The sequence below is a fragment of the Vigna umbellata genome, chromosome 6, assembly GCF_029865625.1.
Source record: "Vigna umbellata cultivar VRB3 chromosome 6, Vumbellata_1.0, whole genome shotgun sequence".
Classification (NCBI taxonomy): domain Eukaryota; kingdom Viridiplantae; phylum Streptophyta; class Magnoliopsida; order Fabales; family Fabaceae; genus Vigna; species Vigna umbellata.
Window position 1 is genome coordinate 4,597,593 of NC_142170.1, and position 55,503 is coordinate 4,653,095.

A 55,503-nucleotide genomic window follows, 5' to 3' on the forward strand; every position below is an offset into this window, starting at 1 on the left:
ATGATTAAGGTAGCTCTTTTGGTAGTTTTAATCTTTGACAAATGGGTTTATGCTAGGATGTCATGTTATGGCCACAACCAAACAATCCAATCATTGTTCTTGTGTAATTATAACCTTACTCAAACTTGCATCTTGTGATGAATTATAATATCTTCCGTTGTAGGTTCTTGATTGTCAATTCTTGAGTTTCAATGTTTGCTTTTCATCCCTTGCAACACCAACCTTTCTTAAGAAAAAAAGTTTATGGACACGCAATCACACTATTATATATGAGAAGAGCGTTTAGTTGGGTTTTTACTTCTTGCACCCCTATAGTTTCTTCATACACCCCAAAATGTCCATTTTACGGTGACCTCCAAATTATATGTAAACGTTCCAGAATAAACTTTCTGAAATTTCCATAAAAAGAGTTTCCGAACAGGATTTTCGGAACAAACTTTCTAAAATATATATATAATATCTTTCAAAATATCTCTACGAAATATGTTTCGAAAATAAATTATCAAAATACATGAAAAGTTAGTGTGATGCATTGGCAAAAGGTGCAGAAACGAAGAATGAGAGAGATAGCTGTTAATCACATAGCACAACTTGTGCACACACTATTTGTGAACAGAGAATACTATTTTATTAGTCTTTACATTATTCATAAGATAAAAATACTGAATTTATGTAAATGGCCAAAAAGTAAGTCAAAAACACATAAATACTAGCTAACTTGACATACTAGTTCAACCATGAGAAATAGGGCTTTATTTAAAAATGCAAATAATAATTCAACAATCCTCCCTTAAGCTCTAGCTTAGTGTAGTAATATCAACTGCTCTAAGTATTTGTCAAAGTTTCTCAAATTGTTCAAGCTTCACCGCCTTAGTCATTATATATCTGTCACTTATTCCTGAGTATTACAATACTTCAATTGAACAACGTGATCATTTATGAGATCTCTAAGAAAGTAAAATTTTACTGCAATATGCTTACTGCGCCCATGAAATACAGGATTTTTGGACAGCTAAATAGTGGAGTTGTTATTGCATAGAATTGTGATTAATTCCTTTCTTTCGATTCCAATATGTTCTAGAATTCAATGAAGCCAAATGCATTGACAAGCACATGCTACTACAATTATATATTCCGCCTCTGTAGTTGATAAGCTAACTACTGACTGCTTTTTCGAAGCCCATGATACAACCCCTGATCCTATTATGAGTACTGCTCCAGAAGTGTTTTGCCTATCATCCAAATCCCCAACATAGTTACTGTCACTATAGGCTATGATTTCAATTTTTCCTCCCTTTTGGTATAGAATAATGTACTCAATGGTACCTTTTACATACCTCAAAATATGTTTTGTGGCAGCCAAATGTGATGCTTTTGGAGTAGCCATGTACCTGCTAATTAGACTCACTTCGAACATTAGGCCTGATCAAGTGACAATTAGGTACATGAGAATGCCAACAACTTGTTTAAATTTGGTGGCCTCAACTGATGTTCCTTCATCATCTTTGGACAGTACAGTGCCTGACTAGGGATGGCAACGGGTCGGGTCGGGCACGGATAGTGCCTACCCGCAACCCGACCCGACAAAAAAAATTCACTCGCTACCTGACCCGCTACCCGCACGGATACCCGCTTAAAAAATATCCGCGGGTATTTTAAAACCCGCGGATACCCGTGGATATCCGCGGATACCCGCAAATATTAAAAAAATATATATTTTAATAAATTATTAAAATAAAATTTAAATAGAATTACAAAAAATATATAAAATATAATATAAATTAAATTAAATATAAATTTAAATTCAATTTTAATTAAATTTAATCTTGTAAAATATAAATTAATGTTAATTTTAATTAAATTTAACTTAATAAAATATAAATTAAATTTTTATTTTTATTTTTTGCGGGTAGCGGGTATCCGCGGGTACGGATAGTATAATACCCGCACCCAACCCGTTTATAAGCGGGTATTAAAATATCCGCTACCCGCGGGTTGCGGGTAGTAAATATCCGCGGGCGCGGATTTTTTTGCCATCCCTATGCCTGACACAATTGGATCGCGAACAAGATTATATTTTGTCATGTTCAACCGAGCTAACATCTCACGGGCATAACGTCATTGGCAAATGAAAATTCCCATATCACTTTGTATAACTTAAATTCCTAGGAAGTACCTCATTCTTCCCAAATCCATCGTGTCAAATTCTAATTGCATCGAACTCTTGAAGTCCTCACACATTTGACGACTATTGCTAGTAAAAATTATGTCATCAACATATAAGCTAACAATTAGAATATTACCATCAAACCTTTTTATGAACAATGTGTGTTCACTAGAGCACCGATCAAAGTGTTCTTTTGCAAAATATGCTTCAATCCTGCTATACCAAGCTCGTGGAGCTTGTTTAAGCCCATATAGAACTTTCTTGAGACAATACACTTGATTTTCTCTACCTCTTTTGGTAAACCATTCAGGCTACTGGACAAACACCTTTTCTTGAAGTTTACCATGTAAATGCACTCTTTACATCAAGCTGGAAGACTTCCCATGTCCATTGAGCTGCCAAGGCTAGTAAGACTTACACTGTATCAAGTCGAGCGACTAAGGCAAAAACCTCAGTATAGTCGATTCTGAATCTTTGAGCGTAACCTTTAGCAAATAATTTGTCCTTATATTTCTGTATCAGACCTCTTTCATTGAGTTTGGTCTTAAATATCCACTTCACACTGATAGGTGTAGATTCTTTTGGAAGATTTACAAGTTCCCAAGTGTTATTCCTTTCTATTGCTTCGATTTTAGTGTTCATTGCATCTCTCCATTTTGGATTTGTATGGGCTTCTTCAAATGAGAAAGGATCTTCAAACTCGCACATCATCATGGCTAGTAAACTCTCTTCTTCTGCTATCAAGAGGTTCGTTTCATAATCGGTCATCCATGTAGGTGGTCGCCTCTGTCTTGTTGCCATCCCTTCAGTTGTAGGATGATGAGATTCTCAGTCTGAATCAGAATTAATCAGTGGGTCTAAGCTAGTGTCATGGCTGACTGGAAGTTCGTGTGGGACAAAGTCTACTAGTGTCTCTTCTAAGACTGGAGTTTCACCTTCTCGAGTATCATCCTTTGCATTGCCATGCCAATTCCAGCTTTTGTCCTCCTCAAACACTACATCCTGCTTATGATGACTATTATTGGTAAGATTGTATAGTTTGTAAACTTTTGATTCTTGACTTACCCTCAAGAGCATACACGGTTGACTTTTATCATCTAATTTGTTTGCTTCTGATCTGGAATATGAATGTGACCAATGCAACCAAATATTCGAAAGTAGCCAACATGTGGTTTAAGCCCACTCCAAAGTGCTTATGGAGTTTAGTGATCTATTGCCGATGATGGACTTCGCGGAAAAGCACCACCGGACAACATCAAGCCAGTATGATTTTGGAACACATTTATTATGTAAGACTGCTCGAACTGAATTCAAGATAGTGCGATTCTTTCTTCCTGCAACTCCGTTTTGTTGCGGAGTGTATTGTGGTCTTTTGCCTTGAAATCCCTTGATGATTGTAGTAATTTTCAAACTTCTTAGAGGTAAATTCACCACCTCTGTCAATTTTTAGACAAATAATGGAAGCGTTGGCTTCTTTTTCCATACGAGCTTTGAAACTTTTGAATGCACTAAATGTTTTAGATTTTGCATGCAGAAAGTAAACCCATGTTTTACGAGAGTAATTATCAATGAAACTTAGAATGTACCTTTTGTTGCAGTGAGACGAGGGTGAAATGGGACCACACACATCAACATGAATTTGTTGGAGTTTTTTCAAGGCTCTCCAAGGACATTGTCTTGGTATGGTGTCCCTATGTTGTTTTTTCCAATGAGACATAAGGTGCATGCTTCTTTTGACGCCTTTAGAGGTGGGAGGCTGATTACCAAATGCTTGTTGGCAAGTGTGCAAAGTCCCTGAAAGTTCAGATTAGCAAACCTTTTATACCAAAGTTGTACTTCTCGTTCAGAAGATTCATTTACATGAAGGCACTATGATTCACGAGGATTCATTGAGGATGTTAGATAAAACATCCTATTTCCTTTCATGCTAGAATGAAGAAGTAATCCACGATCTAGATGGAAAATTTTGCAGGTGTCATTTTGAATCAATACAGCTAAACCTTTCTCTTGGAGTTGCCCTAAACTTAGAAGATTGGTTCTAAGTTCTGGGATGTAATATACATCTGTGATGATATTTGAGCAGCCATTAATACAAACTCAAATGTCCACTTTTGCTTCTACTGCCATAGTGGTGTCATTACCAAGCTTGACGGTCTTGCATAGTCCCTGTTCGTGTATCTTGGTAAACCATCGTTTATTTCCGGTCATATGGTTACTGCAACCAGAATCAAGAAATCAATCTTCTTGCTGCACAAATTGGTGATTTGTTTCTTCATATGCTACCAATAGTATTTCATCTTCTACCCTTGATGATTCCTCATACCTTGCATAATGTGCTTGTTTTTCAACCCGTGGGCACTCGTATTGGAAGTGTCCTAGTTTGTGACACCGAAAACACTCTACAAGCGCTTTATTCAATGATTGTCTTCCGCGACCTCTTCCACGATCACAACTGCCACCTCCTTGGCTATATTCGTGACCTGTTTCTGATCTACTATCATGAGTAATTTTCAGCACTTGTTCATCGTGTTGAGAGTCCTACATTCGCTGCTCATGAACAAGTAAGCTTCCATGGAGTTCATCAAGACTTAGTTTACTCAAATCATTAGATTCCTCTATTAAATAAACAACATAATTGAATTTTGGGGTGAGTGATCTGAGTATTTTGCTAACCACAATACTTGAGTCCATCACCTCTCCATTCGACTTCTTCTTGTTGATAGTATTGAGAGTACGTCCCAAATACTGATCAATGGTTTCAACATCTTTCATAGTGAGTAATTCAAACTCACGTCTCAAGGCTTGGAGCTGTGCTCGCTTGACCCTGGTTGAGCCTTGGAATTTTCATTGCGTGGATTGCCAAATCTTCTTGGACACACTTTTGTCCAAAATATTATGTGATATCTCCCTATCAATGGCTTGAAACAGGTAATTTTTTACCTTTAAGTCCTCCAAGCCAGACATCCTTCTTTCTTCTATTTATGCACTCACATTGTTTCCCTTTCTTCTGTATGTGCAGTCCCCACACTCTTTTCACTCCTTTGATTTCTTTCACTCATGGTTTCTCTTTCTTTTATATGTGCACTCACACTGTTTTCCAGACTCCACACTCTTCTCACTTGCGTTACACCTGTTCACATTGTATCACACATATTCACATCGTATCAAGCCTCATATGGAGCTCTGATACCACTTGTTAATCACAGAGCACAACTTGTGCATACTGTTTGTGAATAGAGAATACTTTGTTATTTATTCAATTGAAAGAGCACGACTTTTATAAACCTTTACATTCATAAGATAAAAATATTGAATCTATGTAAATGGCCAAAAAGTAGGTCACGTACACTTAAATAATAGCTTACTCACATACTAGTTTGACCCTGAGAAATAAGGCTTTATTTAAAAATGAAATAATAATCCAATAATAGTCTCAACAACAACAATATGACACTTAAAAGATGTGGTAAGCTAGGCTCAAAGACATTTTACAAAGGTGCAGTAAAAAAGGAATTGTAGTTTCAACAACACTACAAACATGATAAATAACACATTGTAAACAACTAATCGTCTCAAATATTTCGTAAAAAGTATGAAATCATTTGCAAAGATCAAACACATATAACAATATCTAAAAAATTAAATTATTCCAAGTAAACTTTAATAGAAAACTCGACACTAGATATATGTGTACGATTATAAGTGTAATTAAATGATATTTTAATGTATGAAAATAGAGTAAATTACGTTTAAATGAAAACTGGTGTAGAGATCTTGAATAAGAAAAAAACAATTATTACTTATTACATAAACAAAATTTTCAAATATCAAAGCAAGTTTGAAATCTTACATAAATCATTTTCAAAATTATAAAATATTAAATTATAATTTGAAATTTATTATATCAAGCATAAACATTTGTTTTTATATCATTCATTTTCCTTTGCATGAAAAACTAAAATATAAACTATGGATCAATATACAAAGGTGATTAAGATTTACTTATATTTTATATGTATACATATTTTTTTTATTAACATTCAAAGACATTAAAAAGTAGTAAAAGTTTGTTTAAGTCATGAAATGTTAGGAGGAGGGAGAGGGAAATGGAAGGGAGAAAAGGGGGAAAAGTACTTATTGAATGATCTAATTCATATTAATTACAACAATTCCTTCATGTAATATAGTAAGTGTTGAATATAGTGAAAAACTATATTTGGGATTAATCTCCCTTGTGTTAAATACACATAGGGTTCTCTATTTATAATAGAAGAAATATGGATTAAGCCCAAAATACAAATAAAAAAATAATAACAAACTAACTAAAAGATAAAGATAAAAGATATAATATATCTAACAGTAAGTATCCAATTATGCAGTTTGTATAAAAAAGACTGTCATAAAATGTGCATACATTGCACAAAGGAGTTTTCTGCTAACTGCATTGACATCCATTTTCTTTAATGTATAATCAACATTAACAATTTACATCAAGTCAAATCCAAAAAGAACTTGTGTTACTGCTTGATACCAACAAAAGTCACCCATATTCTATAGTTGTTCCACATAAATTAGTAATGTCCAAAAGCACTATTACCTTGTAAAGCTTTTCTTAAATGAACTAGTAATCATCTTATAAATCTTTAATTATCATACTATCTTCATCAATATACCAGTTAACCTTTTTCAGTTTCCTCCATTGCAGATGTTTTATCTCCCACTTGGCATAGAGGAGCATCTTAAAATTACTTCAGCTTTAGAACTGCTATGAGCTGAAGATATTGAGGCAGAGGGTCTTAGGAGGGGTGTAGCAGCCCTACTTGACGTTTCGTTGACAATGGGAGAAGGGGTAGATGTAACAGCTGTGACTGGTTGTAATTCTACTTCAGGGACATCAATTAATTGATCATCTTCTTCAATAGACAACACAGTGCTTGTGTCTGTATGAATGGTGGAATCATCAGGGAACATACCATGTTTTCTCTTCCTCCTAGCTGCCTTACCCCATCCATGAATTGTTTCTCTAATCCTCTGTGGGATTAATGCTGCCTTGTAGTTTGTTCCCATCTGATATAAACATTGAAAAGCTGTTGTTGCATGGAACATTATAGTGGAAAAAGCAAAAGCCCTTCACTAATATGATTCATTCAGTGTATCAAATCCATTTTTCATGCAACACATGACGGATTATTCAGCATTAAGGAATACCATTTGTATAATTATAGGCTTCCAAAAACTGAAAACTTGTCACATATAGAGTGTGTGATTTACAGTTTCACAAAATAGTTATTAGTTTTCAAAACAAAGCTGTAAAAGCAACTAGTAGCGAGGATCAAGCAAGACAGGTAACAGCTACAGTAATTAATAGAAAAGTGGTATAAGATGAGAAAACATCTATTTGTTCTTGTTCTTTGGATTTTAAATCACAAGTTTAAGAAACAATTTTGAAAACTATTAAGTAGATCTTAGCTTAATTCGATCTCACAGTACGGACTTATAAAACGTGGTTTGCACCCACTTATAAATTTGACTTTATTTCTGATCGATGTGAAACTTTCGATGAAAGTTTCCTTGCCTTTGGATGAGAAATTGACTTTTGAGTAGTGTAATTATTCTAACAGGGGTTAACCTACCTGTGTAACAAGTGCATATAGTGGCAAGGTGCTGTAGCTACAAAGAAACTGTCCTGCAAAGCTGCAAAGTTGAAATGTAAGGTGCATGTTGATTTGTCTTGTGTAAACTAAACCAGTAAACATCCAATGGCGACATTTTACATTAAATAGTTGAATAACACCCATGCCAAGTAGTTATTTTATATTAATGGCTTGTTAATGCTTTATTGAATTAGTTTTGACGAGCATTGTTATGTAAAATCCTGAATAAGGGGAAGAAGTTGATTTCTGCATACCCCAATATTAGCCTTAAATACAGGAGAAGGTGATTCCTAATAAAGCAAGAATCATATCCGAACTGCCACTGTAGTCAAAAAACACATTTTGATAGTTTAGTCAAATGCAAAAGCTCAAAGTTGCAATCTGTATTACGGTTCATTAACACAAATATATAGTTTTATCTTATTTCCTTATAACTCCCTAAAAAAACTGAATCTTGCTCAGAATTTTGGGTAATGTATGTCGAAGCAATATAACTACTTTTTAATAATTCAACCTTAAAACAATATGATTCCTATTAGTCCATGTCTAATTCTAGGTTGTAAAATGGATAAGGAAGTACCCAGAACCAAAAGAATGAAGCCAGCTCAAATGCATTCTGCCAAAAAGAATAAAGAATCAGAAGTTAATACTAAAATAACAAACTTAGGTAAGAAAACATGGCATAAGATGTAGACGAACCATGGCCAACCTGGAAGAGAATGAAATGGATCAAGGACAACAATAGCTCAGGCTTATTAAACCAAAAGAGTTCATCACGAGGCCTCAACTTTGCTTCTGGGAAGAACCCTGCAATTCCAGCATTCTCCAATGCCAAGGTTGCAATGACATGCTGTAGCTTTGTTCCCACCAAAAGCACAAGCTGTTCATTAAACATAATGATTGTATTGTTGAATGTCATCAATAATTTACTCAACTAATTTACTTAACATACAAAAATCATAAAGCACTTTAGTGAATAAGGACATAATTTAAGCATGTTATTCTATTCAAATTCCATAGAAAAAACCCACCAACTATTTCACAAAGAACCAATCACATACCATCCACAGCATCTAAATGGTTCTGGAACAAAAGTTTAAAAGTGCAGTTTATCCACCACACTGGCATTTGATGCAATTAGGAGAACTAAAAGAAAATGAAGGAAATAACGAAGTAACTTACAGATACAGGAATGATAGCTATCCAGAAATATAGGTTAGATCCTGCATAAACCACCCCAAAAAATTACCATCTGTAAGATTCAACAGCATGCAAAACCAAGATCAATCTTACCACAATGCTTCAGTAAATCTTACAGAGAAAAGGGACTGAATTAAGGAATTATAAACTGATTTTCACCTGGACTGCTTATAATAGGCTATACCTTTAATGTTGAAAAGCATGAAACCAACAACAAATCCCCAGAGCGGGCCACTGCAAGAGATTTTATAGACAATCAGCTTTCAATTTCTTCATGAGAATCAGTTGCTGAAAAACTAAAGCAATAAAAATGTAACAAGAATAAGTCCAAGATGCTCAAGACATTATATTATCGCCTTCTTATTTGGATAATTTGCAATGAGTATAGCATAGACAATTTAACTACCTCTCCAAACACTAAATACAAGTAAATGGATATTTACAATTAAAACAGGTCATATTTGAAATTTTCAGATAATGGGAATGCACATAAAGAAAATCATGAAACTGACTGCTGAATCTCGACTATTTCTAACCTCACACCAACTATCCTTTGGAATTCCTCTTCCATAGACCGAACCATGTAGCTGTGGAAATCATACTTTAATGAAAGGTGGTGATTCTGCCATGAAGAAGGAAAACACAGTAAGTTTAAAATCAGATGGTAGAAAATTAACATTAAGCAAATGCACTAAGTATCTGTCTTTAAATAGTCTTTTTCAGTTTCCACTAGGAACTTGGAACCTGAATTTTCTTAAGAAAAGATAAAAGTTTTTAAATTCCGCTTTAGGCTAAGCCCTCATGGATTTGCTTTTAGTATCCGTCCAAAAGACCTCTTATCAATGGAGATATCTTATGTGTATATAAACCCATGTCCATCTCTTATTTTATCCGATGTGAAATTTTGTTTGTACCCAACATAAATAACATATTAGCCAAAGAACTTTGGGAAAATATATTAATTGTGAGACGAGAACCACATTAGATAGCTTAAACCAACCATACAAAAGACAAATTTTATTGCAATACTGCGTACCATGATGAAGCCTTTGCGAAGTGTAAGATAATCAGCACGAACCACAGAATGTGCAAATTGTCGAAAAAAACATGTCTGCAGCTTATTTAAAATTAAAATTAGATAGATATGCAGTTATACTATTACTGAGTAAATGCTTCAAAATGAAACCGGAATTACATAGAACTAGATGATAAAAATGATATATAAATTTAGTAGTAGAGGGTACAAGGTACCTAGGAATAAAACATTCATATAAAGTATGTTGTTTTGTTCTTAAAAAAGGCTGATAGTAATAAGAGATTCGTGCAATTAGCTCCAATGTACTATAATAGCATTTAGTATGCGAAGAACCACAAATTGAATTCCCATAAGCTTGACTACTTCGAAAATGTAATCATTAAAATTCTAGTCATGTTTTAGTCAACATAGTTAATAAAAACATATCTTCCTAGTTCTTTCATCAAATAACTTTAAGAAACTAAAGAGGGTAATGTTAAAAGTACACGAATGAAATGAAACCAATTGGAAACAAGAAAAGAAGGGGAGATATGTAATTACCACCCAAATAAGGGAACTGTTTTTGAACAATGGATTTGATACATGAGACTTGACAAAGGTTGATTGCCTTCTCATAGTCAACTCTCTTGTAATTTCTGTTGAAACAAAAGAATTGAAAAATCAAATTCAAAATATGGTTAAAATATTCACTTCATGACCACATATTTTCTATCAATGGTCAACTCTCATACAAGCCTACTAAACTGTCAAACAGGATCAGTGAAGTGAATTAGGAGAGATCAAACACAGAAATGCTTTTGGATTTTAATTATATAACAAAATTGTGTTATCTGCATTGACTGCATAACTGAGAGAAGAGATGATTATAGGATAACAAACCTGATCAATGTGCTTTGTAAGTTTGTATATCAATCATACAATTAAAAAGTATAACATTAAAATAGTTTTAATTCAAAGGGCAATGTGCTTACCAGATAATGAATCACGCCGATCCATGTGAGCCTCGTCTTCCCACACTCTCCAACTGTGAATCTGGTTTGAACTACTATTGTTATTATGTCAAACAAAATCCAAAATGATATTTTTTATTTATAAGAAAAATGCACAAATCTTTTTCATGGATTACATAGTTAATTTTTATAGGATCACTCTCCATACTTTTACTTTGTTTGAATAATACAATTAGTAAATACCAAGATTTATGTGAGATGTAAGATGAAAAAGGCATATGGTAGTCCTTTTCTGACAACATAAATGTAATACACATTGTATCAAAACTTATTTAGAATGGCTCAAACTATTTTATAACATCATCCCAATTTGCTTAAGGTTTTAAGCATGGTAAAGAACTAGAAAAATCATTATGAAAACCCAAGCACATTTTGGACAAGAAAATTCACACATTAACCCTTTTTTTGAAACAGTGACAACTATTTGGACATTCTTAATCTATAAACAGAAAACAATAACTCACCTTCACAATGGCCAACAACATAGTTAGGCAACTGTAAGATATATGAGTTACTGCCATGACAAAAATGAATCTGTGCAGCTGCTCTAGACCTTCATACGAAACAAATGGTTCATAACCCTGAGCATGATAACAAAATTGCAGATTAACTAAAATAATCTAGAGCAGTAAAAGCAAGTGATAGTCAAATTTTATACATGTAAGGTATATTGCTCATGCCTCTTTGCAAGTGCTTCTATTTATTCCATTCAACATCCTCCCAGATACATGATAAGCAGAAGCCATCAATAGTTTACGCTTTTCAGAGCCATTCTCTTCCATTTGTTCATCAATCTGGGATCTAGTGCATGGAGCAAAAGCACTGTTGTAGAACTTTGATGGAATGCAAATATTTGCTATCATGCGTGAGGTAGCTGTTAATAAGAGTGATATAAACCCGAGTAGCATCAATTCTGAAGATGGAATTCCAAAATAACGGGAACTGGTTAGTAAGAGTTATTGTTTATATCTAAAACGAATACAATACAAGCATAATTTAATGCACAGCACCTTCCTTCATCTTCTCTAAAGCTGCAAGCAAAGGTTTTCGGTTAGTTTTCCGCAGCCACTGCAGTCACAGAAAAACGTAATCACATATCAGAATTCATGCCAAAGGCAAAGTATTGATTAATGAAAGGATTGTTCTTCAATCACAAGAAAGACAAGTATGTGATTAAGACAGAATCAAGCTTTAAAGTTTAAACAAAAAATGAAAAGTGAAATGCATATGAAGAGAGTGAAAACTTCTTTCCATGTCAATTAATGCAGATCCTGTTAAATCTATTTTAGAGTTACATTACATTCCACCCAGAAATGAAATTTCTGACCATATCTAATTAGTTGTAATGCAAAATACTCATTTTGTTTTTCTCTTTTCACTTTTTTTGCCTCTATCCTTCCCTTTCTCAACTCATCGACAAGCCTGATAGTAGTTTCAGTCTTCACCATAAGTTTGAGAAATGCCTTGAAAATTGAAAAATATTCCAACTTTTCCCATGCAACACCAGAGAAATTAACATCAAGAACCAACATAGATTCTAGTCTAACTATTACTTACATTGCTTAAACGATGAATGGAGCGCTCCACAAGCAGAGAGACAGCAACAAAGACAGTCAACACAGTAGCAACTGACCATGTAGGAGTCAGTGCCAATGACCTTGTTTCCTGTTCATTATTGTCCATTTTGAAATACCCAAATCACAGACCAAACCTTGAATATGGCTATGGCTATGCCTAATAAAGTCACAGACCAACTTCTTCAATGGACTTAAGACATAGTCTCATAAAAAATCTCCTTGGAAAATTATACAATCAGAACTCATAGTGCACCCCTTAATCAGCCTATAAATCAATGGGGTAACACGGAATCCCAAGTAGAAATTCTAATGGCAGTATCTTTCTTCAACAGACAAGAGAAAGTAGTGATCTTGACTACTAATTTACATCCAAATACAAAGATATAACAGATCAAAGGAATAAGAATAGGACCCAAATGGAAGCTCTAATTTCCAATCTCTTTTTCATTGACTCCAGTGGTTTGAGCATAAGACACAAATACATACCACTTGCTAACAAAGTAAACTTTGGCAAAGCCCCCAAAAGAACCCGGTGGCTTGCTCCTCACTGCATGTCAAAATCTTCCATAACCATCAAAGACTCTTCCAGAAAAAAGAAAAAAAAGAAAGTTGTTTCCACTGTGACAAAGATGGTGAAAAGAAATTTCCTTGACCTTGTTTCTCTCACTTTCTCCGGAGAAAATAGAAAAGAAAAAAGAAAACAAAAAACAAGGCTCTTTCTTTTCCTTTCTGAGAACTCTTCTGAACTATTCAGACCAACCTCATTTGCAAATCATGCTCACATTCCCAAGACACTTTACCAGCTCCTTTAAATCCCAATATTTTCCTTGATTCTACTTTAACGACAGTGCCCAGCAGATTCAGACATTCTCCAATGGGAGTAAAGGCCACAACTTTTTTCCAAACATGAAGTGCCCACAACCTTAAACCCCTGTCAGGAATCTAGGAAACTCAGACTGGAACTTGTCACTCTGTAAGAAGTGAACCCAGAAGAGTTAAATCTGAAGATCTCTCTCTCTCTCTCTCTCTCTGTGTTTCACACAGTCACAAGCTGTGTAAGTAACAAACTAGTTGTTTGTTCCTAATACAATACATTGAATGAGTTCACCAAAAATTACATGCATCTTTATGATTCCAATATAAAATGAGGGACAAGGCGCGTCTTTTCCAGCTGCAATATCATGTCAATGCACTCTGTTCAGTATCTCTTCAATGGGCCACAGGTGCGTGCCAACTCCCACTCATGCACTCTATAATATACTAATCAACCACATCTACCATGTTGCTTGATTCTTGTGTTCTTTAAGCAGGTAAGTTCAAATTATTGGGTTAAAGATGAATATACCTTTTTAATTATGGTATCTCTAAAATTTATTTATTGCTAGAAGCACCAATACTGTTAGGAACCTCGAACTCACAAAATGAGTATCCCAATGTAATTTAAAATAATTTTTTATCATAGTCTGTATGCTTTTATAAAAAATTTCCTTGAATATGATAGAGTATTTATTTTTCTGCTACTCTGCATCATTAAAGGATAACCTTTTTTCACACAGGTCTAGTAATTTACCTGTCATTTATATGATTAAGTTACTTCATTTTGAAATAATTAATTTTCATTTAAACCATTTATTATGATTCTGAAGATTAACATATCTTTATATAAAAGAAAATGAAAATATATAATAATTTATAGCGTCATATTATTTAAATAAAGTATTACACAACGATGAATAAACAGTGCTATAAAAAGTATTGTTCATGCAGCATGCACGTGTTTCCCTAATACAGCTTTTCTCTTTTTTCGCGCTGCGTTACGTGTCTACCGCACTCGTCGTTCCTGCATCACCGTAACATTTTGCATACTTTTTTATATTTTATTATTATTATTATTATTATTAATTGGTTTTGGTGAAAATGAATTTTAATTTGCAATCCACAAATGATAAGTGAGGGTATTAGTATAACTCGGATGCAATTTTTATATTATTTTTGATAAAAAATGAAATTTGGGTACTATATAGAAGAAAAAATAATTAAGAACTTGTATTTAGATCGTGTATTTATACAGAAATGAGTAATAAATAAATAAATGAGAGGTAAATAATTTTTCATTATTTATTTAAGGAGAAGTTTGATAAAATTTTGGATAATGTAAAATGTTAAGACATTACACATGAAAGAACTTTAGATGTTTGTGATTTGTTAGATATCGTCCACAAGACCACAAGTTGGTGATGTTAAGAGTGTTAGGTTTAGTCCAAATCTCAATCCATATTCAAATATGTCGGTGTCACATATCACTTCCGCTTTCAATGACGATTTTCTTTTACCAATATATATATATATATATATATATATATATATATATATATATATATATATATATATATATATATATATATATATATATATATATATATATATATATATATATATATATATGGGGTTTGCTAACGCGCGTACGCCTGTTTTTCAGTTGGTACGTTTTAGTAATGTGTACCGGGTTTTAGTAGACAAAAATATCCTTATATATCATGGATTCTAAGTTTTAAGGTTAAGGGTATTTTAATAATTTTCATTATCAAAACTAAAAAAAAAAAGAAACCCCCAAACCCTTACTCACCTCTCTCATTCCTCTCAACTCTTTCTCTTTCATTTCTCTGTCATCCCTACTGTATCCGAATTGAAAAAATCACTTGTCTTTAAACAATTTGCCTTTGTAAAGAGTTGAGTCATTGACATATTCACCTTGAGACAAAGGTTCATTCAAGATCTCTTCAATTTCACTATCTTCACTAACCTCTCTAATTTCATCATCTACATATGTTGAATCATCATCTCTAAAAAAACCCTCCAGGCCAATTACCAATTCCTTCGGATGTCATTATGCTTGTGAAAATTAGATAAAATTATATAGGACAAAAATTATAAAATGAAAACTCATTATAAAATCATTTTTTGTAAGAAATTGTTTAACAACGAGTGTTTCTGATTTTTTCCACGCCAATTACCAATTCCTTTGATGTCATTATGCTTGTGAAAATTAGATAAAATTAGATAAGACAAAAATTATAAATTGAAAACTCATTATAAAATCATCTTTTGTAAGAAATTGTTTAACAGCGAGTATTTCTGATTTTTTCCAGGTCAATTACCAATTCCTTTATACTTGTGAAAATTGGATAAAATTAGATAAGACAAAAATTATAGAATGAAAACTCATTATAAAATCATTTTTTGTAAGATTGTTTAACGACAAGTGTTTCTGATTTTTTGAATTGGAGCTATAGTAGGGATGACAGAGAAAAGGTTGGAGTGAGAGAGATGACATAGAAAGGGTGTTGAGGAATGAGAGAGGTGAGTAAGGATTTGGGGGTTTCTTTTTTTTTTTTAGTTTTGAGAATAAAAATTATTAAAATACCCTTAACCTTAAAACTTAGAATCCATGATATATAAGGATATTTTTGTTTACTAAAACCCGGTACGCATTGCTAAAATCAGCAAACCCATATATATATATATATATATATATATATATATATATATATATATATATATATATATATATATATATACACACACTTCTGCATGTTTTACTATAATATTATGACATTTAAGAGATAAAAATAGATAAAATAAACATTTTTTAAAATTAAAACTAATTTTGTTCTTATAAAATTAAATATATTTTTTAACTTCAAGATATTCTCTTTTCTAAGGTTGTTTCTAAAGAAAATATTCTCTAGTCAATTAAATGTAATAAATACAATAATTAATGAAGGTAGTTAGCAGCAACCTCATGTCAAAAATGTAAAACATTTCTCTAAGCCTCTAATTTAGTATAGGCAGGAAACACGACAGACACGCAGCAAGAACACCTTCTTCTGCTGTCAAACCCTTTGAGTCACCCTCAAAGTCAAGAACACAATTCTTCTTCCTGTAATCACAAAAGGGAAACCAACAAATCTTCACGATTGCAGAAATTTCTGATCACGCACATTACACCTTTATGTGCTGATAGATTAGACGTTCAAACCCACCAAATCTTGCTTCTCAAGAAACCTCTAAGCCTTGATCACCAAGGTGAATCTTTGGTTCTTGGAGCTTTTCTTTTCTCTGTAAGGAATCACAACGTTTTCTGAGAGATATGAAAGTGTTAGAATCCAAAAGTTCTTACAAAATTCAAATCAGCGTCAATTTATAACATTAGATACATCAAACACATTTTAATCGATTTAGCTGTTAATCTAGTCGAATACACTTTGCAGTTATAACATACTAATAACAATCACAACATTTAATTGAATGCACATTTAATACAATCGACTTGCAATAAATATTTGGTCAACATATTTAGAAATATGACCGTTATGTCAGTTGTGACAAACATTTAACAGTTTTTAAAAACTTAACAGACTTAATCGAATTCAATAAGCATTCAGTCGATTAAGTAAAAACACTTAGAACAATTTTTGAAAACTTTTCTCTTCAAAATATCTCACAGCACACTTGTAAAGAGTTTGTGCAAACCCACGAGTTTTAATCGATTCATCCCATTATGTAATCCACTTAAAATTGTTGTTTTGCCACACAATAAAGTTCAACCAAAATGCTTGTGGTTTTTCATTTCCGAACACTTATGTTATGCATACACATATAAAATCACATTAAACACAGTAGTATGCTTTACACAAAACAATAATGTTCACACATATGCTTGTACAGATATAACACAATAAGCAAAAGCATATAACATGTATAACACAATATACACACGTGTTATTAATTATGTGTTGTCATCATAAAAAAAACAGTCATCACTAAGATTGTGTAGGTTTTAGCTAAACTTGTGTTCCCCTATCACCAATCTAAACAATCACCCCCTTTTTTTATGATGGATAACCATGATTAATAAAACCATGTTCATACACACATTCACAATCACAGATTATATCAACTTATCCAATTACATCAAATTCTCCCCTTTTGGACATTATCAAAAAAGATATATAAACTGTAATTGAATCATTGATTATCAATCATATAAAGATGCATCAATTATAATAACAGAATGATCTTGATGCTCCCCCTATCAATCATATATACAGCGGATAAACACAGAGATATAAGATGAATAAACATTCAACAAATAGTCAAACAAGGTTTAAAGCTATCAGATATCATAAGTTTGGAAACTTCAAACCCAATGACGAAACCCAATCGATTTGAATATCATCATAATCGACTTCCTTTGTTGTACAGTAATGTTGATTTTCCATTTGATCTCAGACAGCAAGCATTGTTCCCGCATAACCTTTCAGGCTTTTCTAGATCAAGCTTTTTAGCATTAATGCAGTACAATAATTAACACATTTAATGTATGAATATGCAATTATGTGAATGTAACATTTAAAATATCAATTGCATTCATACACACAGGTTAAACAATTAATCACTTTATGCTATTGTCATCCAGAATCCCTAATTCATTTCTAATTGTATAAAATCTTTCCTTATTCAAAGGTTTTGTGAAAATATCAGCCCATTGATGTAAGGTATTTACATATTTGACCTTAATTTCACCCTTGAAGATGTGCTCTGTTATGAAATGATGCCTTATTTCAATATGCTTAGGTTTAGAATGAATAACAGGGTTCTTAGTCAGATTTATTGCACTTGTGTTGTCACATTTTAAAGGAATATGGTCTAATGAAATGCCATAATCTTCTAGTTGGCTCTTAATCCAAAGAGACTGAGCACAATAGCTTCCAACAGCTATGTACTTGTCTTTTGTGGTAGATAATGCCACACAAGCTTGTTTCTTTGAATGCTAAGAAACTAGTGAACATCCTAGCATATGACATGCACCACTAGTGCTCTTTTTGTCTAGCTTACAACCACCAAAATTTGAATCAATGTATCCTTCAAGAAAAATGTTTGAACCACTGGGATACCACAGTCCAAGATTCTTGGTTCCCTTTAAGTATTTCAAAATTCTTTTTATAGCAGTTAAGTGTGATTCTTAAACCTAGCACAAAGACAAATACTATGCATGATATATGGTCTACTAGAAATTAAGTACAATAGAGATCTGATCATACCTCTTACAGTTTCTGGTCTATAGCATTGCCTTTCTCATCAAGGTCCAGATAGTAGTTGGTTGCCATAGGTGTTGTAGCTTCTTTGCAATCAAGCATTTTGTACTTCTTCAACAAATCATTATAGTATTTAGATTGATGTATGAAGATACCGATCTCATTCTGCTTAACTTGAAGTCCCATAAAATATGTGAGTTCTCCCATCATGGACATCACGAACTCTTCCTGCATAGTCTTAGAAAATTCTTTGCATAGAGCAGGATTAGTTGAACCAAAAATGAACCAAAAATGATGTCATCAACATAAATTTGTACGTACAATCTATCCTTTTTGGAATTTTTAATGAAGAGGGTTGAATCTACTTTACCCCTAGTGAATCCTTTCTTTATCAAAAATTCACTTAGACACTCGTACCAAGACCTTGACGCCTATTTCAGTCCATATAGTGTCATTTTCAATTCGAAGACAAAATCTGGATGTTCATAATCTTGAAATCCTGGTGGTTGTTTGATGAACAAATTTTCAATTCCCGAAAACGGAGTCAAAACCTTGTTAACCCTCGGCAAGTGTAACCGAATCGTATCAAGTAATAAACCTGGTAAGACCAAGTATCGTTCTCCCAAAGGACTCACGGCCTAGACAATTGTGTGATTTTTTTGATTAATTAAGACTTGTGAACAAATTGTTGTAAGTTTCAAATGCACAAGACTGAAAAGTAAATATGTATGCATGTGATGATCAATGGGCAAGAAGAAACAAAACACGTGAATTGAAATATATGGATGAATATGTTGTTGGGGTTTATCAATTTCATCCTATCCACTCTCTTGTATTTAAGAATTCATCATTCTTTTCATTAATGTTAATGCCACTTTCTAAATTACTTTAAACCCGATGTCTCGGCGAAGAAAGCCTATCCTTAATTATGAGTTCATACAATTCCTAGCATCCCTAATACTTAATTCTGAAGCACAGAAGCTTAAAGGCAACCAACTATCATACTCCTATGTCTAGGTTGGTAATATACTTTTGGGAGAGATTCCCCAGATCTAGATTTCCCCGTATGTGTCCATATCAACAAACCAATAATCATGACATCGAATGAGTTAAACAATGCTTGCTTTGACCAAAGAGGAAAAACCCTAACTATTAATGAAAGAAAGCATGTATCATAAAAATGATCTTGAAGAACAAATTTCATACAAGAGAGTTTCTAAGGATTTACATTGATTCTCCAACAACAAAATAAGTTTAGTTCACCATATTCATAGTGAAACTAGATGAAATACAATGGAAAAGTGAAGGATAGAACCCTAGAAAGTTGAGAAAGGAGCCTTAGCATCCAAAATCCTCCTCCAAGGGGTGAAAGAGTGCGTTTTTGCTTCGTTCCAGCCAAAGATACAAACCCTAAGACGTCCTAAAGCTTATATACTATTCTAAAAAATACAGAAAATTAGGCCCAAGCCCATAAAAGTGTCGCTCAACGGTAAATACCGCTCAGCGATAGTAGCGCGTGACACTTTTTCCCCTTAGCGCCAGTTTTCCCCTCAACAGTGCCAACGGATACTGAAAAGTGCCGCTCAGCGATTATTGGCGTTGAGCGGTACTTGCTGATTCTCTTCTTTTGCACTTTTTGTGTCCTTTTCTTATTCCATCTCTATCCCTTTTCAATTCTTTCATCAATTTCATCTAAAAACCTGCAGAAATAAGGAAATCAAGCATAAAACCTGTCCAACTCTGTTATTTCCAATAATTCAAAAAAATCATGAGTTCAAGCTAATTTCTAAGTCATAAAGGTTGTAATTGAAGTCAATTTTAAGTATAAAAATAACAGTTTTTCAACTGTTATCATTGTTCAACATAGACTTCTTGCTTGATATATCCGTTTAGGAACACACTCTTGACATCCATTTGGTACAACTTAAACTTCATTACTGATGCAATAGCAAGCAGAATTATTATTGCTTCCAATCTGGCCACAAGTGCATAAGTCTCATCATAATCAATTTCCTCTTTTTGATTGTAGCCTTTTGCAACCAACCTTACCTTGTTTTTTATGATTTCTCCTGTGTCATCCATTTTATTTCTGAAAACCCACTTTGTACCTATTACCTGTAGATTCTCTATTCTTGTAACCAGTTCCCACATGTTGTTTCTTTTGAACGAACTCAACTCCTCTTGCATAGCCATCATCCAATTTTCATCCGCAAGCGCAACCTCAATGTTCTTGGGTTCAATCTTAGAAACATACACTACATTCATGCAGAACTGATTTAGTTGTCGTTTGGGGGAAACTCCTCTCGTGATACCAGCAATGATGTTGCTTGTCGAGACATTTCTTGGTGTTTTCCACTCCTTAATCGATTCAGCTCTGGGAGGATTGATTACATTCTTAGAGTTTTCCTCTTCTGAAATTTCTTCATTTTCTTCTTCTTCTCCAGCGAAATCACCTGCATCTATAGACTTCCTAGATTGTACAGGATTAGTGGAAGTATTAATATACTCATCAAAAGCTACATGTATAGACTCCTCAACACGCATAGTCCTTTTGTTATAAACACGGTAAGCTTTATTGTAAGAGAATAGCCAATAAAAATAGCCTCATCGACTTTGGAATCAAACTTACCAAGGCTTTCCTTACCATTGTTTAGAACAAAACACTTACATCCAAAGATTCGCAAATGAGTAATGTTAGGCTTCCTTCCTTTGAACAGCTCATAAGGAGTCAACTTCAGCAACCTGGTTACAGTTCTGTTCAGTACATAGCATGTTGTACTTACAGCATCTGTCCAGAAGTATTTTGGTAAGTCCCTTTCGTTTAGCATGGTTCTTACCAGTTCTTCTGATGCTCTATTCTTCCTTTCCAACACTCCATTTTGTTGAAGTCTTGGTGCAAAGAAGTTGTGAGAGATTCCCATTTCAAGGATTTTATCCTTGTTGTTATCACCGTATGTGACATGATCAATAGTATTGTAAGAGATGCTTGTAAACTTTGTTGGATCTCCTGTCATGTACCTTGGGGCATCCGCTGTCCAAATACCACATTGAACCTTTTGCTCCTTGTTCCAAACACGCTTTCGTCATTTCAGATTTAGCCATCATGATGAGATCATTTCCTGGTACATTCACTTTATTTTCAATTTGATCCCTGTTGCTTTTCTTCTCATTTAGGAATCTTGTAACTTTTCCAGCCTGCAGATTTATCCTTTCAGCTCTGGATTCCAACCCATCTATACCATTTTTCTTATTTCGCAAGAAACTGTTTCAAAAGACTCATAAAAGCCATTAGTAATGGAATTACACTTAGCATCACACGTGACATGCACAAGTTCAAAAACCGATTCACTTTTACTCACTGTTTGAGAAATAAAAGTCATTTTTCAGGATCGAATCAATTAAGCAAAAATATTAATCGATTTGTTTTTCAAATATTTTATGAAAACCAGCTCTGATACCAATTGTTAAAAAAGGAATAGCATAGATTCTTAGACCAAGAGGGGGTGAATTGGTGATGCGTAAAAATATAAGCTTTCAAAAACTTTTTCGCAAAATAGGATGTCTTTACGCTTTTCTTGAATCGCAAGTAAAATGATATGTAATGCAACAATTCACTTAATTGAATGCATAAACAGTTTAATCGACTATAATGAAAAAGTGTGGGGATTAGAGAATTCAAGCGCTGGTTTTTATACTGGTTCGACCAAGTCTACATCTAGTGTCCTTCCAACCACAGGAAGCAAATGCAATAAAGATCAAGGTTTTTACACCAAGGTTTTTACAACAACCTCACGTCAAAAATGTAAAACATCTCTCTAACCCTGTAATCTAATATAGGCAGTAAACAAGACAGACACGCAACAAGAACACCCTCTTTTGCTGTCAAACCCTTTGAACCACCCTCAAAGTCAAGAACACAATTCTTCTTCTTGTAATCACAAAGGGGAAACCAGCCAGTCTTCACGATTGCAAAAATTCCTGATCACGCACATTACACCTTTATGTGCTAATAGATTAGACGTTCAAACCCAGTAAATCTTGCTTCTCAAGAAACCTCTAAGCCCTGATCACCACGGTCAATCTTTGGTTATTGGAGCTTTTCTTTTCTCTGTAAGGAATCACAGCGTTTTGTGAAAGATATGAAAGTGTTACAATCCAAAATTTCTTACAGAATTCAAATCAGCATCAATTTATAGCATTACACACAACAGACGCATGTTAATCGATTTAGCTATTAATCTAGTCGAATACACTTTGCAGTTATAACAGACTAACATCAATCACAACATTTAATTGAATGCACATTTAATACAATCGACTTGCAATAAATGCTTGATCAATATATTTAAAAATATGACTGTTATGTCAGTTGTGACTAGCATTTAAGAGTTTTCAAAAACTTAACAGACTTAATCGAATTCAAGAAGCATGCAGTCGATTAAGTAAAAACACTTAGAACAATTTTTGAAAACGTTTCTCTTCAAAATATATCACAGCACACTTGTAAAGAGTTTGTGCAAACCCACGAGTTTAAATCGATTCATCCCATAATGTAATCCACTTAAAATTGTTCTTTTTCCACACAATAAAGTTCAACCAAAGTGTTTGTGGTTTTTCATTTCTGAACACTTATGTTATGCATACACATATAAAATCACATATTAAACAGAGTGTTATGTTTTACACAACACAATAATGTTCACACATATGCTTGTACAAATATAACACAGTAAGCAAAAGCATATAACATGTATAACACAGTATACACACGTGTTATTATTAATTATGTGTTGTCATCATCAAAAACACAGTCATCACTAAGATTGTGTAGGTTTTAGCTAAACTTGTGCTCCCTTTATCACCAATCTCAACAACAAAATTAATTGTTATATCGTTCAGATAATGAACTAACTTAAGCATAAGAGTATCTTCAGCAAATACACCCAATTGATTGAAGCACATAAGTAGTGTTGAGATTGTTGATAGGAAGAGCATTGGTTTAGCTGAACCTACAATCTTAGAGCTTCTGGTTTTTTATGATGACAACATAATTAATAACACATGTGATGTTTATGTGTTACATGTTCTATTGCTTACATGCTACATGTTTTAATCAATGTATAAATCTGTTTAAAGCATAGAGAACATGATTGTGTTGATAAATTGCATTTCAATGTGCTATATAATTAATTTTATTGGTGAATGCATGTTTGATGTTTTATAGAAAGAAAACCACAAGCACTTATGCTGAAGTTTTTATTGTGTGGCAAAACAACAGTTTTAAGTCGACTTCATTATGGATTGAGTCGATTAAAACTCGTGGCTTTGCACAAACTTGTTCAAAGTGTGCTGTGAGGATTTTCAAAGAAGAAGTTTTTCAAAACTCTGTTTAACTGTGTTACATAATCGATTGTATGCAACTTGCATTCGACTAAGTCTGTAACAGTTTTGAAATTCTGTTAATGCTTGTGTTAAATGTTATAACGACTATATTTTTATATATGTTGACCAACCATTTATTATGGTTCGATTGCATTAATTGCACATTCAATTAACTACATTAATTGTTGCTAACTGCTTTGACTGAATTGTTACATTCAACTGCATTAGTAGCTAAGTCGATTAAAATGTGTGTGAATTGTGAAAATCTATAAATTGAAGCGAACTTGATCTTTGTAAGAACTTTTGTGATTCTAACAGTTTTGTGATATTTTGCAGAAAGTGCATTCTTACAAAGAAAGGGAAAAAGCTCCAAGAAACAAGAAGTGACCGTGGTGTTCATCTACTTGTGGATTCTTGAAGAGCAAGTTAACTGCATTTACAAAAGGCTGATCATATCTGCACATTTGGGTGTTACTGAAAGATCAGAGGCTACAATCTTGTAAATATTGGTTTGTGGTTTCCCTGTTGTGATCACAGAAAGAAGAGCGTGCTGCGTTTTTTACTTTGAGGGTGGCTCAAAGGGTTGGCCTGCAGGAGAGGGGATTCTTGCTGCTAGTCTGTTTTGTATATTCCTATATATTGATTAGAGGGTTAGAGAGGTGTTTTATATTTTTGACGTGAGGTCGCTATAAAAACCTTATTGAAAAAACCTTGATCATTATAGTGCATTGGCTTCCTGTGGTTGGAAGGACACTAGATGTAGGCTTGGCCGAACCAGTATAAAAATCCAGTGTTTGATCTTTCTATCCCTGCACTTTTTATTTAGTCGACTGCATACTGCATTAAATCGATTATATTTCCGCTGCATAAACAAATCTTTTTCCTTGCGTTTCAAGAAAGCTTTTAAAGGCATCAACTTTGCGAAAAAGATTTAAGAAAACTTTATTTTTATATTTCACCAATTCACCCCCCTCTTGGTGTGAGAAATTAAGTCATTCTATTTTCAACAAGTAGCAAGGAAAAGAGTTGAGGAGTGAAGTAGATTGCTTGAAATGAACACTTGACCCCATACATCCGAAACATTTTGGCAAGGTCTTGGTCGATCATGGAAGCTCAATCAATATTCTCTAGTTGAAAACCTTCTATAAGATGAATATCTCTAAAGACTTGATTGTCATTGGTCTTCCTAATATGGGTCAATTGAACAAGCTAGTGTCTAAAGATCTTGTCATTGATCTTCCTAATATATGCTATGCTTCTGAAAGGTCGTGTGATGCATGTCAAAAAGGAAAACAAACAAGGCAATATTTTAAAAATAAAAGAGAAATGTCAACCACCATACCTTTACAACTATTACACATGGACTTATTTGGTCCCTCAAGGGTTAGGAGTCTTGGAGGCAACTTGTATGGATTAGTTATTGTTGATGACTATTCTCAGTTTACTTGGACCTTCTTCATTCCTACCAAGAGTGAAACTTTCAGGGTGTTCAAGAAATTTGCTACAACAATTCAAAATGAAAAAGAGCTCAAAATAAAGTGCAAAGTAGTGATCATGGGAAAGAATTCCAGAATGAAACATTTGATGAATATTGTGTGGTGATGGGAATCACTCACAACTTTTCTGCTCCAAGGACACCTCAGCAGAATGGAGTTGTAGAAAGGAAAAATAGAGCACTAGAAGAACTTTCAAGAACCATGCTAAACGAGAGGGACTTGCCTAAGTACTTCTAGGAAGATGTATTAAGCACAGCCTGTTATGTACTGAACAGAACATTGATAAGATCAATGCTGAAAGTGACTCCCTATGAATTGTTCAAGGGAAGAAAGCCTAACATCTCACATCTGTAGATCTCTGGATGCAAATGTTTTGTTTTAAACAATGGTGATATCACGAGAGGAGTTTCTACCAGGCGTCAACTTAATGAATTTTGCATGAATGTAGCGTATGTTTCTAAGATTGAACCCAAAGGTATTGAAGCTACACTTGCTGATGAAAATTGGATGATGGCCATGCAAGAAATTAAATTGTGTTTATCCGCTGTATCTATGTTCTGAGATGATAAGAGATTAAATTGTGTTTGATGATTGAAATTGTATCAACTATGCTATGTTTATACCGCTATACATGAGCTCTAATAAAATGCTGGAATATGATATTACATGCTTTGATATATGCTCTGATATATACTCTGATTGTACTGCATTATGCATATGTGATTTGAGATAAATACATGCATAATGACAGGGGGAGCATTGCACTTTACTCATATATCTCACATGTTTTCATTTAACAGTAGAAAATCTTAAAATCATGTGGATATTAATGACAGGCGGAACATCATAATCTGTTTTGATTATTATATGTGATGCATCTTAAGTTTGTTGATTATCTGTGTATCAATTACAATGTGCTTACCTTTTTTGCTAATGCCCAAAGGGGGATAATTATGATGATTTTTGTAATTGAAGATAATTTGTATGATTTGTGCAACATGGTTGTTTATTAATCATGGTTGTGCATCATCAAAAAAGGGGGAGATTGTTGAGATTGTTGATAGGGGGAGCACAGGTGTTACTTAACCCAATCTCAGAAATATCTGTGTTTTTTATGATGACAACACATAATTAATAACACATGTATATTCTGTGTTAAATGTTCTATGTTTACATATTATATCTTGTTCTTTACTGTGTTAAATTTGTATAAGCATATATGAGAACATGATTGTGTTGTTCATTGCATATCACTGCGTTAAATATGTGATTTTAAATGTCTATGCATGACATATGTTTTTGGATAAGGAGAACCACATGCACTTTAGTTGAACTTTAAATATGTGGCAAAACAACAGTTTTAAGTCGATTACATTATGGAGTGAATCGATTAAAACTCGTGTGTTTGCGCAGAATCTTTTCAAGTGTGCTGTGAGATTTTTCAAGAAGAAAAGTTTTCAAAAATGTGCTAAGTATTGTTGCTTAATCGATTGCATGTGATTTGTATTCAACTAAGTTGGTTGATGTTTTGAAAAACTGTTAAATGCTTGTCACAACTAACATAACGGTCATATTTTTAATTGTGTTGACCAAGCATTAAATGATAGTCGATTGCATTAATTGTACATTCAATTAATTGTTGTGATTGTTGCTAAATTGTTATAACTAAATGTTGTATTCGATTATTTTAGTAGCAAAGTCGATTAAAACGCGTCTGATATGTGTCTAACTATAAATTGATGTTGTTTTGAATTCTGTAAGAACTTTTGTGATTCTAACACTTTCATATTTTTTACAGAAAGCTATGTGATCTTACAGAGAAGCGAAAAGCTCCAAGAATCAAGATTGACCATGGTGATCATGGATTCTGAGATTTGTTGAGGAGCAAGACTAGTTGTGTTTCAAGCGTTTGATCAATCTGCACATTTGGGGTGTTTACTATGTGATTAGGATTACAATCTTTTGAAGATTGGTTTGGTTTCCCTGTTGTGATTACAGGAAGAAGAACGATGGTGTTCTTGACTTTGAGGGTGCCTCAAAGGGTTAGACAGTAGAAGAGGGTGTTCTTGCTACTAGTGTTGTTGTTTAATGCCTATATTATATTAGAGGGTTAGAGAGGAGTTTTATATTTTTGACGTGACGTCTCTATAAAAACGTTGTTGTAAAAACCTTGATCTTTATAGTGCATTTGCTTCCTGTGGTTGGAAGGACAGTGGATGTAGGCTTGGCCGAACCAGTATAAAAACACAGCGTTTGAATTTTCTGATCCCTACTCTCTTTTATTCAGTCGATTAAGTTCTTTGCATATTTGATTAAGTTTCCGCTGCATTGCAAATCATTTACCTTGCGATTCAAGAAAAGTGTAAAGGTATCACATTTTCTCGAAAAAATTTAAAAGCTTTTGTTTTTACACTTCACCAATTCAATCCCCCCCCCCCTTGGCTTTTGGTGTGAGAAATTGAGCCATTCTATTTTAACAGTAGTGAAATAGTCTCCAATCTAAGGTTGATTGGGAGGGTGACTGGATGTTAGCATTGAGGTCGAACCAGGATAAAAATTGTGTTTGATTTTCTCTCGTTATCTCTTTACATTTCTAGTTTCATTGCATACACATTTGCTTACTGCACAAGAAAGATTTCAAGATCATTCATATTTGTGAAAAAGTTTAAAAAGTGCACGTTTTTAAAAACACCAATTCTCCTCCCTCTTGGTGTTGAGACACAAGGTTCATTAATTCTAACACTTGATTCCAATAATCCAATCATTCACTCAAGTATTGAAAATATAGATTTGAACTCAATCACTCATATTGCATTCAGAATATTAAACAATATATATAGTTCTAAGAACATAATATTATAAATTTCAATAAGCATTCAAATACAAAGCAGTACAATGTTTGGGGGACAAAGCCTTATGGCTTGATTACAGAACATTTAAAACCAAAATAGTACTCAAATTTAAGTCCTAATCCCTATACTAATAAGAGATATCAATGAACTTTTCATCTGCTTGGTCATCCTCATCTATCTCCTCATCTTCAAAGGTTCTCCCAAATAGCTCTACATTGTCAAACCCTTCATCCAGATTTCTGTGAACTCTAGTAAAAGACTTTTCAATCCTAGAGAGTCTGGAAGAGTGAGCTTTGATTTGATTGACTATGTAGTTTTCAAACTTTGTCTTTGGTTTGAAGGTATACTTGGATTCTGATTTGTCAACCTTTAAAGGCTCAACTTCTTCAACCACAAGCACATGCTCATCTTTAAACGACCATTCATCCTCATTCTTTCTTAAACCCATATGATGAAGAGTAAGCTTTTCAATCAAACTCTTCTTGCTGCAGCTCAAGGTGACTTCATCATTAAGATCAACAAAGTAGTGACGCTAAACTTTGCACAAGAATACAACATATGGAAGGCTAGCCAGGTGTTGTTTGGCGACTTTGACCATGTGCAGCAGTCCAATAAGTCTGAATCCTCCCTTTTAAAGCATGAATAAGATAAACATCCTCAATAGTAAGTTGTGTATGATTTCTTCCTCTGGGTAGTAGGATCCATGCTATTGCAAATGCACATAATTTTTCATCTTTCCTCATACCCCAAGCTTTGAACAAAGTGAAGTCCCTAGGTTCATCAAAGTTCCTCGGGCAGTCCTTGTATATAGTCATTTTGTTTATATCAGGTACACTTAAGTGGAATTTGTGACCATTCGGCTTGAAGCCAGCAATGGTTGTCCAAATAGCTTCATCAAGTTTGATATCAACACCATTAACCCTTGAACACATACCACCATTTACAACCTTTATGTTCGCATAAAAGACTTTCACTAAGTTAGGATATCAATCGTCTGACATTTCCACAAACCTCGCAAGACCTTGGTACACCAGCCATTCTTGAAAAGAAAACCCTTATTTCCTATAGTGCAGAATACCCAAAACCTTGTGCGGGATTACCTTTCTAAGACGCTAGCAGCAAACGAAGTCGGTTTATGCTTCTTTGTCACTGATCCAACTAGAGGGACTTGCTAATTTGACTGTTGGAGCATTCCTCTTTCCACATCAAGATGAGGAAGCCATGGAGATTTCGAATTCAAGATAATATCTTTTTAGAACCAGGGTTTGGATTCAAGTTGATGAAAGAGTATGGCACAAGAACAAATTAATCGATTCAAGAAGTTAACCTAGTTGATTAAGCTCAGAGAGAAACTCATTTGAAGACTTGAAAAGCCTAGATAAAACTAGCTCTAATCAATTAACCTTTTCTATTAAAAAATTAGGTTCATTACATAACACAAATCCAACATACAGAAAAAATAATGAAAACTCTAATCGATTATATTAATTTCTTAACAGATTAAATCATGGCAAAACTCAAATTCATGAAAACAGAGAAAGCATTGACAAAACTCTAATCGATTATATTATTTATATAATCGGTTAAAATGCGCAAACAATAATTGATATTGATTTCTTCCTTGTCAAAAGTCTTTCCCAAACCAAGAAGGTGGTTAACAATATGTCTGAACCTCTTTTGCACATCAAAGATAGTCTCACCAGCCTTCATTCTAAACATCTAGTACTCTTGGATGAGAGAGTTTTTTCTTGCTCTCTTAACCTCATTCGTTCCTTCATGAGTCACCAAAAGAATGTCCCACATTTCCTTTGCTCTTGTACACATGAAGATTTTGTAGAACTCGTCAATTGTGAGTGACGAAGAGATTATGTTCTTGGCCCTTACATCATAATGTGCTCTCTTGTTCTCATCTACAGTCTACTCAGAAAAATCTTTGGCCTTTGTCTTACCATTCTCTATTTTTGTTGGTTCAAATGGACCATTAATAATGGTATCCCATACACCCTTGTCTACTGATTCCAAGAAAATCTTCATCCTCATTTTCCAAAAAGGGTAATTCTCACCCGCAAACAGTGGTGGCCTATCTTTGGATGCCCCTTCTCCAAAATTTTGAGATATATTGGCCATCAGGAACTTTTTAATCGATTACACAGAAAACTTAACCGATTAAAATTTGAGTAATTTTCGAATTCCTAGCTCTGGTGCCAATTGTTAGAAAAGTGATGTCTTATATCTCAACCAAGAGGGGGCTGAATTGGTTAGCCCTTTAAAATTTGATCCTTTCAAAAACTTGATGAGTTCTTTGTGATTCTTGAAATCAATAAACCAAGTATGATGAAACAACAATAAAAGAGAAATGAGAGAAAGATCAACACAACGATATATACTGGTTCGGCCAAGCCTACATCCAATCTTCCTTCAACAACCTTAGTTGAAGGGATTTCACTATAATGATTGAGTTACAAGAATAAAGAGATATACCCTCTCAATGTACTTCTCACCACACTCAAAATCACTTATAGTAACAAGATGTGAACACCCTCACAATCTTACCAAAATAGAGAACAATACCAGTTCTCTAAACACCTTGAGAGAAATCCCAACTCTCAATGAGAACAATCACAATTCTCCCCCCTAGCACAACCACACAGGAACTTAATCCAATGATTGAAAATGATGAAACTACTCTTCATAGCAACACATCAGCACTGCAGAATTGATTAGAACTTTTTAGCACAGATTTGTTGAAAGAATCTTGATGATAAACCTCAATTTGATCTTTGATTATTCAAGATTGTTCTTAAACGCTCATGCAATCAATACTAAATCAAAATGTTAGTTATGAAATTTATAGTTCAAAAGATTGCATTGAAATAGCTAGCAAGACAATTATTTAGGATTTTTGAATCCTGACACACTTTAAACGATTACACAATTAATGTAGTTTGTTAAGTTTTTCCTTATACTTTAACAGTTTTACATTTGTTTAAGATTTAATAGATTATATAGCGCATGCAATTGATTATGTAATTCATATGACTGATAAAAATAGTTAAGGCTTTAAATGAAATTGATTTCCACAAGATAAACATATTTAACCGATTAGGAAACTTATGTAATTGGTTATATTTAACACTTAAGCAAATTTTCAAATCTATTTCTATTCCAAACATATCAATTTTCAAATGTAATGTGAATCTGTTTAAACTCATGATTCATTTACAAACAATGAATACATATATCAAGCATCTCAAGCATAAACACAATAAGAATAAATCAATTGTTATGTCATTTGTTGTGCAAGAAAGCATAAAATCATTCTTGTTCATCATCAAAAACATTAGATATATAGGTGTGTATAGCTCCCCGTATGAACAATTAACACACAAAAACCTCACAATTATCATATGTTTGCCATCACAAGTTTGATTGCAACCTGGTCAAGGAATAATCTTCCTTTTGGGCTCATTGGTTCCCCATGAATAAACATAAACACAAACATTTAACATTTATCATGAATAATTTATTCAAGAGAGGTCACTTTGGCGACTTCTTGATTCAATTAGCTCATTTAAAAAGCTAAAGTACCAAAACTTAAATCTTTACGTACCAAATCCAATGAAAAATAATAATAACCATAAACCTTCAAAATAAATTTCATCATGAATTTGGAAACCACAATTTTAGAATAACTTTATGCATATTCATATAATGTTGATATGCCTAAGAAACCCAAATTTCAAAATCACATATTAGTAGAGTATGGATTGGCTTTGATACCAATTGAAAAAAATTTCTAAAAAATTATAATTGTGTCTAACTGAATGCTTTTTTCCAATTCACCATGAATTTGAAAACTACAATTTTAAAATAGCTTTATGCATATTCATATAATAATGTTGATATGCCTAATAAACCCAAATTTCAAAATCACAAATTAATAGAGTATGGGTTGGCTTTGATACCGATGGAAGGAAATTTCTAAAAAATTATAATTGTGTCTAACCAAATGCTTTTTTCCAAAGATTCCAAATGCAGAGTACAATCATATAATAATCTTTGATAAACTTATAAATGATAAAAAAAATGTGAAAAGGTACTTGAGTTTGTCACTAAAAAATATGTAGACGATGAAATTAATTGTAGGTATATAATCTTGTAGGTGTAAAGGGTTTTAAGTATTGCTGTTGAGAATGAAAAGAAAACAAAACTCCTAATACATTATATAATGTTACATTATCTGTAAATAGGATCATAACTCTTTTATATTTATTTTCAGTCATATTTCATATTTTAATAAGTTTAATTGAATTTTTCGTTAAATTAAAATATTACTTTAACAAAAATAACTTTTTATGATAATTATATTCTTAATTGTAACTTTAGTATTAATATACCATTTTATAATTTTGAGTAACCAAATAATAATCCTAATACATTTAAATTATATTTATATATGATAAAAAAAATCTAACAAAATTAAAAACCACATTTTCATCGCCACAAGCTCACTCCTTAAAGTGAAAAACCACATTTTCATCGCCACATTTTCATTGGATGTCAAATTTAATAATCAATTTTTTTTTAAAAACATTTATTATAACGTACTAAGCAATGTATGATATGGTATGTTGATCACATATTATAACGTACAATAATATATACGTAATAATATATAACATATTATAACGTACAAAATTTTCTATGTTATAATATCTTCCACCTATTATAACGGACAAATGCAGAATTTGTTATAATAAACTGCACATATTATAACGTACATCAGAAACTACGTTATAATATGTTGAACATATTATAACGTAAATTTTTGCTACGTTATAAAATGTGCAGACTTACTATATCGCCCAGAACTATATCCCCAGTAACTACGATATAAAATGTCATTTTTGTACGTTATAAAAAGTCATTTTTCCACTAGTGAGTCCAGAAATTTCAGTCATCAAATGACAACTCTCACCTTTTATTTTCACTTTAACCACCGTTAATAAATAAAACAACTTTAACCCTATTTTAAAAATATAGAAAAGAAATTAAATAAAAATAATATATAAATATTATAACTTTAAATATAAAAATTAAATTACTAATTAAATTTTGAATAAATTAATATAAACCGACAACACAGCCCGTCCGCAGTTTAAAACTAGTAAGTAAAAGAATACATTCGCATACAACTGCACTCACTGTGTTTGAACTTGTACATTAATTTCAGAAAATACAACACATTACATATGGATTTATTTTAACTTTAAAAATCTTTATAACAAATTGGGGATGTAGCTCAGATGGTAGAGCGCTCGCTTAGCATGCGAGAGGTACGGGGATCGATACCCCGCATCTCCATTTTCTTTTTTTAATTTTCCTGGGTCAAACATTTTATTTTGCCAGAAGTGTTAACACATGATTAAATAATAAAATAATTTTAAGTTTCGAAAAACAAAATTTTGTTTATAAAGAAATTCCAAAAAAAATAAATTATTCCAATTAAAATTAAAAGAAAATAATTTATTAAATGCACAATTTGCTTAACAACAGAACATCAAAGTTCTTTAGAAAGATATGATCAAAACATGGTTCTTCTTACACATTGATAATACGTTGATATTTTCTTTTAATTCTCTCGTTGAGTTGTTGTTTTTTTCATTTATTGGAGTGTGACAACATAACTAATTTTTATACTAATTATAAATCAAAAATGAAAATAAACATACCATATTAATCATTTTTATCACTAATTATTGATTTTTTTTATAACTAATAATATTATATGGTTTTACACAAACTCAAATATATTACTAGAATACTTTCTAATTTAGTTGTTGATTAGAATAGATGTATAAAATGTTTCTTTTAATAAAAATGATGTTATTTATCGTGATTTCCATTTATATAATTGTAGAAAAAAGGTTTACATAGAACACAATCAAACAATCTTTAAAATGCAAAAATAGAAGTTTATAAATATGCTTTACATTTTTTAGTTATGTTTTTTCAAATTAATTTATTTTAAAACTATTTTTAGTAAAATAATATGCAAACTCAAAATTCTAATTAATAATAGAATACAAATAAAATATATAAAGTGAGTTACCTTAAAATAAAAAAAAATGTTTATGTATTGTTTAATGAGGATTTTGGTTATAAGTTAATTTTCACATAAATCTCGAACTTTAATTGATTATATTTTTAAATAAACAGTCTCTTTTAGTTTTTAACTACTAAGAAGAAAAAAAACTAAGAATTTATGATATTTTTATTATTTGTAGCAATTTTTTAAGAAATTAAAACATAATGTAAGCTGACTTCCAAAATCCATCTTTGAGCATTATTAAGGCAGTTATGACTTTTTAAACTGAACCACAAGAAAATAACATTGAACATTAGTAACACACTTTGGAAAGATATATAGAATGTGACTTTTGTAGCTGAGTAACAAAAAATAACATTTAGCACTAAAGGTAGATAATCAAAGGCGGTGAAAAGCTTAAGCAATAAGAAAGTGACGCTAAGATTTAAGGCTACAAAGAAAGAAGAAAGTCCTCCATGGAAGGAAACCTTTGTGGTTGAACACCAAAGGTTGGAGCTGACCACGGGTGAAAATTCTATGTTAGATGTTGTTGGGATTGCATTGTAATATTTTATGAGTAAATGAATTCTCTATTGATGAGGTTGGATGTAATTGATTATGATTCTTTACACTACTACCTCTTTGATATTTATGTATGGTGATTTGATTTATGCTTAATGCTTGGATGAATTGATAACTCATTTAATTTCATTGGTTTGGATTGAGTTGAAAGACTAGTCTCAATCTTTGATCCAACCAAATCATCTAATTCTTGTTATAGACTCCTACATGATCTAAAGGGTCAGTTGGATAAAAATCCTTCACTTAAAGCAAGAATTCATTCAATCAGAAGTGAAGAAATTGCATTGGGTTTGAAGTTCGTAGGTTCTAGGCTATAGAAATGGGCCTAGATCTACATTGGAGTATTTCCAAGACATTAAGTGATTTTCATATTAAATAGACAATATGAGCAGTTATGCAGTAGAATAGGGTGACACGAAATCCAATCATATCCGTCACTTCACTCAATCTATATAATATATACTAATATCAATACTTTCATACAAACTACCAATATAGTTGTTAAATCCATATAGGATACGATAATTTTCATTCGGTTATATTACAATTAACTTAGTGCACTTGCCAATAGGTTACACAACTAGATAACTCTTTTAAACTTGATATTGTATGATGTTAGGGCTTAAGCCTAATGCACGAAAAATTCTCAACCAAAGTTAACCCATCATATTTCAATCAAGGATTCAAACATTTCTTTCCAACAATCATACTTCTTTTTTGTTTTTATTTAAAGATGAAATGGTTTATAAAGAGAAAAAACGATAAAAAGTGGGGAAGAAATATATGAAGATGAAGATGAAGTGGAAGGTTTGTAGGAATGTAAATTACAATAAAACTAAATTAGCAAGTATAAAAGAGGAATTGTTATAAGAAATCTATGAAAGTCGTGATCCAAAATGCTACTTTTATCATTAGATTTGTCATTTCTTCTATTCCCGATGTTCATAAAACTTTTAAATTGTAACCAGAATTTGTCACCCAAATTTAATATTTGAATAACCTATTTATATCCTCTCACCACAATTAAACTAAAATACTATAAAAGAAAATTACATCAATTGTTATGACTGCCTTAAAATCATCCAGAATGTCAGTTGTGTCCACTTCTCTCATCTTTTACAATAGTTATCATAAGCAACTCCTCCAATGATCTAGCTTTAATCTTTTCCTTGATTGTGAGCTTTTCTCAATATTATATTCCATGATGCATTGATCGACGAATTTTCTATAACCTTTCTTTGGATCCTCTTCATCAGTCTCTTATGTTGATAGAGGGAGCATAGACTCCACATATTGGTTTTTGATGATGAATGATTTTAAATGATTAGAAATGGTTTTAATCATCCTTGCACAACAAAATGTCATAACAAGTGTTTAAATCATTAAAATGTTAGTGCTAGATGTATTAATCCTTTCATGATTAATGAAATAGGCCTAAACAGATCAAGAATCTAGTTTTCTGGTACTATTAATCGATTACATTAGTAATATAATCCATTAGATTAAACCAGAACACTTCGAATGCAAAACAGGACAAAACACTATGTTATAATAGATTACATAAGTTACATAATCGATTAAAACAGAGAGAAATGCATAATCTATTTTACAAATAACATAATCTGTTAGAGAAGGCAAATGGAAGAGAAACAAGGTATGGTATTAAAAAAATCTATTATATAAGTTACATAATCGATTAAAATAGAAACAAAGGTCTAATCCATTATACTAATAACCTAATTTGTTAGGTTAGTTGAAAGCAGCAGTTAGAAACATAAATGGAAATATAATCGATTATATAAGTGACATAATCGATTAAAACAAAAGCTAAAGCCTAATCAATTACAATATTAGCATAATCGATTAAACTGTGACAGGATTTGATTTTCTATATAAATCAAACTTGAGATCTGACTCTTTAATGTTTTAATTGGCATATACTAACATTCTCTCTGAGTTTTGAGTACAGATTTTCTTAAGAAGTATTCTTGGAGGATTTGAAGCTTCATTGGTGATCAAGCAATCAAGAATTCATTCAAGCTACATTGGACTTCATATGTTCTGATCTTTCTGCACTATAGGTGTGTGATCAAATCAGGTTCTTATTCTTTTGATGTAATTTGGTACCTGTGCTAGGTAGGCTAGGTTGGAGAGTGAGTGATTACTCTCTTGTGTTGTTAGAGATTAAGTGAATCATCTCTTATATTGATTGAGAGTGAGTGTATCCTCTCTAGTATTGTTGTTTTCATATTTGAGTGGTGTGAGGATAGCAACTGAGAGGATAATTTTTATCTTGTACCCAAATCTTGATTAGTGGATTGCCCCCAACTAAGGTTGTTGAGGGAAGATTGGATGTAAGCTTGTGAAAAGCTGAACCAGTATAAATTTTTGTGTGTTTTGATCTTTCTTTCATTTTTCTTTACTTGGTTGATTCAAACATCTTTTATTATTGATTTCAAGATTCAAAGATCTTCAAAGATTTGAAAAAACTTTTAAAATCCTATTCACCCCTCTTAGCTTGAGATATAAAGACTAACTTTTCTAACATCTTCTATTTTACTACATTCATCTTTTATTTACATTATATCATTTCTTTTACTTTTCTTACCTTACTTCGATTCTCTTATTCAATATCTCAACTCTCAAATATATATATATATATATATATATATATATATATATATATATATATATATATATATATATATAATTCAAAATTTTAAATTAAAAATTATAATACTATTTGATATTTTTTTAAAGTATAAAAATTTTAAGAAAAAATGAGAAATGATAGAACAGTATTCTTATTGTTATCACATCAATTTCTAATGAAGAATGTATGACATGTTTGATCCTAAGTGTACATCAACTATCCTAATAACTCATATTGTGATTTAAATTGTAATGATTTGAATGTCTCCATGTAGCATGAAATACAAAGTATAACTACTTAGTATTTCAATAATATATAAATATATATATATATATATATATATATATATATATATATATATGTATGTATAATATAACTATTAAATTATACAATATTATCTGAATAATTATATATAAAAATTAGTATAAACTAAATATTCACAAATATATTGTATAATAATTTTCCCTTTAGTATGTAAATTTCATCACACATGAAAATGAGGTTTAGATAAAACCTTAGTCAATTTTTAAATTACATAAAATTATAAGCTTAATCTACTGATCAAAACTATTAATTTAACATAAAATTTAAAATTCATAAAAAAAATAAGTTAATTATGTTCATTTTTCTAAATATTCTAGAATGCATGTAATATAATGATTTTTTGCACTTACCACAATGTCATGATATTATGTTTTAAAAGATTTAAGAAAACATTAATGTAATGTATAAACGCCAAATCTAATCTATAACTAGTATTAGTAATATTTTTAAACAATTAAAAAAGAGTTAAGTTGAGAATATAAAAAAATTAAGTTTTTCTATAATTTATTCGAATAAAATTATGGTTAAATTATTTCATTCGTCTCTATTTTTGCAGAGAAATTTGGTTTCTTTATTTTCATTTGTCTTAATTTAGTTCCTAATTTGAAGAAATAAGTGTTAGTTAATGTTAGATAACAGTGAGTAGACATGGTGTGTGTAGTTTTCAAACTAAGTTGCTTAATAAACAATTTTATGATGTGATATTTTAGTTTTAAAATAGAAAAGGGGAAATATTTGATAAAAACATATTTTGTGGTCAAATTAGGGATTCAAGTTGTGGGTTCATTCACCAACTTTAGGGATTGAAAGAGCAATTAACGAAATTAGGATTCATTTAGTGAAGTTTTTCATATTGTTGGGAGTTGGTTCCTTGGAACCACTAGTTCATTAAAACAGAGGGCATTGAAGGTCAATAAATGTTCTTCTATTGTGATTTATAATTTATTATGATTTTGTCGTGGAGTGTTATAGCTTTTATCTTTTGGGAAACTAAATTATTGGAGTTGAGGTATTGATAGAGGACCATCTAGAGGACACATTGGACCTCTCACTAAAGTAATGGCAAAGAGGATGGAAGAGGAAGATGGATCTCAAAGAACTCTACTTCTGTGGAAGATTACTTATTAGTCTCTTCCTTTCTCTTAAAAACCTTTATAAAACTTGTACATATCTTTCTTTTAGGTTTTGTATTTGAGCCAAGAACTTTATTTAGTATTGATTACATTACCAAAGTATATTAGCATAAGTTTAGAGAGGATTAGTGCCACATTTGGGCCTTGGAGCATCATTGGCGTCACATTTGGGCTTGCTTTGGGCCTTGGAGAGTCATTTGGACTTAGAAGGGTGAAAGAACATCCCCCTTGGCCAATCATCAAAGGGAAAGGCTTCCATGCATCCTTCTTGGACGATTGGTGAAGGGAAATGCTCTCATTCACTCTCCTTGAATAAAGGAAGCTTATAGGACCTTTTGAAGTTCAAAGTACCTCTTGTAGATACATGCACTCTTATTTTTTTTAGAGGTTTCTCTTTCTCCTATAAAATTGAAGAGCTCATCTTTTTGTAAAGACATCTTGAAAATTAATGATAGTGAAACTTTGTCAAATTGAAATCTTACTTTCTCTAAGATCAAGTAGGTTGTCTTTTTTCTAAGACTTGTCCTAGCTCCTTTCTTGCAAGGTTAGTTGAACCTCCTTCAAAAACTCTTTTCAAATCACTCTTCACAACTTACCTTCTTCATCAAATCAAGTCTTTCGCATGTTATTCTAAGACTTCTTATTAAGATCCTTGAAGAGGGTTCCGTGAGGTATGATATGTTTAAATGTTAGAGAATGACGTTTTAAACGAGTGTGTTGTCCCACCATATTAAAATATTAAACACTAATACAGAATTGACCTTTAACGTCACCCCGTAGATGTCGGACCAAAAAATAACCAACGTAAATTATTGACCGGTGGCATTTTCGTAAATAAGTTGAGCATATAGACGTCGGTTAGGGGGGTCCCCGACGTCTCTAATATTATAGACGTTGGTGCCCCTCCTAACATATGTTTATATGTCTGACAGGTAGATGAAAAGTTTTTTTTTCCGCCATATAGACGTTTAATCCCGCCATCCCCGACGTCTATATACGATTATTGACGTCGGCCCCCTGCAACAAACGTCTATATGCCTGACAAGTAGGTGAAAAGTTGTTTTTTCCGCCATATGGACGTTTGATCCCGCCATCCGACGTCTAAATGGCTTGACAGGGTAGGTGAAGAGTTGTTTTGGACGTCGGCTCCCTTTACGGTCGACGTCTATATACACCACGAATATTAATTTTTAAATCGGATGGACGTCATATTAGTGAGGTCCCCGACGTCTAGTCGAGAATAGACGTCGGTGTCCCCTTGTGCCCAACATTTGGTTTCCTGTTAAACCAGAAATCGAACCCGCGGTTACGCACACTTCATTGTCTTCCTTCTCACCTTTTCTCTCTGCGGCATTGCATTTCCAGGTGCGTTTTGTCTCTTTTGAACCGTTTAAACTTACGTTTACTCCGATTAAATTAGTCTTTGATGGATTATCTTCCATTTGAACTGATTAAAATGAGTTTTCGTTGTGTTTTAGTGCAGTTTTTCTCGTGTCTTTGGGTAGCGTAGTAGCACCTTCTCCCTTTGCTAGTTTCCTCGTAAGGAAAGCTTGTGTCTTTTGGATGTCTTATAGCATTTCAACCCAAAACCGAACTTGGGTCCTTGCCTAATTCTCATGTCACCGTATTCGTTTGCATTGCCTAGTTGGAATAGAACTTGGCAAGGACCCAGATTCGATTTTCGGTTGAAATGTCATAAGAGGTCCAAAAGACGCAAGCTTTTCTTATGAGGAAACAAGCAAATGAAGAAGGTGCTACTACGCTACCCAAAAACACGAGCTACAATAGACGTCGATTAATGTCATGTCCGACGTCTATAGATGTCGGATTTTGTGTAATCCGACGTCTTTTAGACGTCGGACCTGTAGAGTCCCGACGTCCCATTAACGTCACCCATAAAGACGTCGGATCGGGATCTGATTAAAAAACCCAAAATAACATACGTCTAAAACCCTTTTTGCACTGGTGAAAATATGTAAGCATTATAGTCTCTTATATCTAAATATCTAAATTTGTATTGAAGTATTTATTTAAGTGTGATATGAGTTTAATATATATTTGATTTCGTCAACGTACTAGTATTTTATAGGTGTATATATTTAACCTAAAATTATTTTATGAAATATATATATATATATATATATATATATATATATATATATATATATATATATGTATATATGTGTATATGTGTATATGTGTATATATGTGTATATATATATATGTGTATATATATGTATATATATATATATGTATATATATATATATGTATATATATATGTATATATATATATATATATGTATATATATATATATATATATGTATGTGTTGTAGATCTACGATTGAAAAGTCATAAGTGTACATAATTTAAAAGTATACATAATTTACTTGTGAGAGAAAACCAGTCTAACCTAATATTCACTTTATCAAAGTCCCTTTAATCAGGTGAAAAAGCTCAACCATGAAAGTGAAGCATGTCTGGATTACAACCATGAAAGTTATTTCTTAGAATTTATACTTTTTATATCTTTCTCAATGTCAAGATAGAGTGTGAATGCACCTTTTTCCTCTGTGAATATGATGAATAGGGTGATGGTCATCTTCACCAACCTGATCATAGCCAGCCTGTTTAAAGCTTCTGTGTACTTTCTAGATTATTGCAATCGTGTTGAATCTTACCACCAACCTCTCTTTTTAGCCTCTAGACTCTTAGTCTCAAAATTTAACAGATAGTAAGTTAAGTCTGCTATTTTCACTTGTAAAATAAAATTATGAGATGGTGAAGCTCGTCAACTCGTAGAATAATATATATATATATATATATATATATATATATATATATATATATATATATATATATATATATATATTAATAATAAAATTGAAATTTACCGTAATAGTGTCAGACATCGCCATTCAATTATAAGTCATCGTAATATGATTTTTAAATACTATAATAGAATAACACTTACTAAATACTTATTACATAAATCACATCAGAAGGTTGCTACCAAATATCAACTAATAAGCCACCAATTTTGAACCAAGAGAACATCTGGCCAACTTTTGGGCACACAACGTGGGATTTTGGCAATTTTAGGTGCATCATTTAGCATGCAGGGACACTGTATTTATTTGGGACAGAGACAACAAACTCACAGGATGTATGCTTTCAATTTTTCATCAATTCTCATAAAGATTTATAAATTAATATATATTTAAATTTTTGAGTGAAAATCAATCTCCACGAAACCTTATGAATTTATCCACTTGGTATTTTACCTTTATTTTTCATATTCAATACATGTTCTATTTACTTTGTTTTATTATTTTAAGATAGAGCTAGCAAAATCTATATAAATACAGACTACAGTAATAGCTCTATTTTATTCTGCTCAAGATGTTTTATATATTTACATTAAAAGATCTATATAATCTACATGATATATTCGAACTATTGTGTCCTAATTTACTATTCCGTGCAAAATCTTTTGAAAAAGTAATTTGACATTCATTATTCCCTTGTCAATGACATAGCTGGCCTAGCTTCATCGTGTTATTTTTCTACTTATCATGAGCACGAGAAAATCAAAAAGATATGCTAGTACACATTGGACGAGGTTACTCGGCCAAAGCCCACCACTGTCTACAACTCTAACATTTTAAATTAAAAGTTATGTCAGGTCCATAACCCTCTCATTTTATATCATCATATTATAATTGGTATTCTTAAACAATTTAATTTATATTTTAATTAAATATTCTATTATTATAAAAAGTTGTAAATCTACTAGTTAGAGATAGGTAGGTGTCAAAATATCATGAAAATCAGCTTGGTTAAGAAAGCAATCAATCCACACTTCTCCCAACATACATGAATAGCAATATACTAGCTTGGCATTAAATTAGGAAACGTTGCATTACCCACGTTTACAACTTTGAATCACAAAATGGTACATTACCAAATAAAACAAAATTTTCCACCATGGTACAAAAGCTATATCGCTACATCTAATGCATAAATAATAACTAAAAATAAAACCAATGCTCAACAAAACAAAACCTCTCCTGTGCGAGGCTCTTGTGATCTCCCTAGCACATAGCAGTACCACTCTCTTCTATCTCACGAATCCAAACATCAATTTAGCCAAACAACATTCCCCCAAAAGCAAAACGATGAATTTGACAAAGGTCGTTGAGGTAGATGAACTCCCAAAAATGAAGCTGGCCATAGAAATGATGCGAAAGTAAAAGGAGCTGTTCTCTTCCAAAGCTTTTTAGAGGATGGAAATAGAACCAGTTTATAATTTACATACAATTTCCTAACACCTAAAACTCCAATGCAACCATAAGTTATTACTCACTGATTGGGACCAGCTCAGCAGGAACAAACAGCTCAGATGGAACCTTAGTAGCTGAATCCTGTTCAGATGTGTCACTATCAGGAGCTGGAATATCTTCGTATGCGTTATGGTTAGGAGGTTGTTCAGTCGCCTCCCCCTTCAACTCATTCTCACTATATAAATCCTTTTGAACAGGAACACTTATTTGCTGCTGTGATGAAAGAACATCTGCGATAGCCTTAATAGCAGCAGATGCTTCATTGCCATCAACTGTATCATCTATGTCAACACCATTAACATTAGGTTCTTCAGATCCTTCTTCCTGCTTAGGAGGAGGAACAAAAAAGGGAATTCTACCCCTCTGCCAGTCATGAAGTACCATTTTTGCTCCAGTCATCAGGTCAGGCTCACCACCCTGAAACAACCAACATAGGAAACAGTCACACAGAAGTACGTTATCCTATCTTACCAGAAGAGCAAATTACTTCAACAGAAGTCTCGTTTCATTGGATGGAATCAGTTAAATATATCACAAGACACCATTCAGTTCAGTAGCAGAGAAACATGTGTTAATTCAGTTCATTATTGGCTTTGGACTCTAAAAAGTCAGTCATCGCATACTTAGAAGATAATGCATACAGAGAGCGTATCTAGTCTTGGCCAACTTGAGCAGAGCCAAAATACACTATATAGCTGTTCACTTTTCTCGACAACAATGCTATCATGAAATAACTGAGATATTAAACTAATATTCAGATTAACTAAAAAATAATACCTTCAGAAGTTTGCCACTTGATTTGCAAAGCTGCAGTAAGAAGTCATTTTCATCATCCCTGGTGACAACAAAAAATCCTTGAGAGATGCCAAAACAGAAAAACAGGGTGAAAAGGTGCATCACGGTATAATACTGTTATTTTTTGTTTGCTTGTAATTTTTCTAGTAATAGTTAGCATGTGGGTTGATAGTATGCCATGGCATAAAAGTGTCCTATATCAACTACAACAGCACATTATCAGAGATGAAGATTGATCACTTGATTGGCAAATTTAGGATATTTCATCAAACAAACACACGAATACAAAAGGTGGACACACTTTACAGTTAACCACATCTACACCACAAAGAAGAGGAGACAGAACCATACCACTCTTTTATTTTATATGCTCTCTCCAAATGTGCTTTCTTCACGCGTTTCAACACCTCGCCTATATGGTCTGCTGCATCTTTTAAATTAGTTACACGCACCTGAAAGTTATACCTTAATTAGGATGACTGTATTGAATAATAATAATATAATCATCAACTACAGAAAAATTAATTCCACTTCTACAGACAAAAGCAAGGAGTAGACAAAAACAAGTATGACTCCTGAGAATGAGACTACAGTCTCAGATTAGTAAACTAAAACTATGATGATTCAGGGGATGCCAGGTTGAAACTAACTTCATCTCTCTCAAATATACTATCCTATATCACCATTCTGATATATCAACAAGGGAGAAAAAACATTGACCACCTTCATTTTTTATTTTGCGACATTATAGTTTTTTAACAGTTTAACTTGTGTGTCGAGACCTGGATATAACACCCAATCAAGTAATACTTGTCATTCAGCCTTTCAAAATACAAGAATAGTTTCCAGGACTCTGGTCCAACAAATCACAGTGTAATAAAATAAAACATCCCAACAAGATAGATGATATCACAGGAGAAAACTAGGTTGATTAGAATACATTAAACCATATCCCTAGACAGTTGATTAACCATTACAACACCAAAACCTTTTCTGGACTTGGCAAAATTGCCTACAAGGATTAAAGGACTAGACCTATTCATTAAATTAACACTAATAAAATTACCATTCAAACAAGCCTAAACAAGACATTCTAGCTAAAAGCACATGACAACCAAAATTAGAGAAACCAGAAGATAACCTACCACACCCTTCAACACAACATCTGTTTCAGAATCATTGTTGTGGTAGACTACACCTGGACAATCTATCAAAAAGATTCTTTTAGTAAGCGTTATATACTGCCAGACTTTCGTTTCCCCTGGAATTGGAGCAACCTTGCAGACCTTTTATCACATATAATTAGATACATGTTAGTCAAATTGTTAAAGTGATTATTTCACAACAATAACTTAAAACTTCAACATATTATGCTGGCATTAATTAATATCCGCATAAATGCATAAACAAAAGCTTAAGCAAAATAATGAGAAGAATTAAAGGAGATAGAACTTTTACATTCTTTGTACGCAAAGTGTTGATTACTGATGACTTCCCAACATTTGGATATCCAACAAATCCAACAGATATTGCTTGCTTATCCCGTTTCAAACGTGCAAATTGTCTAAGTACTGATAGAAGAGAACCCTAAACACAACAATGACAAATAAGAAAATAGCACATAGCAGATGCAGAATAGCTATAACAAATTTCAGTTATATTTCTATCATAAATTAACAAAATTGGCAGATAAAGTAAACAAATTAAATGATGACTAAGAGTATCAGACATACTTTTCCAAAGGACTTGTTAATGTTTGCATGGAATGCAAGAGTTGGAAATTCTTTTGACAAAACTCTAAGCCATCCTTTTGTTGCCCAAGCAGGAACTAGATCACACTAAAAAGGGAGAAGCAAAATTAAGTTTGTTGTATGTCACATAATAGCAATACAGGGCATTTAACATTTTAGATTAATGCTAAAATAAAATAATATCGTTACCAACCTTGTTCAATAAAAGCACCATGTGTTTGTGCTTACAATTTTCCTTCAAATGCTTCTCTAAATGGTAACACCTTGTGCCTTGTGGATCCCTTGCATCTAGAACCTGCATTAGGATGCATAAAGTATTCAAACTTAGAGGAAGAGAAGATGGATCTGCAGGACAACTTCAAGGAGTCGTGTTCAAAGAAATTTGGCCTACCATAGACTCTTTATCAAAACAAAGCACAAAAGAAACACAAAGAAAGTTGCTTCAAAAATGGAAAACACTAACCAATTTTTTTTTTCAAAATTGAAATAAGGCCTAACAGTGACCTTACATTGACAGAGCAACATAACAACAGAAATGTCTAACATAAAGCGCATTTTTCTATGGCACAATCATGTCCAATAGAAACAAACACATGCACACTACAGAAATATAGACATCAGAAAATATACAAAGAAAAAAAAAAGAGAAACTACCTGGACAACAACATCCGACGAATCTATCACTTTGTAAAGCTCACCCCATATGCGTTTACTTTGACCCTTTTCAAACATGGTATGCCGCACTAAATCTCTAAATCCATCTCCATCATCAGCATCTCCAGATGCACTAGAACCATACTTCTGTTCAAAAGCATCTGCGAAGTACCATAGAAAATAAGTAATAATCTCACACTAAGTAAAACACAATTAATTTGTACAAAGAAACTACCAATCACATAAAATAAGAATTCCCAAAATACAAACAAAAAAAATTATTGTTCAGTTTAAATTGAGAAAATCTACTAAGTACACTACACCATCATAAAATAAGTAATAGACCAAGGGGTGTTTAGATAAGAAACAAAATCAAAATTTTATAATATAACTTTTTTGAGCTGTTATTTCTAACTTACAAAAACATATACCATCTCCTGTTTTATTTTCTTAAGTGATATGGTGAAATGTAGGACAGATAACTTAAAAAAAAAAATAGTAAACTAATTTAGAAAAGAGTTAATAAGCAATACATAAATAAATAAAAATCATTGTCCTTCTTGAGATTTACTTATTCGGAGAAAATCATGTAATCTCTGAATTTTTCGCTCAAACGTTTTTCCGAGAATACACACAATAAAACAGGCCCTGAACTCTAAAAGATAACAACAAAACCCCGTTGCTCATCCGACATACAAATTCACAGAGAAAGCATCCTTTTACCATGAGAACCATCAGCTTTCTTCAGCAAGGACTCGTAGTCAGCCGCCATGAGGCTGGGGCGCTTCCTTTTGGTCTTAGGTCCGAAGGCATCTTGAAAAGGCTCTCTATCAAGTAGGTGAACCCTGGCTTGCTACATTCAAAATCCATCAACTATTACTAAATTCATTGTCATTTTTATTTAAAAAACACGGACACTAGTCGTTCACGAATCACGCAGAACCTAACAAACAAACCTTCTGGTGATCATTGAGCAGCGACAGCGGCAGTTTCTTCTCCTTAAGAATCACATTGTAATTACTCGACATGCGGCTCTGCAGCTCTTCCCGGAAGAACTCCAGCTCCTTCTGATTCACAACACGTGTGTTCCCTGCGGATTGTAATATTCGCAAGTTCAAGTTGACAAAAGGCGATTATTCTTATTATTATTAAATTAAGCAATTAAGCGATTGTTGTTAAGAAATTGGACATACCAAACCACCGGCGATCAGGTTGGATTCGTGTGCTGGGAAGCTCCTTCGATTGAAACTCGTTGGAGAGGACTTTTCCTTTTCGGTCGCGCACGGGCCTGGTCTTGTACATCTTGAGGCGGCGCACGGTGGCGGCCGAGCGCCTCTCCTTCTTCGTGTCATTGCTGCGATTAACGTCGAGAGAGTGCTTCGGTTTTCCGGAGACGTTCACCTTTTTCTCCTTCTTCTTCGTCATTGCCGTGCAGGGAGAAAGAGAGATTCAGGTGGGTTTATTATCACTGAGGGCGAAACCAGCCTACGATGTGAGGGTTAGGGTTTTAGTTATACTGAGAGGAACAGTGAGAACTTTTTTTGTGGCGTCGTGATGGAATTAGAGACTGGTTAAGTTAATATATGGGCCTGAAAGCCCAATAAAGGAAAATACAAATATTTTTTAAAATAACAAAATTAAATTCATCAACTTAAAATATAAAGACGCACTTTTTGAAAATTTTGACTTAGCGAATTTACTAAAAAGTATGTGCTAATTTTTTATTTTAAAAAATAATTTAGATTTAAAATTTTGGATTATAAATAAATTTTATTGTATAACATTTAAAGAGTAAAATAAAATTTATTATCATATTAACAAAAAATAAATATCTCGCCATTTAGGTTTTTGTTCACTTAAATGGATTTGGAGGAGAGTGATTAAATGGATTTGAAAGGATTTGAAAATAATTTTTTTTTGTTGTTTATTTGAGTGGATTTGGAAGTAAAATTTTTTAATTTGTCACATCAATCAAATCCTACACTAATTCTCACGAACGTTGCTCTCAAAGGTTGCTCTCAAATTCGCTCTCACTTACCTCCAAATTCACTCAAATAACCAACAAAAAAATCTATCTTCAAATCCACTCAATCACTCTTCCTCAAATCTATTCAAGTGAACAAAGGGTTAGAGTATGTTTATTTTGAGGGACAGATTTAAGAGAGGGGAGTGAATGAATTTTAGGAGATTTGAGAGTAAATTCTATGTTATTTTTTTAAGAGATTTGAATGTGAGTAAAAGTGGTTTATAAATAAAGTTAATAAAGTTAAGATAGAATTTGATCGATATGATAAAAAAATTAATTGATAGAAAAAAATTACCAAAATACACTTAGTGATAAAAGTAATATAAAATAAACTTATTAATAATATATTTATTGGTAAAACTATTATAATGAGGAAATTTTAAGATAAAAAAAAATTAAGTAAAGTCATGTTTAAAATATAAAGTATTATTTTACCTAATACTCATATTTGAAAAAATTGAACTGTAATTTGAAAAAACAAACCATTTCAAATTAAAAAAACATTTCAATTCAATGTATTTTAATTCCTCAATAAAAACAGACTAAACTGCTGATGATAAATGATAAAAATAAAAAAGAATAAATAAAGGAAGAATTAATCTAGCTGAAAAGTTGGATGGGTGAAGGTAAAAGTCTAAATTGAAATCGAGTAGTAATACAATGACACGCCTACGTGTCACTTACACTCATATGACACGGGTCACGTCATTTTTGTTTTAAAAAAATTGTTTATTGACTGAGGGTAAAAATGGGAGAAAGCTAAATTTTGTTTTCGTTCTTTTTTCGTGGTGAATGAAGAATACGATCTAGGTTTACTTTTTCTTACTTTCTTCTCTCTTTGTCCCTCTTTGTTCATTGCTTCCGATTTGTGTATTTGAGGTGGTTGAATCGGTGGTTGTGAAGGTTTTTCGTGGGTTTAAAGGTGGTTTAGCATCATTTTGCCGCTCCCATTCGGTGGTTGTGGAGGTTTCGGATGGTTGTGAAGTTGAGGGTTGTGGTCTCCGGTTTGCATTTCGACTTGTGTCGCTTCTGTGGTGTGTGACTTTGAGGTAGGTTTTTTTCAATTTTTTTGTGTGGTAGTTTTACCCTTTTGAGCACTACCAGTGATGATGTTGTTTTTTTTTTTGTAGTTGTTGTTTGGATGAAAAAGGTTGTATAAACTGCTTTTTGTTTTTGCTGTTACTGTAGTAGAAAATCTTGTTGTATTGGGCTCTTTTGATTGTTGTTACTGCACCAGAAACTTTATTGTTTTAACATTAAATTGCTGTAGAAAATTGTTTGTTGTTTTGATTAGAATGCTACAAAAAATTGTTTGTTCTTTTGATTCCAATGCTGCAGAAAAATTATTTGTTGTTTAGGTTAAAATTGTTGCAGGAATTCTCTGTTGTTTGAATTAAAATGTTGCAAACATATTTTATTGTATTAATATGATAAATCTTCTTTAATATATAATTGTATGGTGTGGGTGCAGAGCATGTATATATATGTATGAACCTGGGAATGTACGAACCTATTTTGGTTTTTGGTTTTCGGTTTGAGTGAATCAATATTTTATTGGATTATGGAAGTCTGTTTTGTAGTTATAGTTAATTGGGTATGCATTTAAAAATTGAATTAAAATGTATTTGAAATGTTGCTGGTTGGGTATGTTGGATAGATGACCGATAAATCTTAATGTTACATGTTTTAGCTTGATAAAACTATGATCATTGTCCCGTAAAACTTAAAATGCATACTCCATAAATTCAATGTTTAGTAATGATGGGAAAACCTTGTATACTTTGTTGTTTCAAACTTCTAAGGGTTAAGACTTTATGTGTTGCTATGTTTAAGTTAATTAGATTTCTTTTAGACTAATAATTTATGACTTATAGGTATACATGATGTGGAATATAAACTCAAATTGTTTGATATTGCCTATAGTCTTAGAAGCAGTATAAAATTTATTGTATTGTTGAAATAATGCCATATGTGATTCAAATGATACCAAAAACATATTTTGGTGTTGCTAGTATCTTAATACTGGTAGTATGCGTGTAGATTGTCATTGATGTTATATAATTTATAATAATAAAATGAGGCACAATGTTGTTTGAACTAATGTAAGAGTTAAGATTGTTTGGATATCATTATTCTTAAGTTGATAACGAAGTACTAAACCGATTATATAGGTTTATTTATTATTATCCTTAAATTTTGAAATTGGGTCATCGACTGAAGTTAATATTGGTATGTGGATTAAACAAATGATGTGATATGAACTTAAGGTAAGATGTCATGATTTAATTCTGAATTAACACGTGATATGAATTAAAGCATTTCTAATACACAGTGCATGAGTTATACGAGTCTTAAATATTGATATTAATATGGTAAGTGTATACCTTTGTTGTAATTGAATAAAAATTAGGCTTGTGAATGATGGTACATAAGCGGATGTAATTGGGTGGCATTGGTTTCAAATTAAGAGTGCACGTTTCATTCATATATAAATGTGGTCTAGTATTGTATGAACAATGAAATGATGTGCAAGTGTTGTGTGTGAATATAGCTTGGTGGATGCTTGAATAATCATGGTTGGTTGTACTAAGATATGGTTTGAATGAGTTAAATACATAATAAACCAAACTTGTCACTCTAATTATACAATGATGTTGATTATGTTTGGTAAAATGTGTAGGATATAGTGATACGGACAGAGAAGTTAATGAACCTGTAAGTATTCTGTAATTGTTTCAATTTAATATTTATTAGGTAGATTGTTGCATTGATTGTAAAAAGATATGGTTTGGTTTATACTTGCAGGGTACAGTTAGAGTTAGGCACCGAGTACAAACCCAACCTATAGTTGAATTAAATGCTTCCCTATCATCCTTTCAGAAGGAAAGAATAAAGTCGACACCTTTCAAATTTTTAGTCGATTTGGTGGACAATATCGTTATCTCTAGCCCAATTCTTGTAGAATTAATTAGTAGGTGGGATGTCGTACATAAGGCTTTTAGGATCAGGGAGAATTTAGTCCCCTTTACAGTTGAGGATGTGTGTTTTTTTTAGGTTTGTCAAATTCTGGTCAAACTTTTAATCTAGAAAATGATGTTGGTGGCATTGTTAATAACTTTTTTAGGGATGAGAACATAACAATTTTTACTATAATGGAAAAGTTGAGGGATAAGAAATTTAAAACAAAAAAAAAATGTTGACAATTTTTGTAGGTTGTATATATTGTTAACATTTGGAATATTTTATTTTCCTAGGAATAGTAATGTGATAAACAGTGTCCCTTTTAGTAAATTAGATAACATTGATGAACTAAATATATATAACTGGGGTGATGTTGTACATAGTTTGATAGAAAGTAGTTTGAATCGGGCAGCGGATAAATACAACCGCAAAACATACCATGATGCTATACACATAGCTGGTTGTGCAGCAGTATTACAGGTGTGTTTTAACAATTATTTATTTAATTGTTACAAAATAAATGTGTATTTTTTGTTGAAACAATTTGAACTATTTTGATGAACTTTGCAGTTATGGGTTGTAGAACACATAAGTTTGAATGATATTGGTGATAGGAGTATTTATCCTCGAATTCTTCATTGGATTGTAATTAAAGATAAAAGGAAAAAGATAATATCAACTTTTGAACGCACTGAGGTAATTCCATTTGTTTTGATATTTTGGTTACATTTGTCGTGTTATTGACTTAATATTATTTGTTGTTTATGTAAAATTGTATTTGTTTTTGAAGATATTATGGGATTTCCATTTGAGTGAAGAACAATTTCAGAATGAGGAAATCAAGGAATCACTTGGTTATGTTGGGGAGACTAATCGTAAGTCCTACAATGACAACTTTGACTTTGCTAGAGTTGTCGAAGAGCAAAGGCTCTTGAGGACAAGGGTTGATAACCATGCAGAACGCCTTCTGGAGTTACAAAGAAGTTTAAGACGGCTGGAAGAAGAGGTTTTGAATGAGATGCCATCTTTTAATGATGATATGGAAGGGCCTTCGACAGATGACAAAGGAAGAGATTTGGCTGTTGTCAATTTTGTGGATGGGGGTATGGAGGGACCCTCCACAAATGAGAACATTGTTTTTTCAAATGTTTACACAACTTGCACTTCGGGGCTTTGTAATGATGGTGCTGAGTAAGTTATACACAAAACAAAGTTTATATATATATATATATATATATATATATATATATATATATATTATGATTTATAAATGTGTTTGAAATGAACATTATCATGAAATTGTGTTGTATGTAGAGTACTTTTAGAGGTGTCAAACAACATGTTGACCATAGCAGACTTCTAATGCTTACGACCGCGTGGAAAAATTGATAACATGGTAAGTTGTGTAATGAACCAAAACTTGTTGTATAACAACCAATTATGTGAGTGTATAACTTTGATGAACTTTTGGTGTAGGTTATGTTGTCTGCCACTGGGATGATTGTGTATAATTAATTGCACATATCTGGAACAATTAGACGGTGTTGTTTCAATCCATTTTTTGCGGTATGTAAGAATTGAATTGTTGAATGATAAAGCTTTGTACTTATTGGTATTAGTTATTGGCGTATTTAAGGATTGAATTGTTTGAACCAATTTTATGGATGAAATTTTTTAGACAATGGTTATGGAGAGAATGAAGATTCCCAAAAAAAGCGAGAACCATTGGCAGCAACAGATTACCATCATTTCTTCCAACCTCAATCATTTCCATAAGATGTCTTGTTAACATCTGAATTTGTAAGTATATGTGTTCTGTTATAGGTTTACCATACCATGTGTTCTTCAATGTATTGATGTTTGTGGTTGTGGTTCTTTAGTTATTTGTGCCCACTGTTGGTGATGACCATTGGTGGTGCTATGCTGTGAACTGTCAATCAAGATAAATGTTCATTTTGGATTCTCTTGGTCACAAAAGGTGGTGTAGAAAAAGTATTGACAAGGCTATGGTAAGACATATTTTGTTGTATTGTTATTGTTTTAAGTGAACTTTACTTTTAGAATACAAGATTTACAAGAGCATTGAATGTGTTGAATATCAATTTCTAAGGTTGCCACTTTGCAAGAATTATTCAATATGATTGACATACACTCAAACTCTAAGGAGCAGGAATTGAAAGTGATCGAAGAAGATTTGCCTGTGCAACCAAATACGTTAGTGAACTTGTTGGTGTTGACAATTTATTGAGTTGTGTCATATAATCACTTTCTAATATTTGTTTAATGTGTAGGTATGATTGTGGTATATTGGTCATTAAGTATATTGAGTTATGGGATCATAGACCTAAATTTGATGGGAATAAAATGCTCGATTACACAATGGTTAGTATTATTTATGTATATGTTTATTTCAATATGATTTATGATAAAAGGTTTTTTAGTGTAAAATTTAACAAGAGTATTGTTATTGCAAGAACAATTACAAGTTCAGCGACAACAAATGGTTTGTCAGTGGGTATTACACGAAGATAATGTTCATCGTAGAAGGGTTTTGCAAAAATGTGGGATCCTTTAGGCATTGATTAAGGCATGAGTAGGACAACATCACCAACTTGAATACATTGAAGTAGAGGAACAATTAATGTACATTTTGAACAGAATGTCCACAAAATATGATTGATTAGGATTCAATTAACGTTACTGGTTTTAAGTTGTTTAGTTTCTGTAATGAAGAATATGTTGTACTATTTAATGTTGATGAATTTTATGATTGATTATAAAATGGTATTTGGATGAAAATTTAAGTTTGTTTATTCATAAAAGTTTGGCTGCCAACCATATTGATGAAATTTGTCTTAAGAAATTTGATGATTGATATTAAAATAAACCACTTTTATTGTTGTTGAGAAACTCTTTCAGAAATAACCATATAGAACTTTTATTTGAACAGTAACTCATAAGTATAAATCACAGTAACATTGTTTTAATGTCTAATACTTGGGAACACCCCATTACAATTTCCTTGTTTCAGTACAAAATAATCCTTTACGGGTCTGGGAGTTGGGGGTGTGCACCATGAAGAGATCTTTCAGATCATCCACTATAAGGCGAGTTCCAGTACCACCACCATGGTATTCCCCAAAAGCTAATGCAACCATTTTTTTTTATCCTACTGCCAAATGGTCCAACACAACATAATCAGAATTTATTTCATAGATACAATGTATCTTCATCTCAATCACACAAATTTCCCCCTCCCATATATATCAAATCCTACTAAATGAATAACCTTTTTAAAAAAATATCACTTCATGTGCTAATTTTGACTTTTGTCGTTCAACCATATAGAACTTCTGTTAATTTTGCAAGTCCAATGTTGTTTAATGAATTACGACAATGAGCAATATTATAAAGGAGAGGTTAAACGTGAAAGCAAAAACAATTAAGAACTTGTAAAGTTCGATTGGATGTTAAGCCTCACTCCTGCTCACCTAAATCCGAAATAGCCATCAAGTATGAACTCATTTTGGCACATAGAAGAAAATTAAAGTGACAGATATTGTACCTGAAGAGACAATATCCGATCTTCAACGGTATCTTTTATACTAATTCTCCAAATTCACTGATATAATCTATTTCAAAACCCATCCGCCCAACCAAGTAAAAGAAAATAATTAGAAAGACAAACAAATGCAATCCCTTTCTTAAACATATGTTCTTGT

The 55,503-nt window shown here is 32.5% G+C and overlaps 3 protein-coding genes and 1 non-coding gene across 4 annotated transcripts in view; 2 read left to right on the forward strand and 2 right to left on the reverse strand.

The window, feature by feature from the left end:
- LOC124845184 (Plasma-membrane choline transporter family protein) overlaps nt 1-178 on the forward strand; it is an 11,739-nt gene extending 11,561 nt beyond the window's left edge. The window contains exon 10 of the mRNA XM_047322249.2: nt 1-178. This exon is cut by the window's left edge and continues 322 nt beyond it. The gene's annotated coding sequence lies outside the window, so the exon portion shown is untranslated.
- Nucleotides 179-6,546: 6,368 nt separating this feature from the next.
- LOC124845186 (MLO-like protein 11) lies at nt 6,547-13,900 on the reverse strand. Its single transcript, XM_047322250.2, has 15 exons — nt 12,625-13,900; nt 12,078-12,135; nt 11,748-11,980; nt 11,532-11,648; nt 11,029-11,089; nt 10,598-10,692; nt 10,058-10,132; nt 9,558-9,643; nt 9,206-9,255; nt 9,004-9,044; nt 8,531-8,701; nt 8,402-8,437; nt 8,076-8,143; nt 7,801-7,861; nt 6,547-7,234 (listed from the first exon to the last, which is right to left on the reverse strand). The coding sequence occupies exons 1-15, from the start codon at nt 12,748-12,750 to the stop codon at nt 6,878-6,880; spliced, it is 1,635 nt and encodes a 544-aa protein (XP_047178206.1). The 5' UTR covers nt 12,751-13,900; the 3' UTR covers nt 6,547-6,877.
- A 19,863-nt stretch (nt 13,901-33,763) lies between these two features.
- Nucleotides 33,764-33,836, forward strand: TRNAA-AGC (transfer RNA alanine (anticodon AGC)). The gene has a single exon. It is a non-coding gene; the product is annotated as a tRNA-Ala (tRNA).
- A 9,288-nt stretch (nt 33,837-43,124) lies between these two features.
- ATNUG2 (GTP-binding family protein) lies at nt 43,125-48,342 on the reverse strand. The gene is given in 12 exon segments (XM_047322246.2): nt 43,125-43,631; nt 43,634-44,011; nt 44,372-44,429; nt 44,741-44,841; nt 45,535-45,675; nt 45,848-45,976; nt 46,123-46,227; nt 46,334-46,435; nt 46,795-46,955; nt 47,518-47,647; nt 47,751-47,884; nt 47,988-48,342. Coding segments are annotated over 12 exon segments (1,689 nt in total). The 5' UTR covers nt 48,220-48,342; the 3' UTR covers nt 43,125-43,613.
- Between the last annotated feature and the right edge of the window lie 7,161 nt (nt 48,343-55,503).

Bases quoted from the DNA above. Each gene is read 5' to 3' on its own strand.
- LOC124845186 (XM_047322250.2), bottom strand. From the start codon at position 12,750: ATGGACAATAATGAACAGGAAACAAGGTCATTGGCACTGACTCCTACA. The intron at 12,136-12,624 runs GTAAGTAATAGT...CTGTGACTGCAG, and splicing joins CCATTCATCGTTTAAGCAAT to TGGCTGCGGAAAACTAACCG. The intron at 11,090-11,531 runs GTGAGTTATTGT...AGTTCAAACCAG, and splicing joins TGTTGTTGGCCATTGTGAAG to ATTCACAGTTGGAGAGTGTG.